Source organism: Triturus cristatus, chromosome 5_1 (assembly GCF_964204655.1).
Source record: "Triturus cristatus chromosome 5_1, aTriCri1.1, whole genome shotgun sequence".
In the NCBI taxonomy this organism is placed as follows: Eukaryota; Metazoa; Chordata; class Amphibia; order Caudata; family Salamandridae; genus Triturus; species Triturus cristatus.
The window spans coordinates 744,408,109-744,480,197 of record NC_140587.1 but is presented as its reverse complement, the minus strand read 5'-3'; the positions used below and the strand labels follow the sequence as shown (position 1 = coordinate 744,480,197).

At 46.7% G+C, this 72,089-nt stretch overlaps 1 long non-coding RNA gene across 1 annotated transcript; it reads right to left on the bottom strand.

Moving 5' to 3' along the window:
• Positions 1-18,192: 18,192 nt before the first annotated feature.
• LOC146831420 (uncharacterized) lies at positions 18,193-47,874 on the bottom strand. The gene is made up of 2 exons (XR_014961283.1): positions 47,747-47,874; positions 18,193-19,255 (listed from the first exon to the last, which is right to left on the bottom strand). It is a non-coding gene; the product is annotated as an uncharacterized LOC146831420 (long non-coding RNA).
• Positions 47,875-72,089: the final 24,215 nt, after the last annotated feature.

The following is a 72,089-nucleotide window of genomic DNA, read 5'->3' as shown; positions in this document are numbered from 1 at the left end:
GACTACAGGGCCCGGAAGGGACCCGCTTCAATGTCCATTGCTTATGTCCTTACAAAACGAAAGCAGTATGGTAAATGGACCACATCCATGAACACCTAGCTGTGGGACGTATTTTGTTTTCCCATCCACCCATCAATCCGGCATTGCGGTATCTCCAGGAATGGTGCACATCCTCATTCAGGGAAAACAATGCTTCTTCAAAGAAAAGATCAAACAAAAGTAGCGCTTCACTGAGAAACTCAATCTGGCCGCTATGTGAACACTGTCATGCTTTATTTAGTTTTTTCTTTATTTTTCATATTTTGAACCTTTTATTTCTCTCCGTCCCAAGGCTGTACTCTGGAATAGAATAATGTCAGAAAAAGACAACACTTGCAGCAAAAGTATTTTTCTTTTTTGGATCCATTTCACAGGGGAGCAAATACACGAAAGGAGGAAAGAGAGGATAAGAATCCTTTCTTGAAGTCACGGTTTACAAGATGAAGAAAGGGAGGGGGGATCAGCTGCCAGCGACAGAGCAGAAGTGCACACTGTGCTTGCCTTCTCTGGCAAGAAAGAAAAGACAGAGTCCCTTTCCTTCTCTGCGCACGACCCGTCCCCGAACTTCTCTGCAGGCCTTGGTGATTTCTGCCGTCCTGGGACGCATTATTAAAACGAGAAAAGTAGGGGCACGGGATCTAATGAATTATAGAAGTAGGGGCACGCCGTGCCCTGCCGCTCCCGCCCACTTCGACCACTGTCAAGCGGTGATCTTATAAAGGGCATGTTTTTTTTTAATAAGAAAATGAAGACCATTAGACTGTAAAGGACCCGCCTATGACAACACACAGACACAAGCATGCAGTCAACATGTTTACCTAAATGTATATTGAAGTCAAAGCTATAGGTTTTCCTACTAGTTCTGGAAAAAGTAATTATTTCGAATTGCAATATAAATGTGTTTTAATGTGCATTTGCTTCTGTGGCCCAGCTCTTTCACAATAGTTAAAGAACGTGAAATAGTTCTTCAACCGATTAAAGACTTCAGAAACCCACTTCGGCTCTTTTAGTGGGTTTGCTTTATTTTACAACACACTTGAGCGCTGGGATTGTAACTTCTAAAAATAAGACAATCGAAATTGCACTCTGCCGTGCAGTTTGTGAAACAGTAATCTGGAACTATTAACAACACTGATGGATTTTTATATGTATAATTAATAAAATGACAATGAAGACAAGAAACGAATGTTAAACGGCTGCAGCTTTGAACATGTTTATTTTTGACTGAAACATTTACCTTGCTTTAATTAAGCCTTTTTGCTGTGGGCATGTAAGAATTGGTGAAGTGAGTGCTGTTCTCAAAAATCTACAGACACTGGTGCCAGGGGGTCAAAGCGACTTGGCTGGGGCTGGGAGTGTCAGGCTAGGCCCTTTGTCTTGCAAGTGCGCTTCTTCGCACCTCGCTCGCATCCCCTGGAATGACAATGCAAGCCCTCACCTCGCATCAGCAGGAGGGGGAAGGGACTGTCTCAGAGGATGCAGGTGAATCGCGCTTTCCTCTTTGAAAGTGTAAAGCTCAGCCCGCACAGTAACAGGGAAGGGAGTTTCCATTCTGAAGCCCGGGAGAAGGTGCAAAACAACATATTTAAAATCTAAAGAGGTCACAGAGGGTCAGGATCTCGCAATGGCACAGACCGGCAAGGTAGAAGTTCAGCAGCTGCTTGACACTTTCATGTGCTGAATCTAAATTAATTTGTAAACTAAAAGAAATAATCCCGGTTTTATTTTGGCTTAAACAATCAGTTCATTTATCCTTATTCTGGTGCTTTTCCTTCTTATGAAAAGTAAACATGACCTGGAGGGAGCGAGGACAGTGGAGGCCTTTTAACTGAGCTTCCTCTGCTGAGCAGCCAAGTTTAAAACTGCATTCTAACGCACTCACTTTTAATGTGGTGTTTCAACCCCCACGGCCAAGGCCCTCTTTTCACGAGAAGAGCCTTCCACTAGGGTGGATGCATTTTATAAGCAAATACCTTCCTGGACAAGGTCCCTTGTGCTTTAATCTTTTGATTACAGTATTATGGTCTTGAGGTGAGTGTCGCTCTGACTGTTGAGGTACATGACACAGGCTTAAATCTATTAAAACATGTGAGACCGAGAAACCAATGCATCACACTTTCATGGTTGGTAGAAACAGCCATTTGTGTTATTAAAAAACATGGATCTGGTGCTTTTATGATACGCACTTTAAACAGAGCTTCTGGGAATGTAATTTGTATTCTTCTAGTTCATTTAATTAACTCTTGGTGACCAAAAGACTGTGTTGAGAAATTAAACTTGCATCCTGCAGAGGTGAGTTTAATCCACTGAGTTAGATTGAAACACAGTGCTAAAAATGATATAGGGACACAAGGAAAACGGTTGATTATTGTGGCACAGTGCAATCAAAAGCATTTTCACAGATTTCACTAAAGCACAAGACAGCAATGGCATGGGCAGGAATAGTGGAAGCATCCTTAAGACAAGGGGCAGGTACTATACAAGTACCAAGTGAAACGTGTAGATGCAAAAGACACAATGTCCCTCTGTGCTGTCTTCTTGTATTGGATCGTAACAGTTTACACACAGATTAAGGTAACAGATAGAGGTCTCATCAGCTATTCTATTGAGATTTTAACATGTAAACATGCTGATCTAAAAAAAAATGTCAACTGAGCTATTACTAACATCCCTCCTTCTCTCAGAACTGAGCGCGCAGTGATGCCTGGCAGTAGAACAGAGCATCACAGGAGCACTCTATCTCGGTAATATAAATATCAGTGCAGAGTTTAGATCAATGTCTCACTTATTGGATGCCATTGCTTGATGTATCTTCGGGTAAAGGTGCAATGTAATTCTTGAGTAGGAGTGTTCAAGGTTCAAGACCTCATAACTTTGGGAATTCAATATTTAACCTTCACCAGTTTTGCTAAGCAAAGAGCTCAGAAAGTTTAAAAAAATGACACCCTCTTTAGCAGTGGGACTGTCACAACTGCCATTTGGGTATGTCAACTTTACAATGCACATAGCAGCACCTTTGCCAGGTAGTGTTTACTGTGCAGGAAAGTACCACGAAGGCTATTTATAGGTACCTTACAATGCAGGACTTTACCATACAGGTAATTTATGTTTTTTTAATTTCATAAGCACATAAATAGTTCAGTGTAATTATGTGAAATATGGCACAATTACATACAATTAAGTTCAATCACATGAAATAGAAATCCGTCATTTCGTATTACATTTTAGCACAAAATGCATCCCTGCATTAGTTTTTGGCACAACGACATGTTAAATAGAAGCACTGTGAACACAGTCATTTGCGTTTGGCTGTTCCAGTGTATTTGTGGCAATTTTTTACAGTGAATTACACCATTCACTGTAAATTGTTACCACAATGGGCACATAAATTGGCATAATGGCTTACTTTTTCTGAAATTACACAAATTAAGCCAGCGTAATTTACATTTTGCCCTTGACCTAGATATGAAGTGGGTCATTTTCCGAAAATGTTAGGCTATCTGGACCATTGGGTCCTGCAGGACTTCTATGGAAGTCCAGCTGAGCCTAAAATGTTAAAACTGCTTGAATCACATTGGCTTATTGAGCCTTTTCTCCTGACACCCAATGGGGTCCAACAATTACCCTGGACTGTACTGCAGGCCCTCACACTCACATCACAGTAACATTTTGCAGGTGCCATTACTGGACTCAGGGGCTCAGTACCAAAGTCCTGGAAAAAAAACAGAGTAAAGGCGCATTGTAGGCCCCCCTTGGCCATCAGACTTCTTACACTAATAATCACAAAAGTGACATCAGACAAGATTTCATTAGTGACCATTACATGCAGGATTACTAGTAATGACCACCATTATGCATCTGATATTGTCCTAAGGAAATGTGTTATCAATTTTGATTTGGAATGCCTTTTGATGCCCCAAATGATTAAAATAATGATTTTCTTTAGGCCCAATGTACCAAACTACTCTAATGAGACCAAACGAGGCCCTCCTGTGAGGTTGGTCTGTACTCCTGTGGGAGTCTGTACAAGTGTCTGCCTCATGATACCTCTTAACTGTTCAAGCGTCCTTGGGAGTACCACAGTACTAGAAAGTAATTACAAAGTACTGAATGCTGGGGTTGGTCAAACATGGGGTTGTGTGCAGGGCCCTCTGGTCATCCCTAACAGCACATGGCCAATGTTCAAGCACAGCAGGGGTGGCTGCATGCAAAGGGTTGGATGGTGGTCCAATTTAGAATTTGATAGAAAAAATTCTATGGAAATACAAAAGGTTAAAGTGATGTTTGGTTAGATTAGGTTCTAACACCTTAAAATTTGTTTTAAAATAAAACAGAAATTCACTGAAAAAACAAGGGTTGATGTTACCTTATTATTAGGCGGCGGAAGGTGAGAACAACTAATGTTAAAAATCCTAAAAAACACTGAAATACACCAGTTATAGATTAGTCGACTTCCTATATCTTGCATCTTCATCAAGCACTGCCTATGACCTAACAAATGAAGTAACATCAATCAATCAGGGAATTGTTAAGCGCACTACTCACCCGGGAGGGTCTCAAGGCGCTGGGGGACGGGGGGGTGATGGTGAGCAGCTCCGGTCGGTCGAAGAGCCAGGTCTTGCGGGTCTTTCTGAAGATGTGCAGAGAGGGGCGCATCTGATTTTCACTGGGAGCTCGTTCCAGGTCTTGGCTGTGATGTAGGAGAAGGATCTTCCACCCGTTCTGGCTCTGCGGACGCGCAGGGTTTGGCCAAGGTTGGCGGATCAGAGGTTTCTCTTGGGTATGTGGAAGAATATTCTTTCATTGAGGTATTTGGGTCCGGTGTTGTGGAGGCATTTGTAGGCGTTGGTGGGTATCTTGAAGTTGTCACTCTTCTTGACAAGGAGCAGGTGTTGGGTGATGTGTTCTTGTCGAGGGATGCCGAGGACGAGTCTGGCTGCGGTGTTCTGTATGGTCTGAAGTTTGCGGAGCAGGGACTTGCTGATTCCAGCGTAGAGGGTGTTTCCGTAGTCCAGTCTGCTGGTTATGAGTGCATGGGTCTTTCTTGATTCAGTGGGGGGGATCCATTTGAGGGTCTTGCACAGGATACGGAGGGTGTTGAAGCAGGGGTCATGAGAAGGGAGTAGTCAAGTATGATGCTGAGGTCAGTGGGGGTGGGCGGGCTGCCGAGGGCGTTGGGCCATCAGGTGTTGTCCCATGCAGTTGGAGAGGGTCTGAGGATGAGGGGCTCCATCTTCTCTAAGTTGAGTTTCAGGCAGCTGCTGCTCATCCAGGATGCAACATCCTTCATTCCTTCCTGGAAGCTGAGTTGGGTGGTGGAGGGATCCTTGGTGAGGGAGAGGATGAGCTGGGTGTCGTTGGCGTAGGAGACTATGTTCAGTCCGTGCTGTCTGACGATGGCAGCTAGTGGGGCCATGTAGATGTTGAAGAGCGTCGGGCTGAGAGAAGATCCTTGAGGTACTCCGCAGTTGATCTCTATGTGTTCGGTGAGGAAGGGTGGCAGTCTGATTCTTTGGGGTGGGGGGCATCGCGGTTGAGGGTGGAGTTGAGGTGCTCCTCGGTGACCTTGCTGCAGTTCCTTCGAGATGGGCAGGGTGTAGGTTTGAGAGCGGTGGGTTTGTTGATGTGGAAGTGAACGCAGTGGTGGTCAGTCCAGAGGGGCTGCGAGGTGTGGCTGAAGTGGACTTTGTTGCCTCCTGTGAGGATGCCATGTGGGTGGGGGTGGTGATGAGCTGTTGCATTCAGAGGTTGGCGAGGTTGTCCAGGGCGGTGGAGGATTTGGGGTCATTGAGGTTGTCGAGGTGAAATTTGAGGTCTCCGATGAGTATGTAGTCCGTGGAGGCGATGGCACCGAGGGCAACGAGATTGGCGATGGTAGTGGTGAGCACTGTTCAAGGTCCGGGTGTCCTGTAGGCAAGGGTGCTGCTTAGAGTTGTTCTAGGGCTGGTTGAGATCTGGAAGTGGAGGTGTTCCATGTTGGTGGATGAGTTGTTCGTGGTGGAGGTGGAGAGACGGACAGAGCTCTTGTGTGCAATGGTGAGTCCTCCTCCAGGGCGGTTGGGACAGTCCTTCCTCTGGATCTTGTATCCATTGGGGATGGCAGAGGCGATGTCGGGGGCAGAGGAGGTGTTGGTCCAGATTTCTGTGAAGAAGGTGACGTCTGGCGAGAGGGTGTCAAGAAGGTTCCAAATCTCTATGGCGTGTCTGTGCAGGGAGCGTACATTGGGGAGGATGCACTTCAGGGCTTCGGTGGTGTTGGCGTCTGGTGTGGGGGCGGGGGCCTTGGTGGTGCGGAGGGTGGTGAAGGTTCAGCAGCAGTGGCAGCAGGAGAACTGGCGAAGGGTGGTGTTCAGCGTGGACAGCTTGCAGTTGTTATTCCTTTGGGGGTTGAGTGTGAGGATGGCAGCAGAATCGTAGCAGTGGGTGGTCGGAAAAGCAGTGTCCCTGGCGCTGGTCTGGTCGCAGACGGGCTTGCCTTTGGCATGCCAGTGGCGCGCCCGCTGCACATGGCCGCCGTTAAATAGGGAAGTGGGAGGGAGGCGCAGCGGGAGCAGGAAACCGGCGATGGAGGGGCTGCAGGGGCAGCAGCGGTGGAAAAGTAGGGCACAACAGGAAAAACAGGGAGAAGGAAAACAGGCAAAGAGGCACAAATAACAGAAGGCACAATAACAAGCACAGAGGCACAGATCTAAGGCACAATAACAGAGGAACTGGATAGAAGTAATTAGAGACATAACAGACAGCAAAAAGCAGCACAATAACAGGGCACAGAATAAGAGAAATTACAGAGCTTAACAGACAGCAAAAGATCACTAAATAACAGGGCACAGAATAACAGAAAGTAGAACGTGCACCAGCAGAGAGGCAGACAGACGCCTCGAACCTACTGGCAGGGGTGATGCTGGGTCGGCGGTGGTGGCACACCAGCGGGGCTGCTGTGGGAGAGAGCAGGACCCTGGCCGGGAGGTCAGGGGTCTTGCTCGTGCGCCCTTGCAGTGGCCGCCATTAAATAGGGAAGGGGGAGGGAGGCGCAGCTGGGAGGCGGGAGCGGGAAACCGGAGGGGGGAGGGGCCGCAGGGGCAGCAGTGATGGGAAAGCCGGTAACAACAGGAAAAACAGGGAGAAAGAAAACAGGCAAAGAGGCACAGATCAGAGGTACAATTACAGAGGCACAGGATAACAGTAATTAGAGAAATAACAGAAAGCGAAAAGTGGGACAGTAACATGGCACAGAATAAGAGAAATTACAGAGCATAACAGACAGCAAAAGACGGCACAATACCAGGGCACAGAATAACACAGTAGAACGGGCACAAGATGGTATTTCTCATATCGCTGAAACTTCAATATGATGTTCTAAAAGTTATTTTGGAGCTGGTTGCTGTGCATACAATTAAGATCTACAAACACACCATTGCCTTGTATCATTCTCACGCATGAAGTGGTGCATGTGAGTAGTTGAGAACAGCACATTAAAAAAGAATGGAATTCCACCCCCTCCTCCTCAGACCATCAGGAATACCATCATCTTTCACTGCAAAATGCAACCGTAGTCATTCAATCATCTAGCCATTATCTAAAAGTTCATATTACATTGTGCATATTAATATACAAACAAAGGAAAAGCAAAATAAAAACTCTAAATTCCTGGTACAAGCATTAAAATGTAAAAATAGGCATTGATGCCTATAGATTATGTGCAAAAAAATTATAAAATCAGTTTATATTGAATATCAGTGTAGTGCACCATCAATGTTTTGTTGCAGATAAGGATCAAATGGCAATAGCAAAGTATTTTGGGACTTCAAACTGACCTATTTTGCTTTTAGTGATGTTCATAAGAGCACTAACAATTTTCAGGCTCAAAAAAATGTAAATTCAGCAGCTTCATGTAAACAAAGTTTTATTTTAATAAATAGAGAAAAGGTTAATATTCATGAAAAATATTTGGATAAACACAAGTTATAAAGCTTTTCCTTTCAAATGTCTGGCCTTCTGGCTGATAGTGGGTTTTTCTGGTGAGCAAAGTGTGTTTAAATGCAAAGTGTGTTTAAGACCGCAGTACCGCCTCCTGCCTACAGGGGCAGAGCTGAGCAGAAATATAAACACACTTGATGAAACACAGGTCCCCACAAGGTCGTTTTTTTAAAAGTTGTAAAAATTGGCACAGATGTTGTTCAAGTCATTTTTTATCATTTAGAAGACATTGCCTTGTGGGGACCTGGGTTCAAGTCCCCACAGTGCAATCAAGTCCCCACAGCGTGAGTGTGTTATCACACTCAAGTCCCCACAAGGATAGTAACACAAACCCACACACATGGTGTGTCAGATGTGCAGTGTAAGGTTGCCTGTTTGTGATTGTGCATCTGCATCAATGCATTGGTATTGATGTCGTGGGCCATTGTCTGGATGCCGTTTCTGTGATTTTCCCTGCTGTCCCTGTGAGTCATATCACATCATTGTGCACATTCATCCTGGTTGTTAGGTGCCATTGCTGGCATGGAATGGGAGTTTGCGAGCTGACACCTACAGTCTACACAGGTTGTTTTGATTAGTGTGTCTATTTTCGAGATGTGTGTATGCTTTGTGATGGTCACTTCTGCTCTTGTGTCATTGTACACTGTATGCATTGTCAGCCCCCATGTGTGGTGCCTGTCTGCACATGGCCGAGAGTGTGTTATGTTTTCACAGCACTGTTAGCCTCACCACATCTCTGTGGGAATGGGACACAAACACTACTTCACCCCAGAAGGGTTTAATGTGTTGGGAGCAGGGTTCATACATGCTGTTTGTTATTTGCAGCTTTGACCATGATGACACTTACTTTTTGGTCACTGTGATGAGGGGGGCTTTAGACCCCATCACCACAATGCTCAACATCTGCTGCAGTTTGGAAGCCCACACTTAACTTTTGTTCTACACAGTGAGGGGATGTTCTTTTTACGTTGCCACAGTGCTATGGTGATGCTTGCCTTGTGTATGTCACACTATTGTGTTGGTCACACATGTGCTGTTACTTACATTGTATGCTCGTAGCCATAATCACTGTTGTGGGCATTTGTCACAGACTACACACTGTTGTCATGATGTCATGGGGGATGTATTTTGCAGACATACCTGATGTTTGTGTATGCTGGATGTGTTGCGCATCACCCATCCTATGGGTGTGGGTGGCAGGGGTGATGGGCAACAGGTCCCCTGTGAGTGGGGGTGGCAGGGGTGATGGGCAATAGGTCCCCTGTGAGTGGGGTGGCAGGGGTGATGGGCAACATAGTCCCTATGGGTGGGGGTCGCAGTAGTGATGAACAACAGGTCCCCTGTGAATGGGCAACATAGTCCCTATGGGTGGGGGTCGCAGTAGTGATGTGCAACAGGTCCCCTGTGAGTGGGGGTGGCAGGGGTGATGGGCAACATAAGCACTATGGGTGTGGGTGGCAGGGGTGATGGGCAACATAGTCCCTATGGGTGGGGGTGGCAGTAGTGATGGGCAACAGGTTTCCCTGTGAGTGGGGGTGGCAGGGGTGATGGGCAACATATGCCCTATGGCTGGGGGTGGCAGGGATGATGGGCAACATAAGCACTAGGGGTGTGGGTGGCAGGGGTGATGGGCAACAGGTCCCCTGTGAGTGGGGGTGGCAGGGGTGATGGGCAACAGGTCCCCTGTGAGTGGGGGTGGCAGGGTTGATGGACAACATAATCCCTATGGGTGGGGGTGGCAGTAGTGATGAGCAATAGGTCCCCTGTGAGTGGGGGTGGCAGGGGTGATGGGCAACATAAGCACTATGGGTGTGGGTGGCAGGGGTGAGGGGCAACACAGTCCCTATGGGTGGGGGTGGCAGTAGTGATGGGCAACAGGTCCCCTGTGAGTGTGGTGGCAGGGGTGATGTGCAACATATGCCCTATGGCTGGGGTGGCAGGGGTGATGGGCAACATAAGCACTAGGGGTGTGGGTGGCAGGGGTGATGGGCAACAGGTCCCCTGTGAGTGGGGGTGGCAGGGGTGATGTGCAACAGGTCCCCTGTGAGTGGGGGTGGCAGGGGTGATGGGCAACATAGTCTCTATGGGTAGGGGTGGCAGTAGTGATGAGCAACAGGTCCCCTGTGAGTGGGGGTGGCAGGGGTGATGGGCAACATAGTCCCTATGGGTGGGGGTGGCAGTAGTGATCGGCAACAGGCCCCCTATGGGTGGGGGTGTTAGTGGTGCTGGCCATGCAACCCCTATGGTGGGCTTTGGTTAGTGGCCAGGATATGGATCCCCTGTGTGTGTGTGCCATTTTGCGGGTACGTGTCGTTTGTTTATGTGGTAGGTTTCTGACTTACCGCCTGCGCCGTCGGCGTCGGTCCCTGATCCGGTCATAGATGTACAGTACTGGTATGACCTGCGCGATGGGATTCATGATGTGTTTGTGTCGTACACGCTGCTTATTGCTCCGTCTCATACCCACTGCAAGCTGGTCCGTCTCGTAGCCGTGTATTGATTTGTTGCGCGAATCGTAGCTGATATGCTTGTTTTCCGGATGCTGTGACGTGCCGTACGTGACGACCCGTCCGGCGCGTAGGAAATTTGCATCGTATTTGTCATGCCGGAAACTGCTATGGATACTGCTTACGGGCGACACGGTTCCTCTTTGGGAGTTACGGCTCGGACGGAGAATGGGGCTTGATTCACAGTCTACGTGTCAGTCGTGTTTTTGGCAGTTATGCGCATCGTACTTACTCTACAGGATGGACCGGCTCCGGGTACTTGTCGGTCGCACGGTAAGGCTACCGACAGCTGTGCGACCGGCTATCGGAATCGGCCCCTAAGTAGTATACACACAGGCCTGCATCACCCGGAGGTTTCTATGGCCCTTACAGTACAGGAGGCACTCTTGTCAGTACTCCTTTTCACCCCTACTCTGGCTTGCCCTGGGCCTCCATACCAGCTTCCCAGAACTCAAGAATCGAATGAACAAATACATAGATAAATAAAATAAATAATTATTAGAGAAAATACACATTTGGTAGAAACAATTAAATAAGTGATGGTTGTCACCCCAACAATTAGTCAATCAAACAGAAATATCTCACAAACTACTGATTTTAAAGTCACTAAAACTATTATTTCCCCTTCTGTATGGGATGCTCGCAAACTGGTAGCAAGGCCACTAATTTATCTAAATTGGACCACGGCAATGTTTTATAGCTAAAATTGCCTATTTTATTGATCCTATGACTTCGGGTAATCCAGAATATGGCAGCTTGTTTGCTGTTCAATCTTCCAAAGAGCACTCCACCTTCACAATACCTTGCCCAAGTACATTAGCTACCTGTCCACAAGAAAAAAACACATGTATAGCACGATTGCTTGCACACCACACTCCCAAAACTCTGGACCTCACTATCTGAAAAAATCACTTAGTTAGTCAAAAATAATCTTTATTTAGACCATTGGTCTTAAAATAATGCAGATACATGTATACATGTCCCTTTATATAACATTTATCAATTTATATACAATTTTAATATCTTACATGTCATCAACAATTTTGTGACTGAAACAGATCACTTAAAAATGTCTAATCATAGACATACCACTTCGTTGCACCTATTTAATAAAAATGTAAGGTTTCTACAAGGGCTATCCCTATCTAAAATTCTTCTACCAGAATCAAGCTAAAATCGAAAACAGTTAAAAATAGGCCCTACTAATTTCTATATCTTTCATTTCTCACTATGGCTTCCAATTCTTAGTTCCTTAAGTGCATAGATCATCTTATTTCTCAAAGCAAGGACTTTTTTACTGCAATCATAAACCTTCCAATAGCTATTGCAATATCCAGGTAACGCATTTCAACAAGGAGTTCTAACAGCTTGGGCACAGTCTTAATTCCATATTTTTAGAAAATTGGGCATAAAATCAATTTACTCAATGGTAACACTTTTAAGCGATCTACTATTATGTGAAAAATATCGCAGTTTCTCTCCAGCTTACATGTAAATTTCCCACCGGGTTGAAGCATTTCCATTTGTATTCTCACCTTTATTACCCAGGGGTTAATACCGATTCTTATTCTTAGTAATTCACACCTAAGCCAACGATTTGGTAATATGTACAAATATGGGAACCAGACTCCCTTCTGCCAAGAATTTAGCATAAATTGCACCATTTTTTTCTCTCTCAGGTACTGCCAATCCTTTATCCACGATAATTCGTTCCCTAAAGTTATATTTACAAATTAAGCATTGGTAGTATTATTGTACATTCTTTTTTCTGCTTATAATGTGTTTGTTGTAGTTAGTGAGGGAAAAAGACAAGCAACCATTTTCTCTGTCTCCTATGCTGTCTTGCTTTACAAGTCAAGTGCATATCTGCCATTTTGTAAAACCAGTTATGTATATGATAGTAGATTAATGTCAATTTTCTGTCACATTAAAAAGGCTCCTGTTGGGGGCCCCAGGAATGTTAGAGACCTTTTAAAACCTGCATATAATGTTGCTAAATACACTTACATTTATTTTGGAAATTGTATGCTGTTGAGTCTGGTGGTAGCAGTATGCAGGCCATAGGTGTCATTTTAATTTGTAGGAGTTTCATCAACATATTTTAAGTAAATATTTGGGCAATCATTGCCCAACAATGTTACATGCTTTTGTTAGTGTTGGTTGATATAGGGTCTGCTTGGGCAGGCAGCCATTCCCCCTCTGTCCTCCACACCTCCTTTTTTCTTGCCAAGCGTGTATGTGTATGTCTGTGTGCGTGTTTGTGTGCATGCATGCGTGCGTGTGCACATGTATGTGAGATTAGTGGCTATTTTGACCACTTTTAAACATCTTATAAGGGCACTGAGTGTTAGAGATTTTGAGCCCAAGTTTTTGCCTACGTTTACTGAAACTGTGTTCGAGGGCTGGTTATAAGCCACTGTTATTTTTACTACTACTAAATGCCTTTTGTGAATACCGAAAGTCGTAAAGTTAGGATTTCTAACTTTACTACTACTAAATGCTATTGTGAATACTGAAAGTTGTAAAGTTAGGATTTTGTCTCAGATTACTTTTGTGAATCGGGACCTTTGTCTTTACTTAAGGCAGAAGGACATATTTTGTGTTCCCCTAACAAAATGCTCTCTCCTTGCTCTGCAGTTAATTTTCCTTTAGGAGATGTGATTAGTGATAGAAACCTATATAACTGAAGATCATTTTCTGATGATAATTTTACTACTGGTTTACACTTTATGCACACTTTCTATTAAAACTTATCCATTTTTCATTCAAGGCATTTGCTTTTCAAAACACACTTCTTTTTTTCAATGATAATTTGTTGTTGTAGTTTTCATGGACCTCAACACAACCTTTAAAGGAAAACAACACAATGCCCCCTCATGCAGTTACAAGATTGTTGGAATGGTTTGACATTGTCCACAAACATATCTTGGCCATGATTGATAATTGATTGCATTCATGACACCATAAAAAGAAGTAGTGAATTCTTCCTACTGAAAAGAAGGTATTTTGCCATGAGTCCTAAACATTTAAGGCCTCATTTACAAGTGGCCTGCGCTGCGGTTGTATTCAAATGTTTAAAGTGCTGGAGGCTAAGGCTGCACTCCATATTTACAAATAGACATATGTGGCCAAATGCACCCGTTTTTCTAGGCCTGCATTGGAATATATCTGTGCCAGACCCAGCGGCACCACATAGAAAATAATATATGCAAGGGAGGCACTCCCACTTCAAATCCACCGCAAAAGTGATGCTGTGATATTTAATGGTTTTCCAAAAGGTTACGCATTTTCTGCAAGGTATGCGCTGAGCCTGGAATGCATAAAACGTTCTGTGCGTCTGTAAACTAGGCATAGGAAATGGGTGTTGCAGAGGAAGACAAGGCAAACAATACTGTTTGTAAAGCTCAACTACACCACGGAGGTGCTCATTTTGCAGCTGGGAGTTGGAATGAGATGACTGCTCCCCCAACCCCACCTCACCCCACCACGTAGGCAGCGCAGGAGAAAGGAGCTCATCTATTGTATGCATTGATCTCAGGGAGGATAGGTCATCACCTTCTACCGGCTCAGGAGGGAGTCCATAGTCCAACTGCTACACGAGATAACACCAAGGCTAAAGACAACAACTGCCAGGTCCACCAACATCCCTCTGCAGGTTAAGCTCATGATTGTCCTCCACATGCTTGTCCTCCACATGCTGGCATCTGGGTCATTCCAGATAACAGCAGCCATTGTGGCAGGAACCTCCCAGCCATCTTTCTTGGCCTTCCCACCCTCTGTTCTAGATGCCATCATCTGCCTAACAACCCAGTACCTCCTCTTTACCCAACAAACAACAGCTGCAGCTAGAGACCAAGCAAGGTTTCAATGCCATTGCTTGTTACCAACATGTGCTGGGTGCCATGGACTGTACACATGTGCAACTGATTGCCCCTGCAGCAACATCCCATCTGTACAGGAAGCAGAAGCACACATACTCCATCAATGTCCAGGCATTTGTCAACCAGCGGGAGATGTTCATCAACGTGCTGACCTAATACCCCGGCAGTGCGCATGACACCTACATCATTAGGCATTCCATCATCAACAAACACTTCCAGAATGGCAGATCTGGGAAAGGCCTACTTGTAGGTAAGCAAAACTAAAGTACCTAACAGACCTTTTAACAGTTAGAAATGTATGAAATATTACCCATCTCAGTGTCTGTTCACACAGACAGGGTTATATGTATGAGGTGTGTGTCTCATACATGTAACATGCATTGTGGCACATGTGTAATGCAAACCCCAAGTCACACATGATTAGACATGCAATGCCACTTTGTCTGCCTGTGATTGGCGTAAAGCTACAGAGCAATTCATGCTGGCCAAAATGCAGCATAGCATCACTGTGTGCAAGGGAGGTGTTATATGGTCATTTTGGGGGTGTCTCCATGCCTCTCTCATGAGTCATGAGGCATGCCATGTATCCCACCTCCAGAAAACTGCAAAATGTGACAAATAAATAGTTCTCCCCAGGTGACCCGTAACAATAAATAAGTATTGAATTCAACCAAGCTACTCCTACATCCTATGTGTGCAGCTGTCTGTTGCATACATACATAGAGGATTAAGTCTCTGAGGCTACACCCTGTGCACGAAGGTGGACCCTCATGCACGAACACAATACTGCATGCAGTGCATGCCCCTGATCATCCATGGTGCAAGTGTGTATGTGTTTTTTTCATGGATTTCCTGGCAAGCGCTGTATGGCCTAAATTCTGTGCACTACTGCCCTTAGTCAGTGACATAGGGGCCAATTCACAGAACTTATCTGAGACAAAATCCTCAATTTACTACTTTTGGTATTCACAGAAGACATTTAGTAGTAGTAAAGTTAGGATTTTGTCGGAGAACGCAAAATTGCCCAAAATTCTGCTTTCCGCGACTTCGCGAAATTTTTTCTTGTTCGCATTCTCAAAATGCGTGTTCGCGAGATATTTCTCCCCGAGCACGCAAACAGCAACTGTGAACAGGAAAAAAGCATCGCGAACAAGCAATTCCGCGTGTTCGCGGAATTTCTGCGTGTTTGCGGAGATTTTTTACCGTTTCGCGGAGATTTGCGTAACGCGATTACGCAAATTCCGCCCACCCCTACTACAGTGTCAGGTTGGATATGTTTAAGACATGTCACATACACCCTGAGTCCTGGGGGTTTTGGCATGTACATCACAGTGAGACCTGTTGCCCCAATACTGATGTTCACCCATAGTCTGTGTGCATGTTGTGTCTCAGATGTGTCTGATCACATGTTAACAATAGTTGACAGTCTCCACATCCATGTGGTATATGCATCAACCTTGATGGGGTGTGTGTCTAAGAGACGTACATTTAGGGCCGGCATGAACAACAGTGGCCACTACCTGTGGAACTTACGCTTGCCTTGTGGTGTGTACGTGCTATGCCATGTCCATTGCTGTGTTGATGTGGCAATACAGGGAGCCTGGGTTTCTGCATGGCAAAGATCTGTGATGCCTGGGAGACATGAGTCCTCATTTGTCACTGTGGTGGGTTTTTTGAACATTGCAGCAGCACATAGGTTGGGTGACACAGCCAGATAATTAGCCCATTGCACGACATGGCACTCATGTGGACATGTGGAATTGAGATGTGAGGTGGTGGTCTTGTAGGTGACATATGTGTCCATGCCCAACAGCACACACCTCAGTACAATGTGTAATGTCATGAACTAGCATGTGATAGTGATCGTGGTCATGGCCGCATGGGTGGATGTACTGACAATCTTCCTTTGTGCATCTCTGTACTGCAGGGCACCAGCTGTCCATCGGCCGTTTCCAGACCTTGCAACCATGCAGGAACGCGACAGCATCAGACGGTACCGCTTCACCAGGCCACTGATTGAGGAGTTGGTGGAGCAGTTGGCGCCACATCTGCTACCTGGCCGGACATACCCTACAGCACTGACCCCAGAGGTGAAGGTGATGGCAGCCCTGCACTTCTTTGCTACCGGTACCTTCCAGTACACTGTGGCTACTGCTGGTCTTGGAGGGGATGTTGCAATTCGTCGACCTGTATATCAAGTTCCCGACCCAAGATGAACTCCCCTGAAATTAAGGATGCCTTTTATTCACTGGGGAGGATGCCAAACGTCATTGGATCCATTGACGGGACACATGTTGCCCTGATACCACCACAGGCACATGAGCAGGCATACCGGAACAGGAAGCACTACCATTCGATCAATGCTCTGGTGGTCTGTCTTGCTGACATGTTGATCACACATGTGTGTGCACGGTTCCCTGGTTCGGCGCACGATGCCTACATTATGAGGAGTAGTCACATTGCAACGCTGATGTCACAGATGCCAGCTCAGCGTGCCTGGCTTGTCGGTGTGTACTGACTGTTTCTCATTGTGTGTGTTTGTCAGTGTTGTATTCCGCACTCCTACAAAACTCAGCTACTTGTTCATTTTTGTGTGTGTGGGTGACTCTGGATACCCCAACATGCCATGGTTGCTGACACCCCTCAGGAACCCTGTGACACCAGCCGAGCTGCGCTACAATGAGGCACATGGTTGGAGCAGGAGGGTGATTGAGCGGACATTCGGCCTCCTGAAAAGCCTCTTTCGCTGCCTGAACAAGACCGAGGGGCCCTCCTATATGAGCCTGCAAAGGTGTGCAAAATAATACTGGTCTGCTGCATGCTACACAACATGGCGGTGCAGAAGGAGGTGCCTCTCATCGAGGATGACGATGACGACGACCAACGTCCGGCGCCTGTGGAGGATCCCGGCCTGGGCCAAGATGCCAGTGATGATGAAGATGATGGTGACATCCGCTCCCATATCATCAACAACTTCTTCACCTGAATGTGAGTTTCCAGTGTTGTTATGTGAATGTATGGAGGTAGCCTAGAATGTGTTGAGCCAGCTCTGTTGCTGTCTGAGTGTGTCTGTGTGCCCATTGACTGGATGCGTGCTGTGATGTGTCCATTTAGGTGGTGTGTACTCCACAATACGGTAGTACTGCTAACTAGTGTTTGTGTAGGTGTTTTGCAACATGTTTTGTGCATGTTTATTGCATTTCTCTCCTGTTCATCTGTGCTTTTGACTGTATCTTGTCCGTCCTTCCCAGGGTCCTTTGCCTGTTGTGTGGTCAACACTGACCCCCAACACCCAGAAGCCAACACCAGTGTGGAAGTTGACAATTCCCATCAACTGATGTACCACACATCCCTGGACTTCCATTCTCCAACACATTGTGAGCGTGTGTCCACTGTTACGTAGAATTACCTTGCAACTAGTGTGGAATAAACGTGTTGCTGATGTGTAATGAACCTGTGCTACGCTTTGTTATGTGTGTTGTCTGTCTTCCCACATCTGAGTGACATCTGCTTACCTCACCTGTGGACTTGTTACCACTGACTGTGCTTGGTGTTGTGTCTGTGCATGCCAATGTGTTTCAGGTCAACATCACTGTGTGTGATGAGTAACATGGCCATGGTGAGTATGTTTTGTGTTGCCATAGTGGTGTGTCTCCCTCACATGTGTCACATCTCCATGACTCACCTTACGTTGGTCACATTGTTGCAGTATTTGGCATGCACTGTGTTGTGTAGCAGATCGACTTCGCCCTGAACATGACAAGTTGGAATCACAACAGAGGCAAGTATGGTGTATTGGTGAGTTTATTTACAAACATGTGTGAGTGAAGTGCACAGGATGGTGGGTGCTGTCCAGTGGTTTGGGAATCCAAAGTTCACATTGGAGTTAGAAGTGCTGGTAGATGAAAGGTCCAGAGTAAAGTCCACAGTCGTCTGCTACATTGGCCCAACATGAACCCTCTATGTAATGTGGGCGAGTTGTGTGCGATTGGACAAGGTGAACGGGTTGCGCACAAAGAACATTGTCCAGAACAGGTTTGTAGGCCCTGGGGGATGTGCTGGGACATCTGCCTATCACACGTCCTTCTTCGGACGACCCCTCTTCATCTGGGGAGGGGGGAACCTCATGTGCAGGTCTCTGTGCTGCAGGGGACTCTCCGCCAGAGTCCTCCTCCTCCCTGTGGTGCTGGCAGATGGTGTTGCGACAGATGTTGTGGGCACACAGGGGGGTGGGGACAGGTTGGTATTGATCTGGGGGAGGCATTGTAGTATGTCCCGAAGCACCGCAGTAAGGGCATCCCACTTTGCCTCCATGCGTTCATTTTGGGCGACCTGCTCGTGTTGCATGTCCTTGAGGATCCCCACTACCTGGTCAAATCCTCTGGTGCTATCCTGGTACGCATCTAAGATGCATGCCAGTTGGGGGTCATCATGCAGTCCAGACTTCTCTGCAAGACGTGCCCTGTGCCTCCCACCCCTCCCAGCACCCCTCTCCACACAGGCAGGACCAGCGGCGGTACGAACAGGTGACACTGAGACCCTTGGGTGGAGTTGCTGGTGGTGTTGGCTGTAGCTTCCGGGGGGGTCATGTGTCCATGTGCTGTGGGTGTTGATTGTCCTTGGTCTGTCTGTGTTGGCGGGGTGCACTGTCGGTGTCCAGATGCTGGAGGCATGGGTACGGGGGGGCAGATGTTGCTGCTGCTGGTGCTGCATGATGGCTCACACCGGAGGGGCCAGGTTGGTCGTCGTCATCCGAAGAGGACAGTGAGAGAGTCAGACCAGAGAGCTCAGTGTCCACCAGAGTCTGGGACTGGGAATCCTCGTCATTTGGCACTGGGTGTCCAGCATGACCTGTGTTTGGAAGAGACACACAATGTGATTTATGTTTCTACATGCATCGTTGGTTCACAAACATGACATTTTCTACTTTTCAAACAGATGCCTGCCTGTACACTGCTTTTTCCCAGCTTGTCACAGACAGAGTTAGATCTTGTTGTTGGCCCATAGGAATCAATGGGAAGGTATGCCTCATTACCGAATCGGTAAATACCGATTCGGTAATGGGGGGAGCACATTCAAGGGTGGCAGGGTGTCACATTGACACCCTGTTGCACCCCTGATTCCTGCATGTGTGCACATGTGGCGGACATACATGCCCTAAGGGCATGTATGTCTGCCACATGGCACTCTTATTTCAGCAAAATATTGCTTTTTTGCAATGTATTCGGTATTTATCACCAACCTATATTTGGTGGTAAATACCGAATTCTAATTCCTACACAACACTCATTAGAGTGTTTCCTACATCTCATTTCAGGATTCGGTATTTACCGAATCGGTAATTTTACCGATTCGGTATTTTTACCGATTCGGTAAATTACCGAATCCTGAAATATGCCCCCTACATAGCAAATGCCTAAATACCGGTCGGTAACGGGATATTTACCGAAAATCAGACGTTACCGACCGGTTTTTGGCTTCCTACATATGGCCCCCAATGTTTTTTTACGGGCCTGTTAAAAGTGTATATCCCGGCCATTGACTCTTTGGATCTCAAAGCCGACATTCAGAGAATCCACAGAGACCCCTTTTAAAAAACCCCAGATAGGAAAACACCTTGGAAAATTCTAGCTAACTTTAAAACCTTTCTATTGAAGGAGCGCGTTCTATCCGATGCACTTAAAGCCGGCTCCTTCACCAAGGGAGATTGGTCGTTCCGGATTAAATCAGATCTTTCCAGAATCACGCACGATAGACAATGGGAATTGGGGAAGTTCATCCCAACTTTAAGATCTTTAGGTGCAACAGACCAACTGAGGTTTCCCGCTCTTCCGAAAGTAATGTGAAATAATAAAATGTTTAACTTTAGAGACCCTAAGTACGTAGGGGTCTTTAAAGGTCAAATCAAGGCTCAGGGATCATTTTGATGCTTTGCTTTTTCGCTCAAGTATTTCTGGAGGGGGGGGTGAGCTCTACTAGGTTGTTTATCATCAAGCCCAGGGTATTTTCAGGGTGGGTTCTCTTGTGTGGGGGGCACAGTTGGAGAAAGTTATTTATGATTTTCACTGGGTGGGGAGCATATTAGGGAAAAAATGAAAAAAGTCCTCATTGGCTCAATATACAGGATATTGTAAATAAAAATGGAGTGGTCCTTGAGCAACTAATTTGCTGTCTGTCTGTGGCATCTGTAATATCTGCAATGGTGGGTCAGTTAGAAACTTAATCCCTTCTTTAACACCAATTAAAATCCTAACGTGGAATGTTAATAAACTTATGGTTTTGAGAAGACAGAGGAGAATCTTCCAATACCTGAGCCAATCGAAGTATGATATTATTATCCTTCAAGATACTCATTTAACCTTTGACGAATGGGAGTCTATTTGCGCCAAGCAGAGATGGATTGAATTCTCTATCCATATACCACACACTTGTTACACTAGAGGAGTGGCTTTGATTATCAAGCACTCGGCTAAAGCAACACTAGGTGATGTTAAGACAGACTCAAAGGGGCAATGTATCATTGGTGATGTTAAAATCCAAAATGAATGGTGTACCCTTGTAGGCTACTACAGTCCGAATATAGATGATGAGGGTCCTCTAAATAATATTTATAGTCATCTGATTCAGTCCAACTTTCCTATTATTATGGGGGGTGACTTTAATATTCTCCTGAACCCCGTTCTTGATAGGTCTAAAGGGGGAAGGGAAGTCTCCACAAAGACTGATTCTTTCACTAATGTGTTGATGAAGGACTCAGGTCTGATAGATATCTGGAGGAAGAAATATAAGGGGTTGGGTGGTCCTTTGGATTTTACATTTCATAATAAAAAACACGGGCACTGTTAGAACTGGGGTCACCAATTCCGACGTGGTAGCTTGGCTCGAGGTAGGAAGGCACCCGAAGGCAATGTGTAAAGCAGTTGTGCAGCACTCACTCACACGGATTCAGCAATGCGCACACAATGAAGGACACTACACCAAGGGGTTTGATAAAACAAGATTCTTTATCTATTTCAAGTCGTGGTGAATCAAGTCATTTCAGGAAGAATGCAGTTAACTTCAAAGCCACAATAAATTCATTCAGGTCCATAAATCAGTGCTTCTCAAGGTAACAATCAATCCATTCTGGGATAACGAAGGTCATTCAAAATAGCAGACCATTCATTCAAGTAGCTAAACAGATGTTCGCAATTCACTCAATTAAATGGAACAGGGCATTGCAGGGCATCAATTAATTCATTCCTGTAATGAAGCAATCCATTTCAGGGCAGCAATCAATTCATTTGAGTAAAACTGGTGTAAATTCATTCATGGGGTTAGCGCCTGTTAGACGGCGACCTCAGAGGCGCCCGGAAAGGGGGTCCTGACTACCCTGAGACCCACCCTCAAGTATCGTAGCCGGGCACTGGCGGGAGACTCCTCAGGAGGAGAAGTCTCGTATCGAGGATCGTACTTCGGGCACCACACGACACAGAAACACCACACCGTGCGTTCAGGAACCAATCTTTATCAAACAGGTTAGCACTGCAAATATGTACAAGGAGAGCGCGGGCTCAATGAGTCTCGGAAGGGATAGGGGGTAGCGGGACAGTCTTTGGCACAAAGGTTCAAGGTAAGGATGTACCCGGCGCACAGCTCACAATCCTCGAGCTGGGGGGTAGGCTGGTTGTCGTGGGGTCCGGCGGGACCAGTGGAGTCTGTGGAAGCCGCGAGTCACTCAGCGGGCTCAGGTACAAGTTCGGAGGTCTTACGATCTTCAGGGAGCCGCGAGTCACTCAGCAGGCTCAAGTACAAGTTCGGAGGTCTTACGATCTTCGGGGAGCCGCGAGTCACTCAGCAGGGCTCAGGTACAAGTTCGGAGGTCTTACGATCTTCAGGGAGCCGCGAGTCACTCAGCAGGGCTCAGGTACAGTTCGGAGGTCTTACGATCTTCAGGGAACCGTGAGTCACTCAGCAGGGCTCAGGTACAAGTTCGGAGGTCTTACGATCTTCAGGGAGCCGCGAGTCACTCAGCAGGGCTCAGGTGGTTCTAAGTTCCAGGAGCCGCGACCGCGTCAGCAGGCTCTCGTTGTTCCAGCGTCGAATCTGCCGGACAGTCCCAGAGCACCCCTTGTTATAGGTCGACCCCTCTTTGATGTCTGGAGTCTGTGCAGGCAGGGGTCTTGTCACCTGGGGGTCGCTTGTCGGGGTTTCCTGCCATTGTCTTTTGATCCTTTCAGGGCCGGGTCGGGAGGAGTCCCAGACACCCAGCAGGCGTGGAGCCAGCCTTCAGGGAGGCCGGAGGGCCGATCGAAACCCATCGTCCCAGGGGAGTTCAGAGGTGCGATAGAAACTGCTCCTCCCTCTCTCAACCCCTGGAAGCGTGATGTCCTCCAGCCGGAGTGGCGCCTCTAGGCCCGGGTCGCGCTGGGGCCGGGCGGCCATCTTGGTGCATGAAGTGGGCACGCGGGCCCGGGGTGGCCGAAAGGAGAGAGGCCATGGACGAGGATGTCCGGGTCGAGTGCGTGTGTTCTGGTGGAAAGGCTTGGTGAGGCCGGGGGATTGGGGCTGCCGGCACCAGGTTAGGTGGTGTGGGGACCAGTAGAGCCATGTTATGAGGCCGGGTCCAACACGCGTCCCCCCCAGCTGAAAGCCGGAGAGAACTGCCCATCATCTTGGGGGGTTCTCTTCGCTGAGGCGGAAGAACCGGGAGAGGCCATCGGCGTTGGCGTGGTCCGTCCCAGGGCGGTGTTCCACGGTGAAATCCATCCCCTGAAGGGAGATTGACCACCGCAGTAGCTTGGGGTTTTCTCCCCGCATCTGCATGAGCCATCGCAAGGGCCGATGATCGGTTTGGACTTTGAAATGTGTGCCGAACAGGTAAGGGCGTAGTTTCTTGAGTGCCCAGACCACGGCAAAGGCTTCGTGCTCAATGGTACTCCATCGCTGTTCTCTGGGCAACAGCCGCCGACTGAGGAAGGCGACGGGCTGGTCCAGGCCTTGGTCATTCATCTGGGACAGGACGGCCCCACTGCCATGCTCGGAGGCATCGGTCTGGACCACAAACTCCTTGGAGTAGTCGGGAGCCTGGAGGACGGGGGCCGTGCACATGGCCTTCTTTAGGGCATCGAACGCCTCCTGGCAGGCGGTTGTCCACTGAACCTTTTTTGGCTGTTTTTTTGGATGTGAGTTCTGTGAGGGGGCCGACAAGGCTGCCATACCCCTTGATGAATCTGCGGTAGTAGCCAGTGAGGCCCAGAAAGGCTCGGACCTCCGTTTGGGTGGTGGGGGGTTCCCAGGCCACGATGGCATCGATTTTTGGTTGTAGAGGGGCGACCTGGCCACTCCCGACCTGGTGCCCCAGGTAGACTACTGATCCTTGCCCAATTTGGCACTTGCTGGCTTTTACTGTCAGGCCTGCCTGGCGCAGGGCGGTTAGCACCCTCCGGAGGTGCTGGAGGTGCTCACTCCATCCGGAACTGAAAACGGCGATGTCGTCCAGATAGGCCGCGCTGAACTGTTCTAGCCCGGCCAGGACTCTATTCACCAGTCGCTGGAAGGTGGCCGGGGCATTTTTCATTCCGAAGGGCATTACGCGGAAACGGTAATGCCCATCTGGGGTGGAGAAGGCAGACCGCTCCTTGGCCCCCTCGGTGAGCGCAATCTGCCAGTATCCGCAGGTGAGGTCGAAGGTGCTGAGGAACCGTGCTGCCCCGAGTCGGTCAATGAGCTCGTCGGCTCGTGGAATGGGGTGGGCATCGGCTCGGGTGACGTCATTGAGCCCCCGGTAGTCCACACAGAACCGGAGCTCGGGGGCGACACCGGGGGCCGCTGCCTTCGGGACCAGGACCACGGGGCTGGCCCAGGGACTGTCAGATGGCTCGATCACTCCCATGGTCAACATCTTTGAGACTTCAGCTTGAATGCAGGACCGGACCCGGTCGGGGACCCGGCAGGCTCGGTGTCTCACCGGCGGGCTGTCCCCGGTGTCCACGTCATGGACACACCAGTCGGTGACTCGGGGGATCAGGGAGAAGAGGTCGGCAAATTGTCCTAGTAGCTGGCGGCAGTCCTCTTGTTGCTGGGCAGTGAGAGCTGGGGAGAGATTCACTCCCTCCACGGAGCCATCCTGCTCCTTGACACACAGGAGGTCCGGGAGGGGATCGGACTCATCTTCGGCCCCGTCATCGGTGGCCAGCAGGAGGCTTAGTTCTGTCCGCACGAAGTGAGGCTTGAGGCGGTTCACGTGAAGGACCCGGAGGGGATCCCGAGGCGACTGGACGTCCACCAAGTATGTGACTGGACTCTTCCACTCAATCACTTTGTAGGGCCCGGTCCACCTGTCCTCGAGGGCGCCTGGCTTCACAGGAGCCATGACCCATACTTGTTGGCCCGGCTGGAACTCGACCAGAGTGGCATTCTGGTCGTACCAGCGCTTCATCTCTTCTTGGCTTGAAGCTAGGTTGGCCTCGGCCAGTGCTCGGAACTTCCTGGTCTGGTTCCGGAGGGTCAGAACATAGTGGAACACATCTCGTGGGGTGGTCTGGGGTGCCGCCTCCCACCCTTCCTTAACCAAGCTGAGGGGACCTCGGACGGGGTGTCCATAGAGCAACTCAAACGGGCTGAACCCTAGGGACTTCTGGGGGACCTCTCGGTAAGCGAACAAGAGGCAGGGGAGCAGGACGTCCCACTTACGCCAGAGGGGCTCTTCTAGGCCGGTGATCATCCCTTTCAGAGTCCGGTTAAACCTCTCTACTAGGCCGTTCCCTTGGGGATGGTACGGGGTAGTGAATTTGTAGGACACTCCACATTGTTGCCACAGGGACGTCATGGACCTCGAGATAAAATTAGTGCCGCGATCGCTCACGACCTCGCGGGGGAACCCTACCCGGGAAAAGATCCCCATCAGGGCCCGGCCCACTACGGGGGCCGTGACGGTGCGTAGGGGGATCGCCTCAGGGTATCGGGTGGCGTGATCCACCAGGACCAGGATGAAACGGTGACCTTGGGAGGTGGGGGGGGTCCAGGGGCCCCACGATGTCGATCCCGACTCGTTCAAAGGGGGTACTGATGACCGGGAAGGGTTGGAGGGGAGCCTTGCGCTTCCCCCCACTCTTCCCGCTAGCTTGGCACGTGGGACAAGACTTGCAGTGGGCTTCTACGGCTGCTCTCATCTTAGGCCAGTAAAAATGGGTCACAAGACGGCTGTAGGTCTTGTCTTGACCCAGGTGGCCGGCAAGGGGGACGTCGTGGGCTAAGCCCAGGAGGAAGTCTCGGAAGCGGAGGGGTACCACCAGCACCCGTCCGGATCCCAGCTCCACCGACTTCTGCTCACTATTCAAAATGCTATTCTCCCAATAAATCCGGTGCGTGCCAGTTTGGTCGCCTGCGGCTTGGCCCTCGGCCTGGTGCCGCAGTCCGACCAGAGAAGGACAGGTGGCTTGCTCCCGGCAAAACTCCTCCCGGGTGGGCCCACCCTCGTGGCGCCATTGGGCCAACTCGGGTAGATCGCCTAACTCAGGGACCGGGGCGGTGTCGGACAGGGAGGGCTCGTCGCTGGCGACGGGCCCCTCCGATGGGGGGACGGGAGGACCCTCGGGTGTTACTGCTCTGACTTCTTCGGTCGGAGCGTCTTCGACTTCTCCCAGGGGGGTGAGTCGGGCTGACATAGATCGGGTGGTGGCGCACACCCACTCGGGGAGCCCCATCATCTCTAGGTGGGCCTTGCGTTCGTCGTGCTTCCAGGGAGAACTCTCCAGGTCGTTCCCTAGGAGGCAGTCGACCGGCTGGGAGGTTCTTACGGCAACCCTCAGTTTACCTATCACTCCACCCCACTCAAACGGCACCAGAGCTACCTGACACATACTCTTTCTATTATCGGCGGAAATGACTGGGCAAAAGACGTTGGGGAGGATCTGCTCCTCGGGGACTAAGTGCCTGAGGACACCGGTGATGCTGGCCCCGGTGTCCCGCAGGGCCTCTATTTGGTGGCCATTGATCTTAACGAGCTGCCCGTATTTCTTCGTGTTGGAGGGCAGGAGGCTACCAGGGACCATCTCCCTATCTCCCAGGGATACTAGGGCCATGGCTGCGGGTTCCCACTCCCCGGTTTCCTCAACCTCCTCCCCCAGAGCTACGTTGGCTATCTGTCTTGCAGGGGTGTTTTGGGTGGCCATGGGGCACTCTGGGTCATTGGCGTAGTGCCCGGGCTTCTGGCAACGGAAACAAGTGACGGTTACCCTGTGTCCCCGTCTCCCGGGGGGACCGGTTACTGGTGGGGGGGGCGCTGGGAAAGGTGGAGATTGGGTCTTCGGAGGACTAGGCTGGGACTCTCTCTGGCCTCCCTGGTTCCCCCCTCCTCTCTGGCGGGGTGGTCCCTGACTGGCTCGGGGGTATTCTCCTACCATGCCCCGGGTGACCCGGGTGTTGGTCCAGCGGTCTGCTTCCACCGCCAGCTTCCTGGGATCGGTGAGTTTGCTGTCAAGCAGATGCTGGCGTAGTTCCACAAAGCAGTTCGCAGCCAGGTGTTCCCACAATAGGAGGTCGGTGAGTTCCTCAAGGGTGGTGACTTTGCTGCCCTTGACCCACCCATCGAAGGCCCGACTAAAAAAGTTTACATATTCTACCCAGGTGGTGCCCGGGATTTTCCTGCAGTCCCGGAATCGCTGACGGTACATCTCGGGGGTGAGACCGTACCTTGTGAGTAGAGCCTCTTTCATGTGGCTGTAGGAGGTCTGCAGAGAGAGGGGTAGGTCGAGCAGGGTGTCTCTTCCTTCGCTCAGAAACCGTCCCCACAACCCTGCCCCCCAGTCCTTCTGCGGGACCCGATGGGAGGTCATGGCGACCTCGTAGGCCCTGAACCATTGCTGAATGTCATCGTTTTTATAATATTCCTTGACCACATCCTTGGGGATGTGGACCTTCTTCTCCGCTGGGGAGGTCGCCTCTCGGTTTCCCGGGGGCCTCCCTTCCTCACTTCTGGCCTTGAGTTCGATTTCCTTCAAGCTGCGTTCGTGCTCCAGTTGGAGCTTCCTTCCTTCGTGTTCCCATTGGAGCTTCTTCTCTTCTAGCTCGCCTTGCACGCGCATTTGCTCTACTGCTAGCTTTTTCTCTGCTAACTTTAATTCGCCTTCGATTTTGAGTTTAGCTAACTCGAGTTCGTGATTGCGGCTTCTCTCTCTGTCCGCGAGTTCTTCCGGGGATAGGCCCCCGTCTGGTACGATGCTTCGCACCTGATTGCTGCTGCTTTTGCCTTGGGGGGGTTCGGCCTCGTCGGGGCGCTCCCCCGCGTCCTCCGGGCGGGAGGCCCCGGTATCCACCCAGGCTTTCAGTGCTTTCTGCAAATCTTCCTTGGTGTTGAGACCGGTGGTAGCGATTCTAAGTTCTTTGCAGAATTGCTTTAGTTCTTTGTGTGTGTATTCTTCTAGTTGTTCCACCTGGAACACCCTGTTGGTGTTGATTTCTGCGGGGATCATGGTGTTTCCTTCTGCCATCTTTGTTGGTAGTGCGTCCGTCGTTCACAGTACGATCTCTCGGTGATGGGCCCGAATCCCGTCGCTTGCCACCAATGTTAGACGGCGACCTCAGAGGAGCCCGGAAAGGGGGTCCTGACTACCCTGAGACCCACCCTCAAGTATCGTAGCCGGGCACTGGCGGGAGACTCCTCAGGAGGAGAAGTCTCGTATCGAGGATCGTACTTCGGGCACCACACGACACAGAAACACCACACCGTGCGTTCAGGAACCAATCTTTATCAAACAGGTTAGCACTGCAAATATGTACAAGGAGAGCGCGGGCTCAATGAGTCTCGGAAGGGATAGGGGGTAGCGGGACAGTCTTTGGCACAAAGGTTCAAGGTAAGGATGTACCCGGCGCACAGCTCACAATCCTCGAGCTGGGGGGTAGGCTGGTTGTCGTGGGGTCCGGCGGGACCAGTGGAGTCTGTGGAAGCCGCGAGTCACTCAGCGGGCTCAGGTACAAGTTCGGAGGTCTTACGATCTTCAGGGAGCCGCGAGTCACTCAGCAGGCTCAAGTACAAGTTCGGAGGCCTTACGATCTTCGGGGAGCCGCGAGTCACTCAGCAGGGCTCAGGTACAAGTTCGGAGGTCTTACGATCTTCAGGGAGCCGCGAGTCACTCAGCAGGGCTCAGGTACAGTTCGGAGGTCTTACGATCTTCAGGGAGCCGCGAGTCACTCAGCAGGGCTCAGGTACAAGTTCGGAGGTCTTACGATCTTCAGGGAGCCGCGAGTCACTCAGCAGGGCTCAGGTGGTTCTAAGTTCCAGGAGCCGCGACCGCGTCAGCAGGCTCTCGTTGTTCCAGCGTCGAATCTGCCGGACAGTCCCAGAGCACCCCTTGTTATAGGTCGACCCCTCTTTGATGTCCGGAGTCTGTGCAGGCAGGGGTCTTGTCACCTGGGGGTCGCTTGTCGGGGTTTCCTGCCATTGTCTTTTGATCCTTTCAGGGCCGGGTCGGGAGGAGTCCCAGACACCCAGCAGGCGTGGAGCCAGCCTTCAGGGAGGCCGGAGGGCCGATCGAAACCCATCGTCCCAGGGGAGTTCAGAGGTGCGATAGAAACTGCTCCTCCCTCTCTCAACCCCTGGAAGCGTGATGTCCTCCAGCCGGAGTGGCGCCTCTAGGCCCGGGTCGCGCTGGGGCCGGGCGGCCATCTTGGTGCATGAAGTGGGCACGCGGGCCCGGGGTGGCCGAAAGGAGAGAGGCCATGGACGAGGATGTCCGGGTCGAGTGCGTGTGTTCTGGTGGAAAGGCTTGGTGAGGCCGGGGGATTGGGTCTGCCGGCACCAGGTTAGGTGGTGTGGGGACCAGTAGAGCCATGTTATGAGGCCGGGTCCAACAGCGCCAACAACCTCATGGTAACCGTAACTTATTTAAGTACATCAGGACATGAACCGGACAATCACACCTCTGAAGAGACTGGAGGGGGAAAAAGTCAGGCAGACACCATTCCCCGGAGGGTATTGCTCCCGTTGATGTCACTTGTGCACAGCTCCCACTAACGGTCACAACCCCCTCCCCTTTCCAAGCAGGGAGGTATGTCCATGTGCACCTTGAGCACAGGGGTCTCGGGCCAGTCCCCGCTTCCCCGCACTCACCGTAGGCCTGCAGTCAGTTCCAGGGCCTTCCGGCGCTAGCAAGCACCTCGCGCCCCCTACCCCCGGGTGGCCCGCTCCACCCTTCCTCTGGGGCCTCGCCGGGGGGGGCCGAACACTTCTTTGGCCGACAGAAAGCTTCCCGGGGCTCCGGCCCGCCACGCTACCTCTCAGAGGGCTCCGGGCTTCCCTCTCCGCCCGGGAGCCAATCCGGATGCAGGTCGTAGGGGGGGACGCGGCCGAAGCCCTGGTTGCTGGGGGCCGCGGCAGTGATTCTCGTGCCCACGGCGCACCTGGTGACAGCGCCCCCTAAAAGCACACACAATGGCGGCGCAGACGGCGCCTCCGCTCTCACAGCGCCCGGGCCGCAGTGGTGATCCCCGGCAGTTGAGCGCTTCCAGAGCCTAGCGCCAGCATACAGGTACCGGGCTGCATCGGTGATGTGGGGCCGTCGCGCTAAGTGTTCACAGCGCTGGGAGGGGGACACAGCATGCAAAGGGCACAGTCATAGGTCCGCTTAATCTTGGGCTGCGATTTGGGAGTTGGCAGCGCTTAGGACTCCCCACGTGCAGGCGGGGGGAGGCACTGCAACAATTCAGGGGTGTCATGAAGCCATTGCGCTGTGAGGTTACCCAGCGCTTGCAAATTTAAACAGGCAGGGGCACAGCAGCCCCAATCATAGAGCGCTCGGGGGGCACAGTTCGGGCGCTTTAGCGCTTGGTGGGCATAGCGCTTTACCGGCAGATCCTGTTCAGCAGCGCCCACAGCAGGCAGTCCCCCTTCTTCCTTACAGCGCCTGGATGGCTCAGCGCTTATCTTGGGGCGAGTAGATGGTGGGTCTGTTGCAGGTTCTTGGGGGGAGAGTAGGGGTTTGAGTTGGCAGGCGTCAGAGGCAGGGTGGGTCCCTGCAGCACACTGGAGATGGTCCCCTGGGTTGCCCCTGATGGAGCGGGTAGTGCAAAATTTTGCATACCCCCCTATTCTGCATGTTTATACTAATTAGAATAATCTATTAATTATAATATTATTACTGTGTTTGCATGAAGTTTAATCAATATTACTAATGTATGAAATACACATGGGATTTGCATTTTGCATGGCTAAATAATTTGTCATTAACATATGTACGCATACTAACAGTAGAAAATAGAATATCGCATGATATATGTTGCCTTTGTGACGTTTTCGTAATGTCGCACCAGATGTCATCAATGGGTGAATATGAACGCTTTAAATGTCGCTATATGCTAGATAATTACAAGCACATAGGGGAATTAGTGAGGGTTTAACATTTTATTCATTATTTCTATGTATTAATTACTCTTTTGTGTTTGTTTCGCTTAAGTTGTCCTTTGGGCCTAAAGTAAAGATGGCCGCCTACGTACACTGACGTGATGGCCACCATTCCACGAGGTTTTGGGCGAAGTGCGCCTGCGCTACAACACGTTTCTATGTCCTCAACATGACCCTTCTCTCGTTGTACCCAAGCAAGGTCACGATGGGAAGCCAGCCAAGTACTCTAACAATGGAGAGACACAAGGAACCGGATGGATCATGTATAATGACATAACCTCCTGAACTGTGTGAAACCTCACCGGACGATCCCAATCGACCAATGGGATAAGCCCAAATTTTGTAAAATGTATCATCTTTGGCTTTACTTTTATTATAAAAATGACGGTAGAATAGAGAGAAAAAAACCTTATATCTCTTTCCTTTTGCTGACGGAGACGACGGTGACGCTACGTGACTGCTGCATTCCTGAATCTTTGACAGACTGAATTTCTGCCCATTTCTTTGATGAATTGAGGACTTCCTAAAATCTATGGGCACTGATAGATGCTTGCACGTCTCTGGTCCTTGACCATCCTTGGGACTGTAGCGTGCTGCATGAAGAACGTTCGAATTCCGACTGATTGACGACTAAATTTGATGACTTAGAGGACGACAAATAGTCAGATTAGGTAAATATGATGTTCTGTGGTTTAATACAATTTAATAGATGGAACTAAATTCTTGCGATAATTAGATAAACAAATATTGACAAACAAGAAAATGCGTTTTGTCATTTATTGAGGGAGGTAAAGATCAAGATACTAAATGTGTTTTTAGCTGGTCTAAATCACCTTACTAATCCAACTAAATGATCCATTGATCACGTGGGAGGAGTATCTTGATGTTTAGGATTGCGATCTGTAGGGGTAAGGATATTAGTGTATAAATGTGTAAATACATTTCTCTCTATAGGTTATAAGGTATTCCTCTCATGTCAGCGCTTGGAACATTCATCTCTCCTGTAAGTGCAGGCCAGTGAGAAGTGAAGTGTGAATGTTGGTGTTATGGGCCCCACCAATGACTGTAGGAGTGAATGTGTTAATGTGATATTTGGTCTGTGACGAAGGGAGGATGTTTGGTACGGGGTTTTGTCCTGATTCTCGTTACCCAGGTTCTGCGCTGCATCACCCCCTCACCAGGCAAGATCAGCAGGCAGGCAGAGTCCCTCATCTAACTTGGGTATAACAGGGCCTAGACTCAGTCAGTCCCAGTAGTGTAGGTTTCTCCCCTAGGCCCAACCACCTACGCTCCGGCAGAGGTTCCCCCAGGTCCAGTGGTGCCCCAACTGACTGGCTCCGTTTCCCTCCTTTCCTCTTATACCCCCAGGTCAGGTGACCCTCCTGTAAAGGCGGCAAAGCATAATCCCTCCCAGGGCTGGAAGGTTCCAGGAGCTTCCACATAACTGTCTATGGGACAAAAAGGCGGGATGGTAAAGATACTGTATCAAGATGTCCCAGCCTGCTCCTAACCACTAGTGTGTGTATGCAATGGCCACTCCGCAGTAGCAGGGGCCGGTGGCAGCCATGTTGTTAGAAGAGAGCACCTGCACCTCAGCACTGTTTAGCAGTGGTAAGGTGCCCAGAGGCGACAAGGGAAAAACAACAGGGTAGACCACCCTAGGGCTGATAGGTATAACGGGCACTTTTCCCAAAATGATTTCTTCCTGGTGGATATAAGACTGCTCAATCGTACGACCTCTGTAATGCATGTCCCGGAGCACCTCTCTGATCACTCTGCTGTAGCCCTAGAGCTACCAATGATGAGAGGTGTGTCAATTAAAAGTGGACTTTTGACAGAATCCTACTCCTAGACCCCCTAATAGTTTTGCAGCTGAAGAAAGAAACACTATTCTTTTTTTAAACCAACAAAGATTCTGCTTCATTGGAGGTAATTTGAGATGCCTATAAGGCATTTATCAGAGGTATTGTAATAAGTTTGGCAGCTAAGAAATCTAAGGAGAGTAGAATGATGATCCATAAACTGGAAGATGATATTTCTAGAGCAAGGAATGAAAGTAAATCCCACCAAGATATGCAATTGGGTGGGGTGGAAAGCAGAGAAGTTATAGCCAAGAGACAGTTGCTAATAGACAACCTAGATGACATTACCAGGAAAAAATGGTAAGCTAGCAACCTAGCTAATTACGAATGTGGTGAGGGATGCGGGAAGCTCCTTGCATGGAAGTCTGAGATAAACCAAACCAGGAACTTAATTAAAGAGGTAACTATTGTAGACTCAGCTGAGATCTCCTCAATTAACTTCAAAATAGAACAGGCTTTTAAAGTTTTTTTTCAGGACTTGTATACAGAGGACCTAGTGGTCTCAGAGTCTCAAATAAAAAAAATATATTGAGGGTATATCTTTACCATCCCTCACAGAAAATCAAACTAGTCCACTGAATCTGAATATTTCTTTGGCAGAACTCAAGATTGAGAAGAAACATCTAAAGAAAGGCAGCACAGCGGGTATGGATGGTATCCCTAATGAATTTTATAAGGCTCTGATTCAGAAGACTGCTCCTGTCCTTGTTATTCTGCTTAACAGGATCTTCTTAGATAATAACCCAATCCCTAGGTCCTTGATCTGAAAATCAAATAACGACCCAATAAAATGTGAGTCATATAGGCCCATCTCCCTGCTGAATTGTGACTATAAAATCCCTGTGCAAATTCTAGCAGGGACGTTGAACCCTGTAATGAGTTAGCCTCCACTAATAAACTACCCCTCATGATCTTTGCATTTGATGCAGCCAAGGCATTTGACAGGGTGAAATGGCCTTTTATAACCTATATGACTGGAAAGTTTGGGCTGGGAGATCACTTTGTTAGTGCAATCAGTAACATCTATAAAACCCCCATTGCCAGACTCATTGTCAACCCCATCGCTGCTAGGCCTTTTCCCCCCTTGTGCTAAGCCTTTTCTGGGCTATTTGGGGTAGTGCGCGCTTAGGCCTCTGTAACTTTTTGACCACATAAGGTATCCACACCAAATTTGCGTCCTTTTCTTCCAACTTCATGGGGATTCTAAGGGTTTGTGGATTCCCCTGAGGGGTCCCAGAAATACAGCAACATTTTGTGTTTTTTGGGAAAAATTGGAAAAACGGGCTGCAAATCAAAGCGTCTGGGTTTTTCTCTGCAAATGGTATCAAAAAAGGGTTTGTGAGGCTGAAATCACCATTTTCCCAGCTTTTAGGGAATGACAGACTTTTGTCAGAAAACCAACATTTTTTACACAGTTTTGGCATTTTTCTGGGACATATCCTATTTTTGCTATTTTTGTGCTTTCAACCACCTTCCAGTTAATGGTAGAAATGGGTGTGAAAGCAGTAATGGATCCTGGAAACCTATACCTTTCAGAAAAGTAGATAAAATTCTGAATTCAGCAAGGGGTCATTTGTGTAGATCCATCAAGGTTTCTTTATAGAAACTAACAGTTAAATATAGGAAAAATTGAAAATTAGTTGTAAAAAAACAGCCTTTTGTGTCAACGTTTTCACCTGTAACTTCTTCTAATTATGACAGCTCTTTGAAAGCAATATACCGTTACATCCACTGGACCTTCCTGGTTGTGGGGATATATAGGACTTGTAGGTTCACCAAGAACCTGATGAACCCAGAGTCACAAACTGAGCAGCAATTTGCAATGGTTTTTTAATATGTTCCGGGTATATTGCAATTATTGTGGGAAAATCTATACATGGAAAAATAGGTATGAAAGACACTTATGTATTTATGAAATGGGAACAAATTATAGAGTTTAGAAACAGTACATATTTGCACATTTTCGAAATTGGGAATACTCATACTAGCGTGAGAATTATCGGTCATTTTTCAAAATGACTTCTTTTTTACACAATGTCTTTCATTTGGAAGGCAGAAATGCATCAAAAATCAATAGGCAATAACAGTTGCTTTACAAATCTGAATTACCCTAAGTCTTCCGATAAAAATGGTACCTCACTTGTGTGGGTAGGCATAGTGTCCACGACAGGAAATGTCTCAAAACCCAACGTGAACACACCACATTTTCACAATGAAAATTTACCCTTTTTTGCGAAGTGTCTAGCTGTAGTTTTTGAACACTAGCTCTGCCCGCACCTAGGGAAACGTAGCAAACCTATACATTCTTTAAAACTAAACACCCAGGGGAATCCAGGATGGGGTGACTTGACAGCCTTCCACCAGGTTCTGTTACCCAGAATCCCTTGCAAACCTATAAAATTGTCAAAAAAAACACATTTCCTAAACATTTCTGTGGTGAAAAGTTCTGGAATCTGCGTAGATCCACAAATTTCCACCCACCCCGCGTTCCCCAAAGTCTTCCGAGAAAAATGGTACCTCACTTGTGTGGGTCGGCCTAGTGTCCGCGACAGGAAACGGCGCAAAACGCAACATGGTCACACCTCAATTTCGCAGTGAAAAAATTACCCTTTTTTGGCTAAGTGCCCAGCTGTAGTTTTTGAACCCTAGCTCTGCCGGCACCTAAGGAAACCTAGTAAACCTAAACATTTTTTAAAACTAGACACACAAGGGAATCCAGGATGGGGTGACTTGACTGCCTCCCACCAGGGTCTGTTACCCAGAATCCCTCGCAAACCTAAACAATTGTCCAAAAAAACACAATTTCCCCACATTTCTGTGGTGGAAAGTTCTGGAATCTGCGTGGATCCACAAATTTCCACCCACCCCGCGTTCCCCAAAGTCTTACGAGACAAATGGTACCTCACTTGTGTGGGTAGACCTAGAGCCCGCAACAGGAAACGGCGCAAAAGTCAACGTGGTCACACCTCAATTTCGTAGTGAAAAATTACCCTTTTTTGGCAAAGTGCCTAGCTGTAGTTTTTGAACCCTAGCTCTGCGGGCCCCTTGGGAAACCTAGAAAACCTATACATTTTTGAAAACTTGACACCCAGGGGAATCCAGGATGGGGTGACTTGACTGCCTCCCACCAGGGTCTGCTACCCAGAATCCCTTGCAAACCTAAAAAATTGTCAAAGAAAAAAAACAAATTTTCCCCACATTTCTATGGTGGAAAGTTCTGGAATCTGCATGGATCCACACATTTCCACCCACCCGCGTTCCCCAAAGTCTTACGAGACAAATGGTACCTCACTTGTGCGGGTCGGCCTAGTGCCCGCAACAGGAAACGGCGCAAAACGCAACGTGGTCACACCTCAATTTTGCAGTGAAAAATGACCCTTTTTTGGCAAAGTGCCTAGCTGTAGTTTGTGAACCCTAGCTCTGCCGGCACCTAGGGAAACCTAGCAAACCTATACATTTTTTAAAACTAGACAGCCAGGGGAATCCAGGATCGGGAGACTTGACTGCCTCCCACCAGGGTCTGTAACCCAGAATCCCTTGCAAACCTAAAATATTGTAAAAAAAAACAAATTTTCCCCACATTTCTGTGGTGTAAAGTTCTGGAATCTGCGTGGATCCACACATTTCCACCCACCCGCGTTCCCCAAAGTCTTATAAGAAAAATGGTACCTCACTTGTGTGGGTCGGCCTGGTGCCCGCGACAGGAAATGGCGCAAAACGCAATGTGGTCACACCTCAATTTTGCAGTGAAAAATGACCCCTTTTTGGCAAAGTGCCTAGCTGTCGTTTTTGAACCCTAGCTCTGCCGGCACCTAGGGAAACCTACCAAACTCACACATTTCTGAAAACTAGACACCCGGGGGCTTCCAGGGAGGTAAAACATTTTTTTGATAGGCAATGTTGATGTCGCCTCACTACGTTTTGGGCCCTTGCCTGTCGCGGGTACTTGGGCCTCCCACACAAGTGAGGCACCATTTTTACTGGGAGACCTGGGGGAACGCTGGGTGGTGGGAAATTTGTGTGAGACTGGTGATGCCACAACTTTCCCACACAAAAATGTGTGAAATAAGTGATTTTTTCAGCTAAAATTGATGTTTGCAGGGGATTCTGGGCAAGGAAACGTTGGGGGATCCATGCAAGCCATACCTCTCTGGAAGCCCCCGAGTGTCTACTCTTCAGAAATGTATGGGTTTGGTAGGTTTCCCTAGATGGCACGGGGCCAAAAACCCAGGTGACCCCCCTTCCAAAAACAAGATAGTTTTGACATAATTAGTTGTTTATTTCTACAGCATGAGAATTTCGGCACAATATTGCAAGGAAAATGTGACAGACATTTTGAGGTTTGCAGGACATTGTGGATAAAATAACTTGTTGGAATTTACAAGAGAGACATCACCATGAACTCCCATGGGTTTATGACAATATCTACAGTTGGTAGGTTATTCTTAGATGGAATGTACACCTTGGCAGAGAGTCTAAAAAGACAAAGATTCCTGCACAGCCATCTATTCCTCAAACACACACACATACTGGTTGGATTTGGCACAAGGGCGAGTGATGGTTCAGTATATAACATTTTATTAACAAGAGATTTCACAAAAATGAAATGCCCTGTCAATAATTAAAAACCGAACCAGTGACTCGCTTCTCGTGAGCTATAAAGCCACGGCAAGGCACCAACCGCTTTACAGGCCATTCACACACCTTTCATACGTGATACACACAAGACCATTCACACCACCAGGCACAAAAAGAACACATTACAACATTCACAAAAAGGGACAAGGTACACCCTGCTTCAGAAAGACAAATATTACTGCACAGCCATCTAATCCTCAAGCACACACACATACTGGTTGGATTTGGCACGAGGGTGAGTGATGGTTCAGTATATACAATTGTATTAGCAAGTGATTTCACAAAAATGAAATGCCCTGTTAATAATTGAAAGGGCGAGAAACTGAACCATTGACTCACAGCTCGTGAGTTGTAAAGCCACGACAAGGCACCAACCTCTTTACAGGCCATTCATACACCTTTCATATGTGTGACACATACAAAACCATTCACACCGCCAGCCGCGGGCCCATCACATTACAACACTCACACCAGCAGACAGCGTCATTCATGGGCCCATCACTTTCACACGCCCACATTCCTGACACAGCAACCACACAAGCTGATGGATTGTGTGGAGTGGCACTCAGCTAGCAGTGTGTGTAGTGACCAGCAGCAAGTCACTACTCACACACTGCCAGCCGAGCGCCAGTCCACACACACTGCTAGCCAAACACCAGTCCACACACACCGCCAGCCAAGCGCCAATCCACGCACAGTGCCAGCCAAGCACCAATCAACACACACTGCCAGCCAAGCGCCAATCCATGCACACCTCCAGCCAAGTGCCAGTCCACGCACACCACCAGCCAAGCACCAGTCCATGCACACCACCAGCCAAGCGCCAGTCCACGCACACCACCAGCCAAGCACCAGTCCACGCACACCACCAGCCAAGCGCCAGCCTACACACACCGCCATCACATTTAGGATTTTTTTTAGACAAAAATAAAAGCAAAAACAAATTGCAAATAGATACAAATCTACTAACACAAAATCTGAAACTAAATACATTGCACTAATGCCAACCTTGAAACAATCACATTTTTTAAAGAATACAGACCAGGAAGTTCACTTTACCACTCATGGATGCTCCCAAAAATTATTTTGCGTGTGGTACGCTCTAAAACAAGCAGGGACACACAGCCCAGGGTTAGAAGGACACTCGGGGCAGTACATACGAGTCTCCTTCCGCGTACCTCTTTGCCAACAGACTCTACATCTCCTTGTGGGAAAGTCTTTTGAGGATGTAGGAGGAATGAAATCAGGAAAGTGGCGATCTTTCAATCGAGCCACATCCTCCACAACTCCAACTCTAGGAACACTTACCTGTTCCACAACAACAAGGCTGCCTATCACAGATTGCTGAAACTGAACAAAAGTCAACTTTGATGCAGGAGAACACTCCTTGAACACAACAAAAGCATTGAAAGTTGCTAAATTAAAGAGATGGATGGCCAACTTCTTATACCAAATGTAAGCCTTACGAATAGCAGTGTAAGGTTCCAACCTCTGATCTACTCTATCAACACCACCCATGTGCTTATTGTAGTCTAAAATGCATACAGGTTTGCGCACTTCAGAAATCTGACCCCAAACAGCCACAGGTGAAGTACTCTCATCATGGATGGTAGTCAGCATGTACACATCCCTCCTGTCCACAAATTTCACAGCTAGTAGCTCATCACTACGCAGGGAACTGCACGGTCCCCTCTGAAGTTTTCTGCAAACAAGCTCTTTTGGATAACCTTTACGGTTAGAGCGGATTGTGCCACAATCAAAAGTGTCCACTTTTAACAATTCCTTAAACAATTGCACAGCAGTGTAGAAGTTATCAAGGTACAAATGGTGGCCTCTGTTAAACAGTCCTCTAGCAAGATCCCACACAATTTTCTCAGAAACTCCAAAAGTGGACAGACAACCAGGGGGGTCAATAGTGGAATCCCTACCAGTGTACACACGGAAATTAAAAACATATCCTGTCCTATTTTCAGACAACATATACAGCTTAATTCCATAGCGTGCCCTCTTGCTAGGGATGTACTGCCTAAAAACCAAACGGCCCTTGAACAAGACCAAAGACTCATCAATAGATATTTCTATCCCTGGAGTATAGATCTCTAGAAATCGATCTACAAAGTGATCAAGAACAGGCCGAATCTTAAAAAGACGGTCACATTCAGGGTGATCTTGTGGCGACGCCAAAGAATTATCAACAAAATGCAGCATCCGTAGCAAAAGTAAATACCGATCACAAGTCATAACTGCAGAAAATATGGCTGTTGCCATCAAGGGACTGGTAGACCAATATGAAGCCATGAACAGCTTCCTTAATAAACACATCAATAAAGTCAAACCCAAAAACTTCTTCAACTCTTCCAAATTTGTGGGAATCCACCGGGTAGCTCTAGAGTGGGGCCTAAGTTTGTCACTGTTGTCCCTCAAATACTGTTCAGCATAAAAATTAGTCTGCTCAACAATCTCACCCAAAAACACATCATCCATAAACAACTGAAAAATTGTATAGGCAAAAAATGTTCACAATCCACTCTACACCCTGCATCACCACTAAAGGCAGGCAACACCATGTTTGGATCAACACAGAGTCCAGCACTTCCAGTAGGAAGTCTAGCAGCCTCAGGCTGCAATCCAGATGCCTCGTGCACCATCGGCATAGCCGTATCCTCCTCTAAAACAGGCACTTCATCGGCACTGAGAGTAGCTTCATCTGCACTGAGAGTACCTTCATCATCCGATGATTCCATGTGGAAAGAAAACTCACTGCCTGAATCTTCCCCTCCCTCCTCTCCCTCAGACGCACTGTCAACAACAACAAACACTTTGTAAAATAAGTAATAAAAAAATGCTACTTTATCAGAAATACCTATATACACCAAAACTATACCACTCACTTGCCAGAAGCAGCTACATTCACCACCACCTACTCTGCACAGACACAGTATGGATCAACAATATCCCACTAAAAAAGAAAGAGAAAAGAAAATTACACATAAGACAATGCAAAACACATCGCAAAGAATTCCATGCACAAACCACTAACTAAATAAGCTGCCCTTATGACACCACTTACAAAAAAATTCATTCATACATGACAAAAATACTCATTTGGAGAAAATACAACAAAAATGTTTTTCTTACCAAAAATCTGCAACTGCGCAAAACTGCAGAACACCACTATCGAAATCGCAAACAGGAATCAAAAGCTTTACACTAGAATAAAAAGGAGAAAAAAACATTACAATCACATATGCAAAATAATGCACCAGTCCACACACAATCCACCAGCCAAGCTAAAGGGTTGGTGGGCGTAAGAGTATAAATAAAATATTCACCCCCGTAAAAGGGGAGCAACCCTTGCCCTTGAGGCCACTCCCAAACACAAAAAAAAAAACAGGTGTGTAGGGGCTTCTGCCCCCCTTGGGGGCAGATGGGCCTAAAAACATACTGCTATTCTGCCACCCAAATTGGGCAGAAATGACCACAATCATCCTCCCATGAAGGGGAGCGATCCTTGTCCAAGGGGCCGCTCCCCAACATAAAAAAAACCCGGGTGGCCCAGTGGCCCTACAAAAAAACAAATCAGCCGATCTGCCCCTCAGGGTGGCAGAAACAGTCAAATTAATGCTCACCAAATGGGAGCAACCCTTGCCCAAGGGGCCACGCCCCACAAAAAAATCCCTGGTGGTCTAGTGGGCCCAATTTTTTTTTAAAAAGGGCGATCTGGACCCCTGCGAGGCAGACACAGCCACAAATATTGACCCCAAAGGAGAGTGACCCTTGCCCAAGGGGTCACTCTCCACAAATAACTCCCTGGTGGCCTAGTGGGCCCTACATTAAACAACCATTTGCAATGCAATCGGTCTCAGTTTGGGACCTTATATGTACTTAGCTATGCAGCACATTTGCCTGCGCCCTAAAACATCTGCTGTTCTTTGACATGGAGGGAAGCAAGCACCAAACTGCGTGACACGCCAAGTATTGGAACACACGGGGAGAAATATTGCCTTTCAGCGGGAAATGGTATAGTCCAAAGGTCTGTTTTTAATATAAAATCTGGGCCTTCGGTGGTCATATAACTGAAAATACAAGATTTAACAAAAAATATTATTGTCTATGGGTGCTCGTGGAAGACAATTTCTATGGACTGAAAACTAGAGAATGTTGAAGTGATTCTGGTATTTTACTGACCTCTGCTGGTCGTTTTCTATCAAGAAAGTTAAATAGAGTCCGTTGATCAGAAAAAAAAGTCCCTAAGCGGAAGCAGACAAGTCCTAGGGCTGATCTCCAAAGCCCAGAAACCATAATAGCATATAAGTATATACTAAAGTATATACAAGAGGTCTCAAATGCTCGACCTAAAAATGGCAAAATGTGCCCCGCCCATGGGGGCAGACAGCCAAAATCATAAGCCCCCAAAGGGGAGTGACCCTTGCCCAAGGGGCCACTCCCCACTAAACACTCCCTGGTGGTCCAGTGGGCATTTTTTTTTTTTATAAAGAAAATCTACCCACCCCAAGGGAGGCAGACAAAGCCTAAAATATACCCCCATAAGGGGAGCAACCCTTGCCTAAGGGGCCGCTCCCCCAAACAAAACAAACATACACTGCCTAAAAAAAAGGGCCCCCAAAGGGGAGTGACCCTTGCCCAAGGGGCCACTCCCCACTACATTTCTTTAAGGAAACAGTTGCACGTCCATAGAGTTGGCATGTACGGAGGGCATGTCAGAAGCACACCAAAGGCCCATTTATGGCAAGCCGGCTCTGCATCTGTGTGTGCCCAGATCACATGCAGTGCTAGCCATGATGCCAGGTTAACTACAGAGACAGCATGCATCTTCTACAGGAGGCAACAACTCCTAAAACCCCATCTGAACCCACTTGCTCACCAGATTAGCCATCACAAAGTGCCTAAACCCCCCCCAGGATATGGCAGGGCAGCACTTGAAGTCTAAAAAATCAACCTGCACTGTGCATTGTTTTTTTTTGTTTTTTAAATGGGCAGTGGGCCAATTTTTGTTTTTTTTAAATGTCTGCACCCCAAAAGGGGGAGCGACCCTTGCCTAGGGGGCCGCTCCCCCCAAACAGTACAGAATTAGCCATTTAAAAAAAAAAAATCCCTGGCGTCTTGTGGGCATTCCTGCTGCACGATCGCACAATCGTGCAGCAGGAATGCACAAAAGAGGCATCAAGGGAAAGGAAAACCCTTTCCTTACCCTCAATGTCTCTTTTGAAAAAATCCCCCCCTCCCCAGCCCCAAACGTACCTCTTTCTTCACCGATGCGCAGGAAGCAAAGGGCTTCCTGCGCGTCGGTAATGAAAGGGAAACCTCCAATGACGTCAGCGCGCCTTGCGCGCTGACGTCATTGATGATGCGGAGGGGGTGGCAGGGGAAGGTCTTCCCCCGCCTTCCCTGATAACTAAACCCAGATCGACCGCCCACGGGGGAGCACCAGCGCTTCCCCCGTGGGTGGGTGTAATGATGAGCTGGACTCGTCATGAGCACACGACGACTGTGTGCCATGACGAGTCCAGCTCGTCATGAACACACAAAGGGCTAATGGTAACCTGTTTAAGTCAATTAAGTTGGAGCGGGGGACGAGACAGGGGTGCCCCCTTTCCTCCTTATTGTTCGACCTATATATAGAACCCTTGGCCTGCATTATTAGGGATAGTCATATCTTTGCCTCGTTTGGATGGGAGGGATGGGAAAAAAAGTTGCGTATACGTGGACGGTTTGATGGTTTTCTCTAGGGACTACCCTGCTATCTTGCCCTGCCCGGAGAAAATCCTGTCAAGTTTTGGGAGGGTCTCAGGTTACCTAATTAACGCCCAAAAGACAGAAATTATGTCATGGAGCACACCACCGAGTAACGTGACAGTTAAACAGCAAATCCGATAATTAGGCAAACAAATTACACAAAATATTTCTAAATTAGTCCAAGTAAATCTCGATTTAAAAAGGAAAAAGGCAGTTGCTTTATTAAGATCTTGGAGCGATCTTCCAATGTCTATTCTGGGTTGCTCCATTGTGATCAAATGTCAATCCTGACGAAATTTACTTTCATTTGTGACACGATCCCTTTATCCTTTGATCACTCTTCTTTGAAAGATTTGCACGGGCTTATAAATAGCTTTCTCTGGTCCAACAAAGAGGTGAGGATTACATGGAGGTAGTTGCGATGTGCAAAGTTAGAGGGGATATAGCTAGTCCTGACTTCCATTTTTATTGTTATGCCTTTCAATTAAAGAATGTAAGGACCCTCCTGTTTAACTCTTCCTGTTTCCCTCCCCTGCTTCTAGCAATGTCCAAAAATATTCCTCAGGGCGACGATGGCTGTTTGTTTAAGTTTGGGCACCCAAAATATTTAAAAATAATCAAACTTAAGGTTTTAAGATCTGCTTGTGAAGTTTGGTATCATACTAGGAAGATCCTGAAGATTCCATATTATTGTGCAGGGGCCCCTATTTGGAACTCCCCAGGCACTCCCGCCTGCATAAAAGATAGTCTATCGACCTCTTTATTGGAAGAAGGTATTTTGAAATGAGGTCAACTGCTTCAAGAGTATAAACTTCTTCCATGGGAATTACTTTACAACATCACACATCAAAGACTTTCAAGATTTAAGTATTATCAGCTGTCTAGATGGGCTGCTCAGTTAGATAAAGAGGGAGAAGTAAATAAAGAACATGAAAATATCCTACGAGGCCCCCTCCATCAACATAAAGAGGTCTCCAAATGGTATTGGCTTCTGGTTAAGGGGTAGCCACCATTAGTTCCCTTGGAGGAATCCTGGAGAAGAGACCTGCCTTCGACCAACGTAACATACTTATGGCAAGTATCGATGAGTACTTTATGGAATGTGGTTAAAGTCACCCATCTTAAGAGAAATCATAGGTTCACACTCCATAGGGCATATTTGACCCCGAAGAAACTCTCAAAATTGGGAGGTGAACAACAGAAGGTTTGTTTGAAGTGTGCCTCTGATGATGCAGATGACTTGCACATCTTCTGGCAGTGTTCTCCTATCCAGGGCTTCTGGCACAATATCAGTAAGACTCTCTCGGAGGTCTTGGGGCAAGAGATCAAGGTAAGCCTGATTTTGGTTATTTTTGGGGTCTTTCCAGAGGAGAGTACCAGCTAAAATCTCTCTAATTCACAATTTCCCTTCTAATTTTGTTAATTCTTCTTGCAAGTAGGATAATTTGTTTAAAATGGATCTCCTCTCAACCCCCAGTAATATTAGATTGGGTCGCTTCGGTGAAACTAATTCATAGACTGGATCTTGCTAGCTCCTCAAGAAAAAGAATTAGAATATGGGGGACCTGGGACGACTGGGTTAATAATTTTGATAATATAATATCCTGAAAAGTCACAATACTTATAAAGTCCAATGATTATAATATAAGTGAGATTTGAGGAAGAGGTATCATCTTGTGGAGGCGGATTTCCCTTCCTTCTCTATATACCCTCCCTAGGATCTTGGCAGCTGATTTCGCCGGATGCCCAAGTGTCCAAATAATCAGACTGCACCATTATCTCCGTCCAGGGATCGAAGAATAAACCATTGGCTTGCTTAAAGACTTCTCACTTATCTATAAATGAGGACAAATAATTAGAGTAGCATAGGTCAAGGTTAAGTAGGTTAAGATGGTTTTAAGTTAAGGTTAAGGTAGTGTAGGTTAGTTAGCATAGGTTAGTTGAGGCCTAATTTAGATAGGATAAGTTAGTTAGTGTAGTGTAGTTTGTTTTGGATTTGTATAGTTTCATAATGATTGTAACAAAGAATAAGTTACACTTTCAGAACTGCTTAATGGCTAACTGCATAGGAGTTGTCATATATGCATTGGTTGTGTTAATCACATGCTGCTGAATCTCTAGGCAGGGTTTGTATACATGTATACCTAGGTGAAACACCTATGGAGAAGATTCTGTTAAGTTTGCAGCAGAGTCACTTAAAGGATCTTCAAACATGACTGTGCACTGTAAGGGATACTCTTGCTGTGAATGGGCTCACAGTCCAAGGCTGGTATTTAGCTACAGCTGCACTGTGATTGTAAGTGATGCTAAATGCATTGTATGGATGTAATGTCAAACCATTGTGAATAATCAAGGATGTGTTGGGTCATGCACTGATGACAGCCACTTATACATTCTCATTCTCCCTTCTGCCATGTTATTGTGAAATCAGTGTTGTTTGGTGGCTAGTATCCATGGAAGTAGCCCCACCTAGGGTAAAACTTCATTCAGCCTTACCATTGACTGATTGCTAATTCTTGTACTTCATGCATGTGACTTTGGGTAACTACTTGATAGTTTAGATGCACATAGGGTTCATATTAACTATTTCCTGTGGGCTATGCAGACTTTTCGATGGGTCTATGAAACACAATTCCCATTAGATAGTAGGTATTGTCCTTAGAGTCTGTATATCCAACATTGTGTACTTACTCCAATCATCAGCTGACATACCCCACACAGGTTGAAGATAGTGCATTTATTTACATCTGTGTAAATATGAAGGATCACAGTAGCAGTTCTTGCAGCAATAACCCCAACTTTATTTCAGAGCCAATGGATGTCCAGACAGGGTCCATGGGGATATATAGGCAAGATAAACATGTGGAAAAACAAATAGGGGACAGTACCAGTGCACTGGCATGACCATAAATGCAGGTCCTATGAGAAACTGACCAAGTGTCACAGACTAATGTTGTTGGGCAGCTCCTCGGTGGAAAATGTTGGAGTCAACATCTCCTCCTCTGATGTGTGTGCTGCCTCTTAGAGAGGTCTGTTGTTGGTGCAGGATGCTTCTGAGGCACACACACATCAGGGGCAGAAGATGAGAATCCCCTGTCCCCAGTAGCATTTGTCTGTGCCAGCAAGGAAGGCAGCATAGTTCTGAGAAGGGTCTGGTGGCTTGCCAGCACGATGACAACATCGCAGTGTAAGGCACCCATTGTTGTTATGTAGGAGTCTGGCTTCTTCTCTACCTCCCTTGTGCCACTTTGACAGGTCAGTTATTCATGCCTCTTCCGCATGACACAGACGATGTTAGCCAGGGACTGATCAAATCCATGAGGAAGAGGGTAGGTGCCTCTTATTGCCTCAGATATGCTCTTATTGGGACTGAATAAATCAAACAAAAGATACCTCTCCCACCATTGATTAACCAACACTTTTTTATATGCCTTCAGAAGTCATATTTATTAACTCTGGGCTTGAATTACTTTTTTTGAAGACTTCCATTTTTGCTGTTCAACGAATTATTCTCCTTATTACTGTTTTATATACATGCTCCTAATTAACATTTTCAAAAACATATAAAACACATATGATATTATTTACAAAATACGAACATGACAAATCTTCTTATTAAAAAGACCTTAGTACATAACATAGATCAAACTCTTCAATTTGTATCTTTCCACCATACATACAATTAACCAAGTGACAATATACAAAAAAGAAAAAACAAAAAATGTTTGTCCTACGAGACACTTATATGACAATGGGAACCGAATCTGACTTAGCCCTCGCTTGCAGCAAAGATTTTCAGGTCCTAAAGGGAGACAGAGTACTAATCAAAACCTCGGGATCTCGACTTGTTCACTCAAGTCCAGATTTAGCACTAATCTGTGCAGTCGTTCACATATGTGGGTACTCTTGACTTCCGAGAACGTAATAGCCGACGTGTTTCAACCTTCAACAGTGGACCAAAGTTAGGTTTGAGTGAAGGTATTCATCGGGGCGATATTCATTTATTCAAGTAGGACATCACAGCTTTCCTAAATTAAACTAATGTGAATCTACTTAGTAAAATTGTCTAAATTTGAAAGTGCAAAACATTTTCTCAAAGTTTGTTAAAAGAGAAAATGTCATTACATACCAATTTCTGTGTTAGTCTGAGCCAAAATGGGGTCCCAAAGTCGGTGACCAAAAGATAATTGTTTCGATCTTTTACTCTTAAGTATTCAGTCCTTGTATTCACTTTTCACTGTACCGCCAAAATGAAAAGGCAGAGACAAAATAGAGAAAGCGGAGCATGTAACTATCAATTTTCAAATTGATAAGAGAGTTATTAGGCTGCAATTTTATAATGGAAAGGAGCAGAGGTTTATATTAGGCCTCAAGTGTAAGCGCCCTTATTTCACCTCTCGTGGATTTTTTTAAAGAGAGTGGAAAGAAAACAAGCAACAGATAAGAAGTATTTAGCCTCGATTGTTAATAAAGACGTACAGTTCATTAAGATTTACACCCAGTGGAAGTCATGTCCGACTTTTAATTGTAGCATACTCATGCTGCATGCTCTCTAATAAAAGATTACTATGTCCTTGCCAAGACGTTTGTACAGCAAAACATTTCGTCTTTTCCCTGATGTGACCGTTCATGTTGTTAGTTGTAGTTTTAAAAGTACCATGCTTTCCTCATGTGCACGTTATGTATTCGTATTACCGAAAATACCATGAATTGGTGATTATGCTCTTATCCAGGCTGACTTGTAGGCTCGCAAATTTTCCGCATATTCTTCTGTTTGCTTCAGTCTACAGAAATGCCGACAGGCTGTCTTACAGGCTCACAAAGTTTCCGCGTATTCTTCTGTTCGCTTCGATCTACAGGAACGTCGACTTCCGCACGGCGGGTTCTTTATTGTTGTTCGTAGGCGTCATTGCGTGATTCGTGACGTGTTGTCGGCATTCAATGCCTGCTGGTGCCTGACTTCCTGGATACAGGAATATCCTGTTGGTGGTCTTGGTGACGCGTGTGTTGATAATTGTGCTGGTCTTAAAGCGCCCTTTACCTCACTTCAGTGTATATTATGTTACATCTTTCTCCTTTAATTTTTTGATGTAAATAAGTGTTGCTTGCTTGTCGAAAAATTTCCAATTTAGTTTTTGGAGCTGTAAATTCTTCTTTAGTGCGTATGTTTTCAAATAAGACGATTATAGTATTAAAATAACTTATTTTTCAAGAATCATCGACCTGTAATCTTCCATGCATTTAACTCTCCGCTCTCCAAACTTTGTATATACTGCCTTATTTCCCATTTCAGTTATTCATTTTAAGTGTCCATTTACTGAGTACAGTACATAATCTCATTTATATCATTTAAGCCATTTTCTATGGTTCCCAAATACATGATTGTTTTTGCTTCAAGGAGAGAGAGTAGATTCTCCTTGTTATTACCTATAACATGTTTCAGTACTGTCCATTTGATGTCATTGGGACCATGCCCATTTTCAATACAGTGTTGAACCATAGGTGCATTCATCACTTGGCATCGAATTCTGGAACGGTGTTGTGTTATCCGTTTCTTTATTTGTTGGGAAGTTTTTCCTATGTATGCTTTAGAGCACGGGCATACAACACAATAAATTACATTTTGGGTATTAGAATTTGTGAACTCTTCGTGTTTCACAATTTTATTGTTGTAGGAGAATTGGATTCCTTCAATCGTCGTTGAATAAGAAGTACAATTACCACATCTTCGATGGCCTTTAATCGGGGGTAGTGATAGCATTGTTCTCAAATTGGATGGGCCAGATTTTATTAGAGTATCATCTCTGACTAATTTGTCTTTGATGCTCTTGTTCTTCTTAAGGGCAAACACTGGAGGAGTTTTTAATGCATCTAATCCCTTCACTGTATTTCAATTCTTTTACACAATTTTCTTTACCTCGTTGGTGTATCCTGTAATGTTTTTCATTAGCAAGTTGGCAAATAACTTCTGCTTCATATTTCTCCCGTTTATTGGGACTGAGGCACCTAGGGACTCCCTCTAGGGTGCACACCATGGTCTCCATCCCCGCCCACAACTCATCTACCAGCTGCCACTGGACTCCTGCCACACACCATTAGAATCGGACTTAGGGTTACTCGAGTCCAGGCCTGGGCTTTGGCTGGCAGATTGGGTTTGTCTAGTGGTAGGTGGATCCTCTGGAGACCCTCTGACATTGTCGGTCCTTCCCATGAGCGGAGAGGGTGAATCCAAGGAGGCCAGGATTTCCAGGAGGGTGTCTTGGTCCAGAGTTGGCAGGCTGTCATCCTCAGCAGTTCCTCATCCGGGACAGTCAGCTGGTCAGGAGATGTTATTTCTCCCTCTGCAATGGAATAGAAATATACTAATGGTGATCATTGTTAGACGTTGACATGAGTTATCTGGCTGTCATACAGACTTTATGATCATTCACTTTCAGTTCTACATTAATGCGTAGGACATATATTACTCACAGTAATTGGGGCCTAGTTGCACTGTTTTTGCCTTTGAGATGTCAGTATCTCAGCATTGTTCACATGATCAATGTGATAAAAAAAAGGTATTTTCCTCTCATGACACACATTACAACACAGTTACGTCGCTGGCTGGGCTGCCATGCCTGTATAGGTAAGGTGAGGTAAAGGATTCATCTGCCTTGGTGATTACCTAACTCTTACATGATAGCTATACTGACTGTGATTTCAGACATGTATACCACTACTATGCACATTGGTGCAAGTCCTCAGGGTGCCTGCATTCCCTGTGGCAACTACTCACCCCACAGCTCCTGGGAAGGTGATGTGGGTTTGGTCATGTATTTGATTTGATCCAGCAGTCTGCCTTTCAGAGTACACCACAGCCCTCTGCCTTGTTGTGCTATTTTGCATGCACAATGTGCTTTCACATGTCCAAATGTTAGATTTTCACCTTTACACAGCTGACAACCTTTCCACACTGGAGGTATGTGTGAGGGTATGTACTCGCCTTGGGTTTACTATTTGTGCATACTCATTTCAGCTTCATAGGTGTGGATAGTGGGCACTGTGTACCAACTCTGAGAGGATGGGCACTGTCAAACTAGTTTGATTGCTAGCACTGAAGCTCTCCCCTTGTCATCATTGCCAGAGTTAGTTATCAATAGAGTATCACAAATTGTTTTACTCATGACTGCACACTTGTAGATATACAGGTCTTCTCTGGCAATCTTCATTTAGTCCCAGGTACTCAACTTACTGTCACGCACTGCTGAAACTTAGTTCATACATTGACTCTCATATGACTACGACACCAACAATATGCATGTACATATCCTATTGATTGACATGGCTGCCTGTATTTGAGGGCAATGGGTCAAGCTGTATCTCATATGATAGTAGTGCTGGAAGTGGTGACATGCACCTACCCAGGTTTGCCGCACTTCTAGGACCATACACCTCACCCTCCAAACATCCCTGAATCCTGCCCTTTGTGGAGGGACTCTGTTTCATTCTGACACTTCACAAATTCCAGTTTCACATCATCATACTTTGACATATGTGGCATGGTAAGACTGACGCACTCCTGCCACGTGCTACACCTTCACCCAGGTCAACATTACATGTGGAATGTAGTACACCAATAGGCTCTCCTTCCCACTTGCAACACAAGTGTGGCACTCAGACACAGCAGTGCACGTGGTTTGGTCAGGCTACCTTGCAATACACACATCCCTAATTACCTCATTGCTATGCAATGTCTCCACATTCAGACACAGTGGCAGTTTAATGTGCTCAGTAACACCTACAATGCACTGCATTACCAGAGGCCTACCAGGCTTACACACTCAGGGGCTTTTTTAAAAGAGGCTTGTGCTGAGAGAGCTTCAGTATTTTTGATGCTTCGGCAGCACAAGCCTCTGATTCATATCTATGAGGTCACGCAAAGCTGTGCCCTATGCCAATTCCCCGTTAATTAGGGCCCATGTTTTCTTTCAACACACATTGTCCTCTGGTGTGCATCACTTGCATTCAACCCCACCTCAGTTTGAATTGTTACATGATATGCACTTGGGTAGTCCCCACCATGACATGCAACAACTGTGTGCTCTCATCCCACATGGTGCGACAGCTGCGTGCAATGTAGTTTCATGCTAGTGAGTATATACATGGCTGATTATATTTTCCTATGTGTTGATACTTCACATACATGCCCCATACCTGAGCCCCCTCTCAGGTAAGGAGTTTATCCTCTGAAAAGCCCATTCCATTGCATTGCTTTGCAGTCTGGATTTGGGTGCATGAGCCCAAGTTAGTCAAACTAGACTCATGGTGCAAGGTGGCCTGCATTGTCACAGTCAGGTCAGGCAGGCTTCAATTATTCATGCCTGATGTGTTGTTCCAGTACATGTTTTTTGATTTGTATTGTGGAACTTATAGTTCTGGTGACTCCTGTTATACAATCCACTACAAGTCCCAGTACACAAAGGTGACCCTGGCCTCATGCGGCACATCACACATGGAATTGACATACTTGACAGAGCTGGACTGAGCTGTGCAACATGTTACTCGGCAGTGCTACATTTATGTGTTGTTTAAATGTACATGAGGAAAGATACTACACAACACAGTGGAACGCAGGGACATAGTTGGTGCACTGCACAACATGACTTTTTTGCCCCTATTGCTCCTTGTGGCCATTAGGTCTTGATGATCCTCATGGCCAGCACTGTCCTGTCTGGGAACTTCTGCCACCAACGACCATGGAATGACAGCTGCCACCAAGGAGTCCAGCTCTTCCTGGTCCGCGGGTCCTCCTCCTCTGGTCTGCATGGCTGCCTTCAGGTTCTTAGCCAGTTTCTCCTTCGTCCTGTGATTAGAATCATGCCAGTGCTTCTTGCAGTCGGTCACTGACCTCTTAGCTTGTCAAACACTGTTGATCTTGGCCACTATGGACTGCCAAATGGCCTATTTCTTTCCTAATGGCAATTTAGAGGACAAAAAGAGCTGATGTGCGTGATTTGTCAACTATGTGATCAAGATGTCATTCTCCCCTGTACTGAAGTTGCACTTCCTTTTCCTTTTCCCCCGGAAGTCTGTCTGGACATCCTGGCTGGTGTTGGGGTTGCTGCCCTGGCTGCTGTTTTCTGCTCCCTGTTCCATGTCTGCTTTCTGTGAATTGTTGTTTTGTTCTCTTCAAAAGCATCATTTTGGGGGGCTTTTTGATGCTCTACTCACTCAAAAGTGGTTCCCGTCACTTTACGTACTGCTAACCAATCTTGCTTCACTTTGCCTGCACAAGTCAGTTTTCACCACGTCAGCCGTTTGCATCAGTTCTTGTAAATGAGGTTCCCACTGTTCATAGTCCCCATGAGAACACACAGAAATGTGGAAAATACAAAGGTACTTGATTAAATAATGTGTTTCCGAGTTCAGAAAGTGAATTTACTGGGTCATTGGAAGTACACTTTACTCTTGTTTTTTTTTGTTTTTAAGTTGGGATACTGTGATATCCGTAACCTACACAGACTCTTAGTCAGTGCCATCAAACTCAGCAGGAATGAAAGATAATGATGAAGGAGGCAGGTTGCATCAGTCTCACAGCAAGTTGTGAAAGCACTTGAGCACTAGGGACTTGCCTCAAACCACATGGGTCTCAATTTCAGGTACCTATCAAGCAAGACATGATATGGACCATTGCAGCTGCTGGATTGAAATGAAAACAAAATTTGAAAGTTGATGCAGGTAGATAGTCACTTTAAGTCCACCTTCTCTTGTAGCAGTACATTCAATGGCAATTTTCCTATAGTTTATGTGGGGTAGCAAGGGCTTGGAGGATACGTTACTCTGGACTTCTTTGTCTGGCTAGGTGTTTCCATGTAGGATTGGTCAGCAGCAGCAGGGCAAACCTAGAGAAGTTCAGCAGAGCACCTTACATAAATATGTAGGTGAACAGTGCAAAGAAAGATAAAAATATTTGTACTAGAAGAAAGAAAATCAAATACAATGAACATGAAAATAAGGTTACACATAGCAACACTATCACACAAGAGCATTCAGCACCAGCTTGGAGTACTTTAAAACAATATGGTAAGCTCTCCAAAAAATGTTTGGTGGTGCCGCTGCCCCTTCTAGGAGCACCACCAAAAAGAAACTATATAATTTATAAATACTCTATGGCATTATGCGAAGCTCCTTGCCACTGCAGTGAATAATAAATGAGTGGCTCCAGCTGCTCATTTATTACTAACTTAATTTGTTTGATTATTTTATGAGTGCCCCTGTGTCCACCCAGGGCATGCCACTATTTTTTAATGTTGGTGCCCGGGGTTGAGACCCTCGGTCGCTGTGGCCCCTGGTGTCACTCTATTTTTTATGCACCTGCGGGGGGACGCTCATGACCACAGTGGTCCCAGCCGGTTCCTGTTGCCAGAGCCGGTAACTTCAATAGTTGGGGGCTGTGGGGGAGCCACAAGGTGCCTGTGGCCCCTGCTGACTCCCCAGCCAGCACCATACTGGGTGCTAGCAGGAGCCAGTACCTTTTCATTGTTTTCACCTGGGAGGGAAGTTGTGTTCCCTGCCAGAAAGAGTTCAGGCACGGGATAGATTTCTATTCCCGGCTTGCACTTTCCCAAGCAGGGAACCACAGTGTCCCGGGGAATATGTTCCCTGAGACACTGCGATCGAGCTCTGCTAGATAGGGTCCCTGAAATGATCCTAGGGATGGGACCACGAAGTATGCCCCACTCCACAGCAAGTACACTAGCCCTCAGTATTGGGGGTCTTTGTGTCCTCTTTCAGGCTCAGGGAGGGGGCTAAACGCCATTCCCATATATTAAAACAGCCCCAGGTAGTAGGGTCACCAGGGCCTTCGCAAGCTAGGAGAAGGATGCCTGAGATGCGGTCCCGGGGCACCTTTGAGGCTCTTGGAGGTGGTCTGCGCCCCGCTCCCCTTAAAATTAAATGACCTTCTGGGGATGCAGTCCTTCTGGCACCTCTTTCCAAGACAGGGAGAGGGTCCACATGCCCCATTTCCATTATTATGAAAGCAGACCTCAGGATAGGGTCCCCTCGTCCAAAATTGGTTGGGGGAGGTGCCATCCATGACCCCTCCCTATTATTATAAAAGAAAGAATACAGTCTGATCCCTTGGCCATGGGCCACCTTCGGGATAATTTATTCAAAAATAATATTGCTGCCGTTTTATTTTACTATGATCCCACTGGAGAACGTTTTTACCTTAGTGCCTGAAAACACCCCCCCCCCAACAAGGGCTAGGGGGAAATGGTATCCCTACCATGCTCCCTGCTCCCTAAATTATTTTTATAAAACTCTTTCGGGACAGGGGACAAGTTCTATAATGGCCACCCCAACATGTCTGGTGCATGTTTGGGCTGCACAGAGTCTAAGCTCCCATGGTAGCTCTCACTCCTGAGAAAGCTAGGTGACTGATGAGAAAAAAGACCACTCAACCAATCATATTTATCTATTCTTCAAAGTTGCATGATCACATGACTCTCGTGAGTATGCAGATGCAGGGGACGAAGCTGACCATAGAGGGAAGGCATGAGGGGTTAGGACACCACATGGACAACAGAGGGATATGGGAGGCGCAAGGTGAGCACACAGACAAAGGAAGGAAGATGAGGGAGGCAGCAGTATCACACAGATAATGGAGGACTGGCAGGAGGGGCAGGGGGTAGCAAGCTGTGAATGCCAAAAACAATTAAACTTACCCAAAAGGGTAAACTTACTCAAACTTGAAATCTATGAATGAGGCCCATGACGTCCATAATAGTGATGCATTATCCATTTTAAACCAATTTTAGAAGTTATTAAACTTTGCAGACTCCGATTTCTGGAGCATTTACCAGTGTAAACATGCTAAGTGCATCTGTCCTGTTGCTCTTTAATAATTACATTGAAAATTCATATGTCCATCCTTCATGTTTATTGTATCATTGGTCCTCCAGCACCAAAGGAAATTTGAGCGAGCATGTTGTGCTTAATAAATGCCCATTGGCCAAACTACACCCAAGTGTCTTCCCACTTCTCTTTGTGTAAATGTTCAAACTGTGCTGTTTTGCATTTATTCAAAAGCATATAATGCATTGCGTTAATGAACCAATGGGATTGGCAGGCTTTAGCCCCTGGATGCTGAACTTGTGATTGTGCAGAGTGTGTATAAAATGCATGTATGAAACCTAGCCGAAAGGCAGTGGAACATGGTACAGGGTCAAAGGGAGAATTACAATCTTGCCCCCTTCAGTTATTGGCTTCCATGTGTATTTCATCGTTCGCAATTGCTTTAATGAAGTGGCCATGGTTACATTGTCCCATTTGTGTTCCGATTAGGTGTTGGTGGTGAGACAGCAAGTAGACTTTCAGTTGGAATGCAGATGTGACATATAGTGTTACTTGAAATTAAAAGCCAGTGTGTGCAATTTGATATATTTAATTTGCTTCACAATGATACCCCCAATTGACTGACTTACTTATAAATTCCGAGTATAAGGTCTCAAGGGTATCCATGGTATGTAAGTTAGAGTGTCTCCCCAGGTCGGCAGCACTGGTTGTGCCACCCTGTGTGTGACAAAGTACAGGATGGCTTTAAGCTGCTAGTTCGACTTTGCCATTTCCACCAATGGCAAAGTCCCCACTTCCCTGAGAATATATAAAAGTCTCCCCTAAAGAAGGCCCATGTAGCCCTAAGGCAGGAAGCTGTATAACAGTAAGTAAGACAAATATTTTTAATATGTCCGTTTTTCTGCGGAAAGGTTTGTAGACCCACTGGCATACACAAAATTGCAGACTGACCTCTCAGCCTGGCTATTTTCTGAATGGAACTGCTAAAGTGGATGCTTCAAGGTATCAAATGTAATATCACACTAAAGGAAAGACCACTTTTAGAAAGTTTCAACTCTGTTGCCCAGTTTGTTTAGTAGCCTTGCACAGTTGCTGGCCACCAGACAGACTTCTGTCCTCCTGGGGAGTAGTATGAAGGACTCCCAGGCTCAGAAACAATAGAAGCCTGCTATAGGGAGAGTTGCTACCTCCCCCTTGCAGGAAGCCACTCAAGGTGCTGGCCCAGAAAGCGAGCTTCAAAGGCACAGCTGCCTTTGGTGGACAAATGGCTTTCACACTCTGGGAGGGTTTGCTCCTTTGTTCAGTTAGACAGGCTGGTAGTGGGAACAGAAAGAGATACTAGTGGCTAAACTGGTTTTCCTGTGGGCGTGTAGCCCACAGGTAACCACACCTCTAGGGTGGGATAACTAGCTCCTATCATGGAAGGGTTCAGACATCTTGAGAGTGGGCAGAATAGTGTACTGTGGGATTGCCTGATGCATCACATAGTCGAAAGTTGTCACAGAGCAGGAGGGATCCTGGAAGCACATTGGCCATTGACCGCATCATCCCCCAGGGCACTTTGCACACATAAATATGGCAGCCCTGGCTCCAGAATGTGAGAACATGGTGGAACTACAGAAAGGACTGAAGAAAGATTGCTTTGCTAACCCCTGGACCTGGAAAAGAAGCTGCACTGACTGCTGGACTGACCTGCCGCAACTTGCGCTAGCAAAGAGAGGTCTGTGCCTGTGGCTACTGGCTCATGGAAAAGTTGCTCCTGAGCCCCATACCAAAGAAGTGACTTCAAGGCTCATCTGAATGACCACCTGGGGGGGCCCTCAAAGCTGATTCTGACACGTCTGGAGCCACCTTCTTCGAAACGCCACTGACCACCACTGGGGGACCCAAGAGACTGATCCTCGACAGCCAAAAGTAGCACCCAAGTCGGCTCAATCCGGGAGTGTCATCTGAGTCCAGATTGGTCACCAAAAGGGACTCCAGCCTTCACCAAAGGATACCGCTGGACTTCCTGTCCACAGAAATTGGCAGTTCAGCCACTGGTGGCCTCCACTGGCTCAAAGAGGACTTCGAGGGGCCATGCCCCCTGTAGCCAAAGTCGCCCCACCTGACCTGTGGACCTCGGAGTAACCACTAGCACACCTGAATTGACTGCACAGCACCCAGAGGATCTTTCATCATCCTCCGCATCATGCATTCCCAGCATCAGGACTACTACATTGAAGTCAATGAGGGTCTTGAGGTAAAGTGTGGAACTGGACATGAGACTGCTTATCTGACCAGGTAACTGTCCAAATATTCCTTAGTGGCCCCCAACCTTCTCCCTGTTGGATATGGTCGCCCCTTTAGGGGTGAAGTTGCTAAGCACAACTCTACCAAACTTTACGGGTTACCACTGCTTGTTTGCACTTTGGACTAAAAAGCTGAGACTTACATTTGACTTAAAAATCTATATCTCAGGAACCCTTCAGTAGATTTTGCTCATCTTGGTGTTTAAATTCATTAAAATAGTATCTATTTTTATAAATTGGTGTTAGGTTTCTTTCAAGTTGTGTGACTTTCTCATTTTGTTGTTTAGTGTTTTTAAATGTTTTACACTTGTTCCTTTGTTTAAGCCTTGCTGCTTGAAGCCACAGCTATCCAGGGTTGAGCTAAAGGTTATACAAATGATCCTGACTGGACCCAAGACAGTTTTGCAAGTGTATTCCACAGTAAGGTCGCACAACCATACTATACAATACACCACAATCCTCACAAGGCCCTACATCCAGCTTGCCTATTCCTGTCGTCCATGATGTGTCTTCCTTATGGAATTTTCTTTGTTGGACAGCTGGAGGAAACACAAACAAACATGCATAGCTATTAGCAAACACTTCTCCAATCAATAAGCCAGACCCATTGGCTTTGCCACTGCTCCTTATTTTTAACACTTATTCTTCATCTCCATTCAGACGGTGCCAAAGCTTACTGGAAATTGAAGGCAGTTGCAAAGACGTCATTGAAACTAAAAGGGAAGTAGTGGATACCCTGCACAGAAAAATATGGTGTATGAGAAAAGAAGATTATTCTTTCCACTGGATTTTAAAGCATGCAGGAGTTGACATTAATAGCTATGCACTTATCTGTATTTATGGACGAGCTTGAAAAATAGTAATAAAAGTGTTCTGCCAATAATACAATTGAATGAATTAAGAATGGATTTAAGCACATTAAGAATGCGCAGTTTCTCAGAAAAGGAAGATATTGATTTTTTTTTACCACAACAATTAGCTTTTCAGATTTACAAATCAGTAAGATGTGTCTGGTACTTCTGCTCCTCCTGTGTTTGGCACCTATTGGTCCTTTAGTCTTTTTAAAGCATTTAAAATCCTTAATTTCCTAAATGCATTTTGCCAACGTTTCTTCCCAGGTGAACATAAGATGTCTGAGAATGACTGGAATGAGTAATTCAAATTAAGACAAGAAAATGTTTTATGCCAAATTGATCTGTTTTCTTTTTAATGTGGGGGGCAGAAATATGGTCACATTGCAGATGAAAAAGACATCTAGTAGACTAATGTCTCCAATTATTCATTGGTCACAATATGATAGCATAACATGTCTGCCGCTGTGCTTGTGCTTCCAGCATAATGCATCAGAATTAGACAAATAAATATTTGCGAAATAGATCATACTAAGATTGTGCAGGCTATAAATCTGTGGATGACTTTAACCTATTGTTTATGATAATCTTTTTTTTAAAAATGCATTTGGCCTGTAGGCATAGCACAATAAATATGATTTTTGCCATTTATTTATGGAAAAAGCATGAAAAAAAGACTGCTATTTTTCAAGGTTCTAACCCATTTTAAAATGTGAACAAAATCGTTTTTGATTTGCACTGTGGTGTCAACAGAATGTGCACAACCCCCACTGTGCATCTTCTAATGTGTTCAAAGGAGTCATTTCTGCCAATTCAGGTCAGGCTATTCTGTGTTCCTCTGAGGAATTTCACACCTATTTCTGGGCTGAGGATAGGCTTGGATCTGCTGGAGACTTAATGCAAATTCTCCTCTAGGAACTTCAGGCAGGGAAAGGGTCGCCTTTCCTCAATATTTATTGAAAATCCAACTTCACCGTTGAATCAGATTTTTAATACCTATTAAAAAATAGTTGCCTATATTTCGGTTCCATTTTCGAGATACGCTATTCGTTTTTGCACCTGTACTATGATTTTGTTTGTAGGAAAACTAGGCCTGCCACCGTGGAAATAGGTTTTAGGGCCTTGCCACTGAAAGTAGTGGCAATAGCTTTTAGGGCCTGGCCACTGAAAGTACATAGGGGCATATTACTAATATTAATTTTCTACCTATCCCCATTTAAAATACCATGCACCCTCCCTTGTGTGTACAAGGCCTACATGGGGTTCACTTAATATTATTTAAAACAAAGGTCTTTACCTGTCAAAAGGGTTGAAAGGGTCAATGAAGCTTTTACACTGGAGCAATCAGGCTGCACACAGGAGGTCTGTGGTTATGTTTGCACTGCGACTTTAGTAGGTGGCTCAATAGATGCTGCAGTTCACAAGAGACTACTTTCAGTCCATAGGGGTACTTTGTTCCGCATATACTAAGGAATTGCAGGCAAGTTAAATGTGCCAGTTAAGAATAAGTAGGGGTGGGCGAAATTATTGCGAAAATGTTTAAAATTATCGCAAACAAGCGGAAATATCGCGAAGATGCGGAAGTTTTTTCCCCGCATGTTCGCGAGATTTTCTGCATGGTTGCGGGTCGCCAACTTACCCATGTGGTTGCTTGCGGGCGCGGCCATCTTGTTTTGAGTTGTCTCGCGGTGCATGATCGCGAGAAGAAAGACGTGATCGCGCGCCGCATGACGTCACTGCGGGGGCGAACTGTCGCGAGACAGCGCAAATGGCTAAAAACAATACAACATCTCATGGAGAACGCGACCGGATCAAGAAAACTTGTCGGCGAACGCAGGGATTCAGGTAAGGCGATCGCGCACGCGCCAGAATGTATTATTTTACAGCGCGAGCAAGAAACAAATTATCGCCAAGCTGCGGAAACCGGATATTTTTACATTTTCGCGCTCTCCACGGAACGCGAAAATGTCAAATTATCGCAATTTCCGCGAACGGAACGAAATTTTCGCCCAGGCCTAAGAATAAGCCGATATACCCATGGTTAGAGGGGAGCACAGGCATTACTCTGATTATTTGCTCCTTGTCCCATTACTTCCATTGCCTCCTTCCTTCCATGTGTAGCCCTTCATTATAGATCTGCTTATGGGCTCATTGAAAAAGGTGTAATGGTTTTGACTATATTTCGTATTGTAAGGGGCAGATTCTCTAGGAGAGTAGTAGGCAATGGTAGGGGCTTGTATAGGAAGTTCTAAAAGCTGAAGAAGTACTTTCTCCCCATTTTAGTAATTAATGGGACATGTAGGGAAGAATCATTGTGGTGAAGATTACCAGTAAGCAATCCAAATTCACAAATCAACCCTATTGAATCTGTAATGGTTTTGGTACACAGGCAGGGATATTCTGGCAGTAGAAGCCTTGATTCCCACTCATGAACCTTTTGCAGCACTTACTCAAGGTGACACCACACGACATCTTGAACCGCATTGCCTCCCTTGTTGAATGCCCATGTATCCCTTACATCATAGGTGACTTTAAAGGTTGTTTTAAGTCCAGGAAATAAAAGAGTAGGGAGGAAAGTCATAGTTAACTTACCCTAAAATAATCCCAAAGAAGGCGAAAAGGTTGTTTCTAGATATCAACAGAAGGAGAAAATAGAAGAATAGAAGAATATAATAAAATGCCTGTCTTAAGGGTCCTACGTTTGTTTTTCCAAAATGCATCTCTTTCTATTAGAGTTCCAGCCTTTTGCACATATTCTATGCTTTAGAATGTAATCGTGCTGACATAGTATCTGTTGTTTTAGAAGTGCTTGACATGTAGTGTGTTCTGTGATCTTTTTTATATAATTATGTTGCCTATAACTTTGCATGTATCTGCTGGTGCAAGGGAAAGAGATCTTTTATACATGTTATGTATTCATGAACTGTGTACTTCTTAATTACCAAATCGCAGTTAAGAGCTTGACTGGAAACAGATTGCAGAATTACAGCAGTAATGGAATTTGACGCAGTCTGGTTTATGGGACCTTACATGCTTCCTGGGATCATCCCCTATTTAATGAAGGTGGCCCTAACATAGGTAAATAGCGCGCATGAGCTGCAATTCATTATGAAGTCACAGACTATGATTTGCTGCATATTTTTGCTATTTTTACCTTCAGGTATTTGGTATATAACTCATTGATGAACACAATGTTCACCACACTGGTACTCTCATATTTCTTGTGTAAGCGACAGAAACATTTCTCCACATTGTTCGACTTTTTTGCATGCTTGCTTCAATTACTCCAAAATGTTTACATTTTTTTTTCTAGATTACCATTCTCCTATAGAGAATCTAAATCCCTGGCGAAAGAAAGTGTTGTGAGTGTTGTAGCGGATGAGTCTCAGAGATTTTCTGAGGGCTATACGAGGATGGAGGCAAGAATCCTGTCAGCGGATATAATGTTGATGTAAGAACTGATGCAGGGGTCATTTTGAATTCAGTCCTCAGTGAAATTAACGTCATTTCCTTTTTGGGAGTTAAGCAACATACCCCAAAAATTATGTGAAATCAAAATCCCCAACATGGACATTCGGGTTTGTAGCATTTTGCACTATTTTGAACCCTTGCATCCTCTTTTGGCCTGAGAACAGATTTCACACAGAACAATTATGAAAAAAATCAAGGATGATACGGACATCAGCTGCTAAACTTCAGCTCGTTCTCTTTTGCATGCTCCTGCAATAGGATTTGCACACGAACGAAGCAAGGGGCAAATCTACAAGGCGGCAATAGAAAATTATCACCGCTTTTGCGGCCGTTTTCGGTCGAAAAGCGGCGATAATTTTATCGCCTAATTAGAGAGGTCATGCTGTTAAATGGTAGCGGCAGTTTCAGTCGATAACCCTTCAAGTATTGCCCGGCGGTAATCGCCTCTCATACCATTCGATAATTTACCAATGAAAGAGGCAGGCGCCAGAGACTGGAAGGCAGGAAACAAAGTTTTTATTCCGTTGGAGCAGAACACATCACATCAGACAGCAAAGTATCGTCACGAGGTGCTCTAACTGCATCTCTGAGGCCTGGCCTCTTATACACAGGTTTATGACTTTATTGCAGAGTTATCATACATGGCACATTCTTGAGATTGTCTTGGAACATGAAAGAACATCCTCGGAATCCCCACTTCGAGCTCGTTCCCACACATATCTACAGTGGAAGTCCCCACCCCATCCACAGTAGGAGATGGCTATCACACAGCTGGACATTCCGCCAATTCCCGGGGGTGTGTGCGACCGGCCGGGTCTCAGGGGGTAGGGGCTTTGATCTACTATAATCCCTTTGATGTGGGGTGTTTCCCTTACAGTAGGGGTAATAAACTGCATCCGCAGGGCTAGGTGATGGCCTGGGATCGGTTCGGCGCAGGGAAAGGGGGTTATCAAAGAGATGCGTGACCATGTATGGGATGTCGGTCAGGCGTGGGATGTAGTTCCATGGCAGGGTCGCGCAGAAGGAGAGGGTTTATGGCCCGTGTATGAGAGAGCGGGGGATGCTTGCAGCGGCAGGGGAACGCGCTGGCGATCGACAATGAACGGGGGAGAGAGTGGGGTGCCTAAAATGGCGGCCGTGCGTTCGCTGTGCGTGGCGCTGGGGAGAGGCAAGATGGCGCAGATAATGTTCAGTTACAAACTAAATTTCCACAGTCCTCCCTTTTAACATATCTCGCCAGCTTGCCTGGCCGACACTCACCTTCGTTAACCCTTCAGCTATAATACCGTTAATGTTTTTCATACATTTCTTAAAGATACAGAGTTTTTAGGGCAGGCGGGAGTAATCTGACACATTTGTACATAGTTACATACAGTTGATAAAGTAGGCGAGGAGGTAGTACATACAAAATTACATCAGCTGCGCCGCATGTCAGGCCCAGGGATAGGAGGAGGGGAGCTTGTTTTCGCACAAATAGGATACTGTAAAGCCAAAAAAATATGTTTCTGGCAAAACAAGGGATATTTCGTACATTACTTAAGGCCCAGACTTCGTGTGGATCGAAAATAGTCAGTATCGCCTGGCTGGTGTTGTATGAATGTCATTATACAAAGTTAGATTTTCTTAACTTCTCAGTGTACAGTCGGAAGTGATTGATGCAACATCATGAAAACTCGATAGGAAGATAGTTAATATAAAAAGGTGGTTGGGAGAGGATTTTCGACTTAACATGGGTTCTTCTTTCCAGTGTCCTTTTATAAAGAGCCATCACTGGTAAGCTCTTATTGTTGTTCTTCTTTCGTTGGCACTGTTGAGCACCGGCGGTGGAGCTAAGGTCCAGCTCAAATCCAATTTCTCACGTGGCAGGGTGTGACCATTCGCTGTTCTCCGATCACAGTCCTGTTCCTTAACACAGTTCATCATAGGTACTTTGAGACAGGGTGCCTGCTTTTTGTTCTTCTGTAGTTAAGTCAAATTCATAATCCATATAAAAGAGGGAGAGAGAGAGAGAAGGGTGTGACGTGCTTCGGGATGCCGAGGGAAGAGGGGGTGGAGTGGGATCGGATCAAAATGCGGACCAAGGAGAGCAGAATCTTCCAGCACTGGGCCCATCAATCGGGCCCGATGGGTTGGGACTTCAGGCACGCTGGTCAGTGAGCAGGGGGCCTTGATATAGCCCTTCGTTCTATCGCTTATCATCCTGATAATGGTGCCTCGTCTCACGCCCTTTTTGCTTCGATGCTTCCCCCTTGGTCGATGCCATAGATGTTCCATGGTCCGCAGCCAGGCTGTGCGTCACGTCCGACCCCTCTCTTCCGATGGCCGCAGGTTATCTTTGAATGGGTACAAGAAACAAAAATCTTAGAGAGTTGGCAGGGAAGACATTTACATACTTCATCCTCTCTCCCAACCACCGAGTAGTTGCGTAAATGCTTTTATCGGTTGCTGTATGATTGGTGTCTATTAACTCTGATGTTACTGTGCGTGTTACCAATCTATTAATCATTGCTGTGGTGCAGGTTTCTGTGGGTGTTCCTGTCCATCGTCTGGCCTTCTAGGTGTCGATTCCTGCGTCCTATAATCGTTGCAGGAAGCCTGACATCTGTCAACCTTCTGGTCTATTAAAAAAATTCGAACCGGCTTCTCCGGTAGAGACTCGTTCATCTCAACACAAGTTTTGTTAATACACATTTTCCTCCGAGGACTGCTAAGTTTATGAAAGAGTGCGAGGTGCTACTGTCATGCGTTCACGAGTATCCATTTCGGGGAGGAACATAAGCTAAGCATTATTTTTGCTGGAGACAATAGGTAACCCTTTATCAGTTTAGGCGATGTATTATTAGAGAATAAGGTCATCAGCTGTTTCGTTCGAAATACTCTGAGACGGCTAGTATAGGGCTGGGGTTATTTTTGGGAGAACGGGGTGCTTTAGACATTCTATTTCGGGGTAATTGGGCGGGGGTAATTCTGGGCGGTGGAGATGGTGTCTTCTAAAAACAAAAACCACTGACATATAGTCCCCGTGATGAGGGCCAGATTGGGAGACATCAGTCGTCTTACCTGTCCTTTCTTTCTCAGCCAATTAAGCTCAACATTTGCAGAAAGGAGAGGTAGTAACGTGGTAAAGTATGGTCGTTTTGTTTCTGTCAATTTGTTCGAACACCACCGTGTTTCAGGCCAATTATACACTTACCGGAGAGGTATATGTCGTTAATTTATTCAAAAAGAAAGAGGGCAAGAAAGCCTTTAGTGAGGGAGGGGGAGAGAGTGAGAGAGATAGAGAGAGAGAGAGAGAGAGAGAGAGAGAGAGAGAGAGTGAGAGTGAGAGAGAGAGAGAGAGACGTGTGCATCAAGTAGGCTATTTGGCATATGTACGACACAAAACGAGAGAGAGAGAGAGGGAGAGACATGGGTATGATAATAGGCCACTTGGTGCACACACAACATGGAGTGGCATGGGTCTGTTCTATGTAAGAAAACACAAGCGGGGAAAAGACATAAATTCGGTGATCACGTACACACAAATACCGGATAGGGTGTGACAGTACATGCATGAATCGCAGAAACTTAAGACGGAGACTCAGGGCTACGTTGAGTATGGGGACCTCTCCTTTCCTGTCCTCTTTCCTATGCATGCTGCGTATTTTCAGTATTTTGTAGTTTATCTTGGGGGGGTGCCGGACCTTTTACTCTCCTCCCTTTGATCGATGGACGAGCACTTCAATCATACGGTGACGCTCTCTTCAAGTGACCCAAGCATGAAATGCATACACGTTCATACCGTATAATCGTAGCACACACGCACAATCATACCATACAGTTTCTCATGTTCCCAATGGTGGTCTGCACTTTACGCACTATCCCACAACGTTTGTCTATGTTTTTCCTGATATTGAACACGGTGCGGTCCATGTCCACTCCATTTTTCAGTCGGAACTTCGTCGTGACCTATAGAGGGGAAAAAGAGGGGAGGGGATGTGCAGTATTCAAAGTACCTTAGCGCGCGTAGACACGAAAAAGTTCTACTTACCACGCACCAGGCTAGCCGCAGGAGTGGGTAATACCACAGACCTATTATTCTTTTCGTCCGAGACAAAGATGCTCTATTTCATTCATCTCCTAAATTCGGGTTCCCTGGTCGTGCATGCATTTCTCAATCGGTCGTGTATTATGGTGCAAGATACCATACCTTGCATTCGGCATACACCTTAAGCCATGGTTGACCATTTTCTGACAACTCTTGGAAAAGACAGGTGTGACGGGCACAAATTCCGTTAATCAAAAAGATTCATGTAAATGGGGTCTGCATTATCTGTTTCCTATTGATTGGGAGTAACAATCATTTATTCAAAAGAAAAATCTTTATCAACCTATATGATTTGTCATGACACTGATTCAGTAATCCTTTCAAGAAGCCCTTTAATTAAAACAATGTCAGTATACAAATACGGGCCTACAACAGTTCAGGCCGGCCACGGCGTGAGAGGCGTCGAATATCATGAGCAATACTATCTTAGCTAAATAAAAATGGGTAAGTCAGCAATCAGTAAGGTTGTACGTATGCTCGGTCAGTACCCTTCCCGTCCCTCTGCTCATCATGTGTGGAAACATCACATACATATCCTTTTAACACAAATGCCACGTGACTGGAACGCCACAAGGAGTTGTAGGCCTCTCCTACATCGGCGCCATTTTGGGGCGAGGTCGGGCCAGTGTACAGTCTAAGTCTTTCCATGAATTAGCTGTTGGACCAGAATTCCTTTCGGTAGTTCGAGAACTTTCATTAGCGTCAGCTTGCGTCAGCATGGCGTCACCGCGATCTTGTAGCAATGCCGTGGTCCGTTCTTGGGGCGGGGCAGCAGGCGGGTTCTTCCGCCGACGTCTTGAATCAGTCTTTCTCACTGCACCAAGCGGAGGCAAGGTGGCTGCCGCCCGGGGCAAAGAACAATGGCGGCGGTTTGTCCCTACCGGAAGTCCGCGGGAGTCGAGTGCCAATGACTCCCACAGACTCTGCAAAGCTGAGGGGGCGTTTCGTCAAGGGTGGGGCCCACGCCCAAGCAGACAAGCTTTCGAGTCCAGAATCGTCTCACGGTGGGCTAGGCTTGGATCCGAAGAACCGACCGCCGGAGTCCAAAGGCAGCAGTAGCAGCAGCTCTTCGGTACAGCCACCGGAGAGGGGCCAGCAGCAGCAACGACAGCAGTTCGGATGGTATCGCCACCGGGGTGGGTCCAGTAGCAGCGACAGCAGCAGTTTGGATGGTATCGCCACCGGGGTGGGTCCCCGATTACTCGGCTGCGGGGGCCCACTCCTCGCGTCGGGTGCTAGTGGCAATCTTGGTGAACCCGTGCTTGGGTGGTTGTCCGGCAGTCGAGTGCAGGGGCGCCAACTCAGCCGAATGGCGAATGAATGGTTGGGGTGCCCTCGTCTGCTGGTGAGCCTCCACCTGGGGAGGCGGGGGAAGCCCGTCCGCGTCGCTTCCCCCCGCCAGGGCACCCTTCGTTATTGAAGGAAGAAGAAGAAAATGGGAAGATCCGCACGGCGTGGCAGACTCCGCCTTGGCGCTGCCAGAGCTTCGGCGCTTCGTGCAGCCTCCGGCCTATTCGCACAGTCGTCTGCCACTGATGTCAATGGATTTTTGCATGGCTTTTATAGCCCAAAACCGACTAAAAGGACCGCCCAAAACAGGCCAATGTTGCAACTTCGAGGAAGGAGAGGCGAGGACGGTGTCACGTGGACGTAAATGCTTTGGGATGCAGGTCGCAGCAGACTCTCATGTAAATAGTTGTTTAAAACGTGTTTTAACCTGTTCATCTTGTCGGAATGTTGTTATACCTATAAGTTATTAAAATGTTTAACCATACTACTTTGTTGGAGTGTTGTACATATTTGCAATCTAGTTAGTGTAATCGGAAAATGGCATTGTCCAATTGCGCGTGATCCTAGTCAAGTTCGGTGACGTTGATAGTGGGTATCAACGGACTTCCGGTTGTGTCTATTGGGTGGGGTGGGTGGTAGGGCAGACATGTTTAGGCAGTGAGAGCGATGGGGCCGGGCTACCTCGAGGCCGTCTTGGCCGTGAGCTTTGTTCCTTCCCCTAGTTCCATATATCCTACAAAGGGCTATTTCCTAGCGTTTCTTTAGTTTTGTAGGGTCAAAAAGGATCCTACCAGTGGCCACTGACTCTCGGGGTCCCCCTTTGTATATTTTATGCCATAGCTTGCTATAAACTATAGCGATTAGTTCATATTTTAGTGAACATGTCCTTATTAGGGGTGCCTTCCAGAGGAGCCGGATGGTTCACCTCTAATAAGCGGTCCGGGCAGAACCAACTACCAATCAGTGGGGAGAAGATAGGCATGACGGGTTTCAACGGGGACAAAAGTCAGCACTACCTATCTTTTCACTGCTTGCAAAGACTAGACAGAATATCTCTATTCCTCGTTATTTGTAAGCAGAGAATACAAACGGAGGAGATAATTTTTCTACTTCCAAAGATTATGTTAATGACCAGACATAATCCTTCGCTATACTAAGATTGAAAGTTTTTATTGTCCTGAAGAAGGTGAAAATACTGTACAAACACCGAAACGCCACGTCAACTTTTAATGTTTTTAAGAACTTTGGATTTGTATATGCTTTTAGAATTCTGAAATGTTTAGATTGTAACCTACATTGGGAGGAAGATTACCATTGATCCATTTCTAAGGATGCAATTTCTTGTTTTGTAATAAAATAGTATTGTGTAATATACTCATGATCCATTTGAATGAGTTTTTTGGGTGCAAACAGACGCTGTACTGTGTTACTGTCACTAGTAGGTGGTTTTAAGTTTCATTAGTTTGAGATGAGAGTGGCAGATAGGTGATAGTGATCATAGCTAGACCTTTCAGTATCTAAACCTTCGGTTTAGATAGAGGTACATTTTTCTCCTTCCATTCCGGTATAGGGACTGTTTGTTTGGCTAAGTTTGTGAGACCCTATCAACAAGCTAACGACACATTTCGTGAGATTATCGCTGGATTTCCAGCGATATCTCACGTCAGGCAGTTAGCGCTAGGATTTCTATCGCTTTTGAGATAAGTGTTGCTAATAGCGCGCAATCTCAGCGATAAAAATCCACGTTAGCCGGCGATAATTATCCTAGCGCTAAGTGCGCTTAGCGATAATTATCGCTGGTTGTTGCTGATATGCCCCCAAGGTTGTAATCTCACGCCATCCATAACATAATAATAGCGATTATATGGAAGGTATCACCGAATTAAGGGCCATATTATCAAGGAATGGCGATAACATTATCGCCGTTTTAGCGGCAGGAAACTGCCGCTAAAGCGGCGATAATGGGCTTGATAATATGCCCTTATGAATTCCCATAGAAGACCAGGTTCACACCAGAACCTGGGCTTCTATGGGAATTCACAAGGACATATTATCAAGCCCATTATCGCTGCTTTAGCTGCAGTTTCCAGCCACTGAAACGGCGATAATATTAACGCCGTTCCTTGATAATATGGCCCCATGGGGCATATTATCAAGACAGGCGATAAAATTATCGCCGCTTTAGCGGCAGAAAACTGCCGCTAAAACGACGATAATGGGCTTGATAATATGCTCTATGGAATTCCAATTGAAGCCCATGTTAGATGTGAAGGACATCTAACATGGGCATAAATTGGAATTCCATAGAGAATATTATCAAGCCCATTATCGCCGTTTTAGCGGCAGTTTTCGGTCGCTAAAGCAGCGATAATTTTATCGCCTGTCTTGATAATATGCCCCTTAATTTCTTAATTTGAATGGAACAACAAAGGCGTCCATTAACCCCTTCAGCGCGGCGCGGATTACCGCGCCGTGCTGAAGGTTCGTTGCGCGGGAGGGGCCGTGACGGAGCGGTTCCGTCATGCGCACAGCGCGACCGATGCGCGTGATGGAACCGCTCCGTCATGCGCATCGAAAGGGTTAATTCTACAAGTTGAGGATTAAATCCTAAATGGCTGCTAGGGTTTAACTTTGTCAATAAAAGTCAGCAGTATATCCTCTGTTTTTTTCTAGACAAATTATGGGCCTCATTTCTGAGATGTGACGCATTGCTGTGTGAAAGCAGCGATGCATCACTACTCAGTGCGCCCTCCTTGCGACATGATGGATGCGTCATATTTACTGTATGACGCATCATGTCGCAAGGAGTTACAGATACGTCAGTATTTCTGACGTATCAGTAGGCACAAAAGTGACGCATTGCTGGAGTGTGTCAAAAAAGTGACACAACTCCAGCAATGTGTCCTTTCTCTTGGGGCAAGCCCCACGTGAAAGGGCCTGCGTCAGTCTTACGCCTGCTGTGAGGCAGACGTAAGATTTTGACGCATTTGCACCCTAGAAGTTGCGCAGTGAAATTTTGTAGATTTCACTGCATCACTTCTACGAGGCTTACTTACGTGGGACCGCCTACCCTGCATACATTATACCTGACGCCAGTATAATGTAGTGCAGGGGTTTACAAAGTGACGCATCTGCTTAGATACGTCAATTTGTAAATAGGGCGCAACAGGAGACATGTTTTACGCTGCCGATGCGTCACAAAAATTGACGCAACGGAAGCGCAAAACTGTCGCAAGGCCTCATAAATAAGGCCCTATATGATTATTATATTTTTGACAGCTCCTTGCAATGCATTGTACAGATGCTATTCCCCAGTCCTGCTACTCTAATAATCAAAACAATAGGCATTCTTAAATGCTCATTTGTTTAATGATAATGAGAGGCCTTGCTTTGGCCCAGGACTATGAGCCCCGAAACTCTGCGGCAGGAGCCGCAAGACCGCACTTTCAGCACGCCAGCTGGCAGGCAAAGCAGATCCATTTTCCCCGCTGCGCGGGTCACTCCCGGGCACAGCCCGGGCCAAGGGCGGGCCTGTCCTGTCCCCATCAGATCCAGTAAGAAGCAGGGCTGCCCCCCCACCCCCAACTTGGGTTTTCCTACTGAGCACCGCCTTTTTTCTGGTAAGAACAGTCCAAATATACAGGTCAGCAACTAACTGGTTATATCTGTATAATACGCATGCCTCTATTTAAAGGTCATGAGAGAGACACGCTTTGAGACTGGACTTAGTTAAGTCCATGAGAATCGATCAATGACTGTGTTTGACTTAACTACTTACAAAAAGGCACTTGGTTGTCAGTTTACATGAACTTCAACAGGGGGACACTTTAGGTACTGTCTGCATTATACCTGTATTGGCAAGGCAGTCTCCTCTTTTTATCTCTCTGTTCTCTTTCCTTTCCTGTTCCTTGGGTTGTTACTCAGTGTTTTCCCACAGGGCACCTGTGTGTATGGGTAATCTCTTGTTGTAATACTATTTTTTTTCTTTTCTTGCTATATTGTTACACAATGTAATTATACTATTTTAAAAACATAATGGGGAAACAACCGACGACCGAATCAGCACAGGGAATCCGCAGCCATAGGAAGATAATGAGGAAAGCTGATAATTGTACTTTAAGTGAAATTGACATACTAATTGAGGAAGCTGAAACAATTATTGGAACAAAAAGCTCCCAAGCTAAGCCCAAAAAAGTCCATTAGGAAACCAAAGCACATGGTGGGCACGTGGTACTCCTTGTAAGACCTCCATTGAGAGTGAGCCAGGGCCACTGGTTCCCAAGGATGTACTTCCTGCTGATGATAGTCCATGGGATATCCCCCTAGAGCCCACTGTCATATGTAGTAAACGGTTCTCAGCTTTGCAAAAGCATGGTGAAGCCATCCCCATAGATGATCAGATATCAAAACTGCCCAATTCCGAGACACTCAGTTAACATATCCCCTACTATTTTGTTACTCTCTTGGGGACAGTGAATGATATGAAAGAGGGACATTAAAAATCCTGGTCCTACAGTTGTCAGGGCTTGTGAAGCAGCTGATGGGGCGCCCCAGCGATACTAACAAGAGTATGGGTAGAGCTGGTGAGAATGTCTGTGAGAGGCTCGAAGGGAGCCAGACTATCTCAGAAAAGGCAGAGGGCCCTTACCAACATCTAACAAGGGGTGCGTCTTTAAAAGCAGAGCCATGGCGGCGTGGGCAAGATGGCGGATTGAGTGGGCAAACTTTCTCTGCGCTCCATCCCTGCCCGACCATAGCACCACGGAAAGCAGCCCCCGACGAGAGCTACAGTGGGGGATCCCTAGTAACACCAGGGGTTGAGACTGGAGCACCCAGGAGAGGCAGGGGCCTGGTTGGCACTCGATTGACTGGCCGAGGAGACTACAGCATGACGGAGGTGGGCTGCATTGTTCTCGAGGCTGAGCTGCTGGAGACAGGAGAGTCTGCAGCTCCTTGGCAAAGACGACCCTGGGGGAGCACACACACACGAGAACTTGGGGGCGGGCCCCCGGAGGTGGAGCGATGTTGATGCTGAGGTGCGGTGACGGACCCAATGCCTGGCGTCAGATGAGGCCTGACACCTACAGGAAACGGCACGTCCCTGCGTGGCCTGATCTGCGTGGTCTACAACAGAACTGAACAGCTGAGAGCCTGAAGGCTAGTTTCCATGCAATGGATTAGGAGCCCATCCGGGCGTGCCCCGGTGCCCTGTACTTATC